The sequence below is a fragment of the Coturnix japonica genome, chromosome 1, assembly GCF_001577835.2.
Source record: "Coturnix japonica isolate 7356 chromosome 1, Coturnix japonica 2.1, whole genome shotgun sequence".
Classification (NCBI taxonomy): Eukaryota; Metazoa; Chordata; class Aves; order Galliformes; family Phasianidae; genus Coturnix; species Coturnix japonica.
Genome location: NC_029516.1, coordinates 78,555,600 through 78,627,368, shown reverse-complemented (window position 1 = coordinate 78,627,368; position 71,769 = coordinate 78,555,600). Strand labels below are relative to the sequence as shown.

General features: G+C 39.3%; 3 protein-coding genes and 1 long non-coding RNA gene across 4 annotated transcripts in view; 3 read left to right on the top strand and 1 right to left on the bottom strand.

Annotated features, from left to right (window-relative positions):
* Positions 1-14,164, top strand: part of GUCA1C (guanylate cyclase activator 1C) — a 23,219-nt gene extending 9,055 nt beyond the window's left edge. The window contains exons 2-4 of the mRNA XM_015877749.2: positions 6,716-6,865; positions 9,485-9,572; positions 12,054-14,164. Of these exons, the coding sequence (XP_015733235.1) occupies positions 6,716-6,865; positions 9,485-9,572; positions 12,054-12,184 (369 nt within the window). The 3' untranslated portion in view covers positions 12,185-14,164. The remainder of the gene's footprint in view (positions 1-6,715; positions 6,866-9,484; positions 9,573-12,053) is intronic.
* A 13,122-nt stretch (positions 14,165-27,286) lies between these two features.
* Positions 27,287-39,487, top strand: HJURP (Holliday junction recognition protein). Its single transcript, XM_015877763.1, has 11 exons — positions 27,287-27,475; positions 28,883-28,949; positions 30,159-30,211; positions 30,690-30,717; positions 31,330-31,397; positions 32,437-32,535; positions 33,196-33,244; positions 33,627-35,215; positions 35,867-35,930; positions 37,228-37,315; positions 38,832-39,487. The coding sequence occupies exons 1-11, from the start codon at positions 27,398-27,400 to the stop codon at positions 38,956-38,958; spliced, it is 2,310 nt and encodes a 769-aa protein (XP_015733249.1). The 5' UTR covers positions 27,287-27,397; the 3' UTR covers positions 38,959-39,487.
* A 2,264-nt stretch (positions 39,488-41,751) lies between these two features.
* On the bottom strand, positions 41,752-52,377 carry LOC107321148 (T-cell receptor-associated transmembrane adapter 1). The gene is made up of 6 exons (XM_015877777.2): positions 52,248-52,377; positions 48,195-48,308; positions 46,495-46,531; positions 45,335-45,396; positions 43,818-43,876; positions 41,752-42,729 (listed from the first exon to the last, which is right to left on the bottom strand). The coding sequence occupies exons 2-6, from the start codon at positions 48,298-48,300 to the stop codon at positions 42,466-42,468; spliced, it is 528 nt and encodes a 175-aa protein (XP_015733263.1). The 5' UTR covers positions 48,301-48,308; positions 52,248-52,377; the 3' UTR covers positions 41,752-42,465.
* On the top strand, positions 45,392-59,254 carry LOC107321158. The gene is made up of 2 exons (XR_001558477.2): positions 45,392-47,160; positions 49,693-59,254. It is a non-coding gene; the product is annotated as an uncharacterized LOC107321158 (long non-coding RNA).
* The last annotated feature ends 12,515 nt before the right edge of the window (positions 59,255-71,769 follow it).

Genomic DNA, 71,769 nt, shown 5'->3' with positions numbered 1-71,769 from the left:
ATGAATCCACTTTTAGTTTTTGAGAATGGAGAAATCAGTACTATGAAATGGAGGAGCACACAGGTTTAGCTATAAATTTCACAGAAGTTATTCTGAGCTGTTGTAATCTGCTCTTTGACCTGTGCCAATAATGTGCTTCTCGCTGCATTATCAGGCTTAAGTAATAGTCTAAGAGATGGGGTGGGGAGGGTAGGTGGCTTAACATTCTAAGCTCAGGGCTTGAAATACCTGCACAGTCTATATTTGCACACTTACTAATCCAGATAGAGTCTGTTGAGCTATTCTCCTGCTGTTGGGCTGAGTTCTGTACAGTTTAGGGGCAAAACTGAAAACTACACCATTTATTTTGTATGTTACCATTATTATATGAGTCCTCAGTACTCTTACTTAAGTAAGACAAGGAGTTCACAATGAGTAGGGTTTTACAGGAATAGAAACCATTCTTTTCAATATGCATGACTATGGCTTGCCACAGGAAATGGCTGACTAACCCAGCAGCTATCTCAGTAGAAATGCATCAACACTATGAGAAATCCATGTTCAAGAGCTACACAGCCAAAATGCCCAGGTCTGGCTGTTCTAGCCCACCCTTGAGTGACTGCACTGTTTTGCATTGGCTGTGTATTCACAGTCAATTATTTTTAATCTGCATTAAAATAATTTGAAGCTGTGAGAGTTTTTTTAAGGACATGTAAAGATTAGCAACGCTATTCTTGGAATTAAAGCATAATGGCTTTTTCAGGCTTCCAGGGCTTGAGTACTAATTCTTGTTGCATAAGGCTGCCATTCTTTTTTTTCCTTTTCCCTTGCAGTCTGTCCTGACGGAATAGAAGTCAGCAGCTTCAATTGTACATAAGCCAACATTCTGAAGAAAAAACCTCACATAAAAAGCTAATATTAAATGACTCTGTTCTCAGGAGACCCCATAACTAATGAAGAACCCCATTTTTATACATTATTTTGCCCTTGTCTAGCTGTAGGTAAATCTTAATGTTTTTTGACAGAAAGGAAGATGTCACCTGTCATTTGCTAGTTTCTAGCTAGGATTTCAAAACAGTTATTCTCAAACATGTAGACCTTACCACCATTCCTTTCAGTATGTGGGCTATATCAGTATAATTAGCCTGACCTAGCCTAAAGTGAACTACTAACTTCTGCTTAAAACCAATTTAGTTGTAAGTTCTACACCTGAATATTTGTCTCCAAACTTCTTGAGCTCCAGCTCACATCTCCTGTAACCTCTCTAGTACTGAGGAATTAAGCATACACTCTCAAGCCTTTACTGGTTGGTTTTTATCTTCTTTCTCCAATTCTGATTTGGTTGATCAGGAGTTGGGCAGTGCCAGAAACTTCTGCTTGCAAGAATCAAGGCACTCAGACTGTCATTTTTGGCTGCATGGAAGCTTGCTCTGAAATTAGTCTGATGCCTACATGTCATGGGTGTTCTAAAATGAAAGGGATAAATTCTGCTGTGTGTAATCACTGAAACATGGTGGGATTATTCACATAACTGGTGCACCATTATTTAGAGCTATAAGCTTTTAAAAGGGACAGGCAAGGTTGGAGAGGTGGGGGAGTTGCACTTTATGCTTAAGAGTGGATAGACTGTGAGGAGCTCCCTCTGAGAAACAGTCAGAAGCAGGTAGGCAGAATGCGGTTTAAAATTGGGGATGAAGTCAATAAAGGACATCTGGTGTTTGGGCTCTACTACAGGCCACCTGATCAAGAGAACCTGTTGATGAGGCCTTTCTGCATCAGCTACAAGAAACTTTGTGCTCACAGACTCTCATCCTGATGAGGGATTTCATCCACCCATATATCCGCTGGCAAGACAAGATGGCAAGCTGTAAGCAATCCAGGAGACTCCTGGAGTTCATTGATGACAACTTTCTAGTTCAAGTATTGGACGGCCTGACCAGAACTGTTGCTGGACTTGCTTACTAACGCAGAGAAGACTGTTAAAGATATTAAGATTGGAGGCGGCTTGGGCAGCAGTGACCACAACCTTGTTGAGTTTGTGATCTTGAGGAATGTGGGCCTGGCAAAGAGCAAACTTCCAGTTGTTTAAGGAATTATTGGATGCAATCTCCTGGGAAGTTGTTCTTATAGACAAAGAGGTGGAACAAAGCTTACTACGTTTTAAGGATGCCTTTCTGAGGGTACAAGAGTTCTCTATCCATCAGAACAAGAAAGGGGGGAAGGAAACTGACATGGATAGGCAAGGATCTGCTGATCAAACTGAGGGAAAAGAAAGGCAAGTACAGGCAATAGAAGTGAGGGCACATCACCTGGGAAGAATACAGGAATGCTGTCCAAACTTGCAGAGATGATAGGATTAGGAAAGCCAAAGGAGATCTAGATCTAAACTTGGTGAAGGATGTTAAAAAGAAGAAGAAGGGGTTCTATAGGTGCATAGCTTTTGGAGAGGATCCAGAGGAGGGTCATGAAGATGATCCAAAGGCTGGAACACCTCTCCTATGGAGACAGTCTAAAGGAACTGGACCTGTTCAGCCTGGAAAAGAGAAGGCTGTGAGGAGATCTCATTGAGGCCTTCAAAAATTTAAATGGAGATTATAAAGAAGAGGGAAATAAACTTTTTACATGAGTAGATAGCAGTAGGACAAGGAGTAATGGTATTAAACTAAAGGAAGGGAGATTTAGATTAGATGTCATGGGGAAGTTTTTTATTGAGAGTGATGAGGTGCTGGAACAGGCTGTCCAGAGAGGCTGTGGATGCTACATCCCTGGAGGTGTTTAAGGCCAGGTTGACTGGGGCCCTGGGCAATCTGATCTAGTACTTGATCTAGCATCTGGCAGCCCTGCATGTGCTGGGGGCATTGGAACTTGATGGTCCTTGAGATCCTTTCCAACCCAAATCATTCTTCTACAATCCATTCTGTGATTCTATGATAATTAGTGAGATCTCCACCATACTGAAGGATTTGTTTCATAAATGCTTGCTTGACATGGACTGATGGCTGTACTTATCTTAGCAAATCCAAAAGCTTAATGTCCAAGGCGTGTTCTTCAGATGTGAGGATCATCTTGGAAGCAAGTGCTTGTACAGAGGGTACGGAGTGTTGTCCAGGTCTTTGAAAGTGTTTTAGAAGGGAGAGAGAACTCATCCCTGTAGGGGCTGAGGGTGAATGTGCCAAAGTCCTGCTGGGGAGTTGCTAGCCCAAATTGCTCTCCTGGACAGGGAAGGGCAAGCCCAGGATGGCCATTTTTCAGGCAGAGCCTGCCTGCACTGCTCCATGGAGTCTGGGGGCAGTGGGCTGGGTAGGAAGGGCCCTGAGGATTTGTGTCATGTAATCAAAAAATACTCCTTCCAATTTAGAAGTCTACTTTTGGGCTTGTTTTGTGAATTAAATCTTGTTACAAGGGACTTCAAAAATACCTGTCAATGAAATCTAAGTAACTTAAACACAGCATCCAAAGGAACTGCTACACACAAGTCATGTGGTCTCATGGTCTTATCTGACCTTAACATTCTAGTTCACCTGATCAAGCTGTTAAAGACTAAAAATTTAGTTAGTTATTCTTGTTAAGTGTACTAAGCCAAGGAGTATGTCTGGAGGTCTTATTCAGGGGCACATAAAAGAAGTTTAGGGGGTATTTTTTGTGGCTCTCCAGCCAATTTCTCAGAACTGCTTTTGGGAGGTTTTTTCCTGTTTTGGAAAGGAGATTTTCCACCTTTACCACTGTATCCTGAGTGCATATTTTGTGAGCTTAACCCAGCAGTCTTCATGTGTGCAGGAGGGGAAGTGAGTATGAATTCACCATTACTCAAGACACCTGTGGTATTGAGGGTAACACACTACCACCAAAGTAGGAAGAGACAGTCAACTCATACCCACCTCCATCAGTCCTCCGGTGTTCTAAAATGTCAAAACAACAGGCTTCACCAGCGCTACCTTTTTTAAATAAAAATATTATGAATTAGCCCTTTGGAATAGCATAGTAAAACACAAGAAGTAAAGAATTTCTATCTTCTTCCACTAGTAAATAGCTCTGCTTATTCTGTTATTTTAAACTTTTTATTACTGTTTATTTTATTATTTTTATGATAGCCCTTCTCTTGAGATTGAGTGACTTCCTAATAAGCAACAGATACATTAGCATGTGTGCTGCACAGCGTGAGGCTGTACAGAGCCCAGAGACACGTGAGGACATACCTCATGTGTATTGTGAATCGTTACAGAGAAGCAGATGGGTAAATCAGCACTGCAGTATTCTTTTAATAACATCATAATACATTTATTGCACTATTTATTGTACTCATAGAGCTACAGGATGATCTTCATCAGTTACTGTTATGATTTTTCCATTATTTAATGCACTGTTCTGAGGCTCTTGTATACTACTATAAAAAGCATAATATTTCTTTTTATCTGAGAAAACTCTGGATGTCTAACAGAATCTCTACAGCTTTCACATCATGCAAGTATTTTCTTTTCTACCTACAATGTATGTTTTTTGTGGATAACAGAGAAACGGCACATTTCTTATCAGTGCCTCTATAGAGTGCTTCTGGTTCCATACTGTGCTGATAAACGTTGGACTTCTTAGTATCTCTATTCCTGGTGTGTTTGAGGTTACCATGCTGTACACAGTCTTTGTATGTCCACAACTCCATGTGACTGGGGCTTCTCTAAAAAGCACGTTGTTTCAGATGTATTTCAGAAATATTTTGGCTTTTTTATTTGTTGGGTTTGGTTTTCTCTTGTTTGGATGGATTTTTAACCTTTGTCTTTCATCCCTTCCTGCCTGGGACAGGACAAATGACCCACTAGGCAAGACGTTATGCCCACCATATTAACCTTATTGTTACATTTCCCAAGCTTCTGGTATTCTGTTGCTGGTCAGACCGATGGAATTGAAATATATAGAAAGAAAAGAAACAAAATACTGTTTTCCAAAACCCAAAATGAAATGTAAGGGAAAAAAAAAAAAAAAAAAAAGAAAGAAAAAAAAAAAAAAAGAAAATGAACCCGGGCATGAATATCTAGCAAGCCTTAAATTAATCTGTAGTTTAACTAAATATTATGAAATTCTATAAAGGAACAGCAATGCAAAATACACCTAATCACATTCTCAGTAGATTATGAAATCCAAGGTTGGAAATATAATCAGTAAAGTAAAAGGAGCCCTCGGTAAAATATCTGATGGAGTATTTCTTGAAATAGTATTCCCAAAATTGAAATCCAAATTGGTGTTCCAGAAAGAAGCGCAAAGTTTGTGTTACATAATGTCTTTTTTTGTTTGTTTTTGTTTCTGTGTGTGTATTTGTTTGTTTGTTTGTTTTTTTAATCTCCTTTTAACATTGGGCCTTGCTTGAAAACTATATGTAGTTACTATTGAATTTCATTTCAGCCCAAACTGTAGTTGAGAAATACCTTTGCCTTTAGTGAATTTGCTGTAATTAAAATTAAAGTAAGTCTAGTAATGATGGCAGAACCTGCGCAGAGAGGCTCAGCCTGCAAAAGTTATTCATGTTCAGTACCTGTCTACATATATATTGAATCTGGTGTATTTGAAACTTGGGTACTACAGTGCCAAACCACCTTGAAGAGAAATCAAAACAAGCACTACATGTATGGCAATGGGTCACAACATACCTTTACAAGTCTTCTTTTCTGTTACTTTAGTACAGTCTGGAGGACAGACTAATGCCTGCTGATTGCAAAACCTCAGAAGGCAAGACGTGTGTTGATGTAAGGCAATAAATATAAGTAACATGTTAAACCTACTGGATATTCATCCAATCTTCTCAGCCACAAGCCATCTAAAGCTGATGACAGTCTTTCCAAGGTTTTCCAAGTGGCTGGATTCTGACCAATGTAAAGATCACAAGATTAAATTTACCAGCTGCTAATTCTTTTTATATGCACATGGGAAACAGTTGGAGCTAGTAGTCTCCAAATTCAACAACTGTTTCTTCCACCCTCACCAGATTTTTACAGAAACAGAGGAATCGTCACGGTAACTTAGACCACTTGACCGTGGAGTACTGTCCTTGACAGGTTTCCTTCAGTAACATCGCAGAAGGAAGCAAGACATATGGAATTAAATCCATCTGAAATGCTTCTTCCCTATGATTAACCCCAATCCTCACTATTCCAAAGCTAGTTTATGACTTGAAAGCTTTATATCCCATGTGAAATTTATTGGTCAGAGGGAACTAATGCTTATATGAATAAACTATAGTATCTATCACTCATGCTGAGTTATTATTTACCATATGCAACATTTATTGCATGATCTCTCAGATTAGTAACATCTGGAGCTGCTCTGTTGCACTGGAAAACATCCACATTTCTGCAGTACCCACGTGAATATAAGCAGCTCCACAGCAGACATCTCAACAGTATGAAGTTGGATATCCAAGACTCCCCTTTTTCTTATGTGGAAGTCTACCACAAACCTGTTTTTTCTTCTCAAACAATGTCAGAAATAATTGCTGTGAACAAAATTGCTTCCCCCAGAGCTTTCCAGGGAGAACAAAACTGCCTGTGCTAGGATTCCTTCTTACAGTGCTTCCAGTTGAGCTCATCCTTTCTAAATGCCAGGGGAAATTTCTATGCTAAGGTGCTTTATATATCAGCTTGTATTATAGTGAATTTGATAACCAGTTTCTGTGAAATTGCCAGAATAAGCAAAAAAGCAACGTTGTTAAACAGGTTTGTTTGTTTGTTTGTTTGTCTCTCTCTCCTAGGATGGATTTATAGACTTCTTGGAGTTCATAGCAGCAATAAATTTGGTTATACGAGGAAAAATTGACCAAAAATTGAAATGGTATTTTAAGCTATATGATGCTGATGGAAACGGATGCATTGACAAAAAAGAACTATTGAGCATATTCGCGGTAAGCAAATTATGACCTACAGCAATTGCATCTGGCATAGGATGTTGTCTCTGAAACAGTGTTTCCACGTGTTGTATTTTACTGGTTGTAAAGCCAAAATTGTTCTGGCTAATGACACTCTGGTTACTAGCTTCTTGCTTACTGAAGTAAACAGTAGTGTTTTACTTTAAACCAGAATTCTACAGCTATGTGCGTCTTTAGTGGAAGTGAAAAACTGTAGAAACAGTAGAAACATTGTTCTGATGAACTGCATCATAAGGCAGGGTAGAACTGAAGAAGCATAATGAACAAAACAGATGGTTACAAGGGTTTGTGCCAGTTTATTGTGGAAAAAATGGCTTCTACAACTGAACTAGAAGCTGGAAACAATATAGGTGTCATCAAAACATTCCAATGTTTTAATGCTTTTTGAAAGGCTTTTAGATTTGTTTACTGCAAATGTTATTACTCTTTTTTTTTAAATTAAATTGGAAAAAAATAATTTCATCGTTAAATCACGAACAGACATTTCAATATAAATATTGTAGATTTTTTTTTTTTTTTCAGAAGAATGGGTCAATTTCAAACCTATGAAAACAAAGCAGGGTAATTTTTTTTTCTGTAAAATGTTTTCCATATTTTTCAACTCACTCTAGTGAATGAATCTTTTACACTTCAGTAGCTGCTTTCATCCAAAAAGTATTATAGGGTTTCTTGCAAATATGAAGATCAAGGTTCTGCTGCAGGGGACATAAAATCTAAATAGTTACTTAAAGTGATAATAAACAAGGAACTTGCTTTTCACAAATTCTGTCTTAGTGCTGCTGCCTGACAAGGCACTTTCAAGAGCTACTGACCCAAATTAAAGGAGCCAGATTAGCCATGTGGTCAAACAAATGAAATTGATGCATCCCTTTACAAAGAACAGTGTTCTGAAGATAGAAGAGTCTGCACAGCCCAGATTTCTCCTCTTTTAAGACTAATGTCATCTTTCTATTGTAGATATTCTCAATTATTTTTCACTTGAAGGTACTGATGCAACTGCCTTTGTCTTGCACTTTATCTGGAAAGTGAATTAAAATCATTTTAATGTAAAGATGTCATTTTTTGCTTAACTTGTTTTAAAACCTTCCAAACTTCCAGGTGTTTGCTTCTCTTTTGGATTAAAAGAACTTAAACCTGCACGAGTCATTTTACTTAGGCTAGATTAAAATAGGTGGGCACTAAACAAAAATAAAAATACAGGCTTACAGCCATTAAGGGCTCCGCTTATGCCAAGCATTAATAAGCAAAGGCTTATCCAAAAAGATATATCAGATCTGAGACTCTAATTTAGACTGAAGAAGTCCAGTTAAAATTTCATTGGTCCCTTCAGCTATACGAAATTTGGACCAGAAGATCATTATAAGCCATCAAAATTCTGCCCAAATCACCTTACACCCTGTCAGTGCCCTCTTAATAGCCTAGTTGGTGTATTTTATTATTTAGAGGGCTTCTGTGGTAGTCAGTACATCAGGAACGACTGTTTTACTCTTAGTGTGACCAAATTAACCATGACAGATGTACAGCCTTATAAAGGCTGCACTGGGGTCAGACTTATAAAATAGCAAAGAGTATATGAAGTATGAATGAGTAATACAAACAAGGTTATCTACCTATTTTTTGTAAAATTCTTGCCATTTTGGGGGAACTCTGTGTAAAGTGAGGTAGAGAGATAGTGGTGGTCAGGAATTCCATATCAGTGCTGAACTCATTTAACATACATTTTAATTAAACCCGATGATTTCTAAAATAAAATCAGGAATACCAAAAGAAAGGACTGATGGCCGTTCATCTCAAGATGATTCAAGTAAAAAAAAAAAATTGTCTATAGTATGTCCATTTAGAACATACATGTGTGTTTACATATATTTTTATCTATTCCCCCTGTCACTTAATAAATAATTATGATACTGATTTTGAATTCAGCTCTTTAAGTATGTGCTTGTTGCATCTGGACTGTCGTTTATTAACATGTAGGCTTATATTTTATTGATCAGAATGACCAACGTTATGCAATAATGATTACAACAGTAAACGGGACAGAATTTTGCAGAAGTATTCATTTATACCTTTATTCTCGGATACCTTTGCCATAGAAAAAGTAGAGGGGAGACTTCTGTTTTAGACAACTGAATTCTGCCAACTTCTAATTTGTGATGAATGATTAGTAAGTTAAACATGTTTTATTAAAAGATAAACTTAGGCTTTCTCATCATGTGCTTTCAGCTGTGAAAAATAATACTATATTTAAGTCACACAGATCATAGGGCACTCCCTGAACACAAAGATTTCTCTAGGGTGAAAAAAAGAAAGTGCTGGTGTGGATTGAACAAGTGCATTGAACAACAGAGGTGCCACATGGTTTCAGAAGACCTTCAGAGATATGTAAATGCAGTCTCTAATCTTCAGGCTGTGTGATGTTAATTAAATTTCCGATCCTCATTACTGAAGATTTACTTGAAATAGCAATTTATTTAGTGTTTTTGAAGAGCTGTTGAACTAAAGAGCTGCATTCCAATTAGTGCGGTTGCCAGTGTATTGTTTTCATAACTTGGAGGGAAAAAGGTCTGAAAGAACTTTCTGCATTTCTGCCTCCAGGCTATCCAGGCTATTAATGGACAGACCAACATGACTGCCGAAGAATTCACTAACATGATATTTCAGAAGATAGATGTGAACAATGATGGTAAGAATCTAGGTTTTCTTGGTATTGGCAGTATTTACCTCCCCCTACCCCATGGGGGAGTGCGGGATCATAAAGGGAGTTGAGCAGACAACTGAAGTACTGAAAACCTGAATATGTATTCTCTCAAATTTACAGTGAAGCGTAGATCAACTGCCTCTATTAGCTTAGCACAGGAATTGTATGTAGTAGCAGCTAAAACATGAACTGCAGCATCTTGCACTGTTTATCCAGAATGCCAATCCTCTGGCTGATCAGCAAAATCAACGTGATCAAAAATCTGCCTAAACATGTGTCTTAACTTGCCCAAACTGAATAAAAAAACCAGAATGCAAGGTTGCACGTGCCATGTTTGAAAAGATTGGACAGCATACTTGATGTCTCTTCAGAATCTGAATGTTAACATATGCTAAGACACATGCTATTGTTTCTTCTCAAGAGAGCTAGACTAAGCCAATTGGACTTGCAGTTAGAAACTAAAGCTTTAACTCACTGCTTTGGAGTTGTTTTTAACATAAGATGTGTCACGTGAATATGCTCCCTCCCATTTCCAACCATGAAAATCCTCCTTCCACTGGCGCCTACTGAAATCATTAACAAATTAGGAACATAAGGAAAGCATTGCTGAGCAAGATCAGATGGAGACAGGGTTTTAGGCTTTTATGTTGTTTTTCATTATTTGGGTGTCTTACTTTGTGTATTAAGGTTACTTTTAAGAAAACTGTTTGCAATATATGATCAGAACATAAATAATGCTCTTGTGATGCATATGAATGATTGGTAGAGCATTTTTGCCTACCTACTGGAACCATTGTTTGGGTAAAGGCAAATAATAGACTTCAAACAACATAGTCATATTCTAGAATCTAACCTCAATACTATGATTATTTTTACTTTGGCCCCTGTGTTGATATTTGTTCACTGCAAGTAATAGCTGTATCTGAGTTAGACAATTAGCTGAAAAAGTAATTGGTATGTCTTACATTTTAGCTATGGGACATGAGAACATGAATTATTCAGAATCCTCTCCATAAAGCCTCTATTTCAAGCTGCTTTCCATAGCTAGTTATTTTTAAATGGCTGCAAAGCAGCAGGATTAAACCAACCTGAGGAGTAAGACAAGAATTGCCAAGTTTATCTTAAACTATGCTATGATCTTGTAGCTACCTATTAAATATACATCTATATAAAATAAAAATAAAAATAAAATGTAAATAAACAAGTTGTGATCTCCTTCATCACGTTAAAATACATGAAATAATCTTGTGGCTGTTGGGAGCAATTCCTAAAACAAATCTCCTGATGGCTTTCAAATTTATTTTCACTATTAGAAGGAAATCTGAGGTTTGTGACAGTCCCAGTGCGCCTGGACATGCCAACGTAACTTCTCACTGGTAACTGCAGTGTTCTTTGTACAACTGCATTCTGGTATTGTTACTTTGAAATACCACATACTCCTTTCGCTGCAGCCTATGTGCTAAGACTTGCATCAGAAGGGGTCCTTTCACTGTAATAGTGTGCATATGAACCTGCTTAAAGTGCAGACAGTACCACATAACTGAACAGGCACTGAGTCATACAGCTATTCTTCTCCTGGCCTCTTGTAATTTATTACTCGAGTAAGAAATCATTCATTATTATGATTTTAATAAAAACTTTAAGCCATTCCAAGAGGAAAAAAACACTATTCCTTTTAAACCAAGCTCTGTCTCCCCTCTCAGAGAGAAACAGCATCACTGGAATAACTTCTGAATGGAGAACTGTGTACACTGCAGTGTACCTTGCCAGCAGACACATGCCTTGAACTGACCTTTGCCTTCACTGCTAGGCAAGGGAGCAGGGAAAGAGAAAAACTGCTAAAGAGTTCCTGTTCCTCAAAAAAAAATTAAAAATAAATAAAGAAATAAAATTAAATAAAAAAGAAATAAAATAAAATAAAAAGTGGTTTTTTTAGTTGTCTTGAAACTTCCAAAGTACTACCTGATTCTGGCATGAACCCCACAAAAAATCACTTCCTAAAAGAAATCTAAAAAAAATAAGACCATTTTAGTTGCTTATCTCTAAGCAAACCACTTAATAGATTTTTTACTACATCTTATCCTGGCTCTAGATAATCCTAATAGTTAACACAGGGGCCATGCCTTGTAATCCTTGGCAAATCATGCCCTAGCCTATGGTAAAGCCACCTATAAGATAAACTCCAGTTACCTTGGTAAGAATAGGTCTGTGTAGCTAAATTCAGTCTGAGTTGGCTTAGACTTCTGTGGTAGGAGTCTTTGTTTTAGCAGAGAAAAGTGAGTCTGAATTCTAGAATTTGGTGCAAAATGGGAATATATTAGAAAATATTCTTCCTGTATTTGCATACCAGCAGTGAAGAAAAGAGAATATTCTTGAGGGATACAACTTGGCTTGAATGGCCTTGTGTCGCGTTGAGAATGATTGCTTCATTCCTTGGTTCCTAAGGAGTATCTGATTTCCTTTTAGGGGAACTGACTTTAGAAGAGTTTATCAGTGGTGTGGAAAGAGACGAAGATCTAATGGAATTGATTACGAAAAGTTTTGACCTTTCCAATGTAATCAAAGTCATACAGAATGGCAGGCGGCACAGCATCTGAAGGATTCAGTGATGGATGTTGCATCTGTGTCGTCTACTTGAGGAAGATAATATTTCCTACATTCAGAGAGCTTGATGTTGTCAAAACCAGCCCAGACAGTACTGACCCACCAGCTCGAAGAAAAATTCTCCTTTGGAATTTTCACTCTTGATTCCACATCTCTCCATTTCTTTATTCTGTCTCTCACTAATGACCTTAGCAGCTACAGAACACAAACTTTTGTCCATGTGTAATAGAAAAGATATTTGATGCAGTACAAATAATTTTTTTTTTATTGTTTTTAATAAACATCTCAAGGTAATCAATAAAACAGTGACACTATTGCAAAATACAACCTTTCTAGAAGACATGGAGTTAATACATTTATTATTCCAAATGTTGGTTCATTAACCTACTACTTTAGTGTGGCGATAGGTAGGACTGGCTTCTATCCGGGTCCATTAAAAACAAAGACTATTTTGCATTAATTTAACATTTGCTTTAATCAGCGCTCAAAATAAGAGCAGATTCTTGGAGAAACACCTCAGCCAGCTCAGTATTCCAGAGATGTGCATCCTCTTGAACAAGCCATATAGCACTCTTGATTTTATTACATCTGTAAATTAAAATAATGTGATGCTTTAATGCTTTTGGCAGGTTTCAGCTACTGTTCTTTCAGATTAACCTTTAGAGAAGCACTGGAATGAAATTTTGTTTACTTTGTAGAGTAAAATTAGAATTTCAAAGAATGGTTAAAACAAACGATTTTGTAGGCACTGGAACAAACATCATCTGGTTTCCCAGAGATTTGTGTCCTTTCACTTATATGTCCTTCTTTGCATAATAATTTATTTTCACTGGGCTCTTTGCCATGGCTGCACGAGACAAAAGGTAAGAAGTATCATGACAAGTTCATACTGGTGGGACTGCTGGCTTCTGCCAAACAGACTGTTCAACAGCTGCATTCTTCCTGCCTTTCCTTGACAGGGAGTACAAATTATGGTATGTCTGTCCTGCCCAGATACTTGGGCGAAAGCTTTTAGCAATTTAGTCTCTTTGAGACTTCTACCTTCTTTCAAACTGGTTTGCAATCATCTCTGAATGTGGTAGTTGTTAGGAGCGTAGAGAAGAGATCTGTAGATGGCATGATCACAGATGCCTCATTTTCTTAGTAAACCAAGTTAAAAACAACTTACTATTCTTTTTAATAGACGAGTAATTCTGTGTTCTGAAATGTAATTGTATGGGTTGTCTAAAATTCTAGTTCTGTCTGGGGTTCTGTTGGGATAGATTCTTAAGTTTGCAACGAGGTGTATTAAATCACTACAATTATGTAATAAGTACTCCTTGGCCACAACACTGATACTAAATGCTCTCAGAAGCATCAACTTAAGACAAAATAATTAGTGCATGGATTAATGTAGGTTGAAATAAACCGTTATTAAGGCTTCCATATGAAAAAGCTTTTCATCTAAATTCATTATGAATCCATGTCCCTCTGCACAAGAAATGTGCTCCATCATCTGCAATTATATCAGGTTCTAGTTTGATCAATAAAATATAGTAAAAGTATGCAACAAGCATCACTTGACATTATAAACAGTTCTGACATTATAATTCTGACATTTGAATCTTGTATCAGAAAGAAAAAAAAATGATCTATGAGATTTCTGGTGGGTTTGAACTTTAAGTTCTTGTATTTATTCATTGTTGACGTGTTAATATCTCACTGTCATTATCAGTTTTCTCACACCTAGGCTTTAAAAAAATCACTTTTCTTAATATCCTTCTTTTACATTTAGATTCTACAAGGTTGGTGTTCTTCCAAACAGGCTTTAAAGTGTTTTAAATACAGTTGTCCAGTCTAAGCAATTTGGGTGTATGGTTAACAGCTGTGGTTTGACTACCGACTTTGAAACTGACTACTGTCTGTGTATGATGGAGCTTTTTTTTTTTTTTTTTAAATAAATAAATGGATTTTTAAAAGAATATTTGAATTTACCCATTTTTTCCCCGTGTAAATGTAATTACATGAACTGAATTACCAATTTAAGAAGAGTGTTGTTCTGTATTAAAAATATCCTTTTTAAGGAAATTCTTATTCTTTTGCTTTTTGTTGTTAATCTAAATTTTAAAGGGGTATGTAACATTCTCACCTTAATACTTCAATATCAAATAATTTAGCAGAAACCTGTATAATTAAGAAAAGGTATATTTTGTTTAGTATAGCATATCATATTTCCAAAAATATTCACGTACAGCAACTCCACGTGTATTTGAGGGCCCTTGTAAGATTCCATCTAAATTTTTATTAGTTCATTAACATGAAGTTCAACTAGCTACTTTAGTATTATTGGATACACAGGTGCGGAAGATAAATCACAGAATCATTAAGGTTGGAAGGAACCTCTAGGGATCACCTAGTCCAACACTCCATGTTAAAGCAGTTCCCTTTAGCAAGTCACACAGGAAAGCATCCAGGCTGGTTTTGAATATGTCCAGAGAAGCAGGTTCCACAGCCTCTCTGGACAGCCTGTGGCAGTGCTCTGTCACCCTCACAGTAAATAATTTTTTCCTCATGTACATATGGAACTTTTCAACTTCTTTTCCAGTTTGTGCCCATTGCCCTTGTTCTGTCACTGGGCACTGATGAAAAGAGCTCAGTCCCATCCACTTGACTCTCACCCTTTAGATATTTATAAGCACTGATAAGATACCTCTCAGTCTTCTCTTCTCCAGGTTGAACAGTCCCAGATCTCTCAGCATTTACTCATCAGAGAGGTGTTCCAGGCCCATCATCATCTTTGCTGCCTTCAGACGGACTCTCTCCAGTAGTTCCCTGATTTTTTTGAACTGAGGAGCCCAGACACAGACATAGGTTCAAAAGGGCAGAGTAGAGGGGGAGGATCATCTCCCTCAGCCTGCTGGCCATGCTCTTTTTAATGCATCCCAGGATACCACTGGCCTTCTTGGCCACAAGGACACACTACTGGCTCACGGTCAATATGTTATCCACCAAGACACCTAGGCCATTCTCTGCAGAGCTCCTCTCCAGCAGATCAGCCCCTAACCCATACTCATGCATGCAATTATACTTCCCCAGATGTATGGCTGTACACTTGCTTTTGTTGAGCTTTGTCAAGTTCTTCTCTGCCTAATTCTGCATCCTGTCCAGGTCTCACTGAATGGCTTCACAGCCTTCTGGTATGTCAGTCATTCCTCCCGGCTTTGTATCGTCAGCAAACTTGCAGAGAGTGGTCTCTATCCAAGTCACTGATGAGGAAAGCTGAAGGAGAGAATGTGGAGGACATGAAAGAGATGTCAGCTGTCATAACCTCTGTCCCATAAAGAACATGCTCTAGAGCAGGAATGTCCAATCATAGAATCACAAGGTTAAAGAGGACCTACAAGATCATCTAGTCCAACCATCCTCCCATTACCATTGCTGCCACAAGCCACTAAACCTTATCTCATAGCTCCTCATCCAGACACCAGTCTGTGGCTCACAGACAACATGCAGCTAGGGACAACTAATAATGCAGCATCCCTAGATCATAACCTTTTGCCATCATATGATTTTTAGTAATATTTTTCCTAATTCAGTGCTACATAGTTCTAGTGCAAACTACAGAGGAAACAGAATGCTGTGGAGGGTAAGACACAGAGCAATACTAACTCCACCCCTCATACCTGCCATATTCAATCTCATTGTAACCCACAAGTGAGACACATTTCATGCACTTGTGCAACCTGGTGAATAAAATACAGTGATTGTCAATGATAACATTTCATTTTTTGAATCAAAAGGAGCACTAGTGCCGGAACTTGAAGATGAAAAATGGCTCACAGATTTACCATTTTTACTGGATTTGACCATTCATTAAATGAGTTAAACATGCACCTTCAAGGTGAAAATCAACTTGTCTGTGCTGTGTTTCTACTTATCTGTGCACTGGCTTCACAAAACAGGGTCAAATATTCCACTAGTTTTATGTTTTCGTTGCCTTCTCCTTTTTTAATAAGAAATATATATTTTAAAAAGAAGTTTTGTTCCATACATGTATAAATTACTTAATATATTTTATATGCAAGCCAAGACAACAACGCTTCATTCACGTGGCCCAGGCAAGGCAAAAGATTGGACACCTATGCTATAGAGAAAAAGCCAAATGTCAAAGTGTGAGAAAGGAAAAGGAGAAGAGACAAAGGCTGTGAAACTATGCTCAGTGCAACCTTAAACAGACGGTACATAGCATCTCATCTGAGATCCTTTCTGAGATTTGGCATACCTTGCTGCTCTAATAGAATTTTTCCATCAGTGCACCATTGAAAGAAGAGTCTAAAATAGGTCATATATGCTGTCCCATACATACTAATATCCTGCTCAAAAGGGCAAACCAAAATTGCCTTTTGAGATTGCCTAGTGTTCAGAAAGAATCAGAATGGTAATGTCACAAATATGGAACTGAAGCAGTGATGACTTGCAGTTGTTTCTACCCAAGCTCTAATTAAGTACTAATTACACTTTATTTGTCAGATACCAGGGGAATTAACCACTCAAGATGTCTTCTACTCCTTCACAGAGGAGGTCCAGAAGTCCAGCAAAACAAATTTACTTTTTTCACTCCTCTCCAAATCATTTTAGTTACCGAGTTACTAGCGTGCCAAGAGGTGTGTTTGTTCAACACAGAACAGAATTCTGCATGCTGTGAAAAACTGTTTATTTAGGAAACATTAATTCCTTTTCTCCTGTTACTGAACACCCTCTGAATGGCAACAATGTGTAAACATTAGTTTTTCACAGCTGAGTCTGAGCAACAGATCTAAGGACAAAATGGTATTCCATGCTCCTCTCCAATGTGATCTAGTTTTCTTGCTTTTTGAATATACGTAGTAATTACAGATCACATAAACTTTACCTTTCTTGGAAAACTATAAGCACACTTGAATGATAAATGATAAATAAATATGAACTTATGGATCCTTTGCAGTCCCACTGCAATCCCATTGATTGATGTATGGGAACTGCTGAGTCACAGCCTGAACCACTGATTGAGCACCTGTGGAAAGGACCAGCCATCCCTGGGAGCACAGGTGAATGCAATTCAGCTGTGTGACTAGAAACAGGCCTGACTACACCCCTCCTAGACAGCATTTAAGGGCTGACTGCCACTGGGGAAGGATTTCTTTCTAAAGGTTCTCCTTTGTGGAGTTTTTCATTGCAAGCCTAAATCTTTGGATACAGGTGAGCATTCCTTCTCTGTTTGTTCCTTTGTTATCTCACTATGATACTCTTTCCAACTGTACTTTGTTGACTGTACAATTGCAAGTATGAGCAGAATGTCTTCATGCTAACATCTAGAGAATATATTAAACTTTTGGTTTATTCAGAATCTTATTAGTCTTTTATGCAACACAGTACTCTCATGAGCTACTGCAGGAGATGAGTGTAGGGAAAGAATGAAATAAATACTCTGATAATTTAATTTAAAAAATAAAAAATATATTTTTGCTATGATCATCTTCCTGTTTAAAACAAAACAATGAAATATTCATGGAAAATGCTGGCGTTGTTCTGAGTGTATCAAAAGAAACTAAACTGCCATTCAACTTCAGGCATGAATCTTTGGCCTTAGAGCTTGTCCACTTGTTTCTTCCATTTCTGTCCCCTGATTTAAATCAGTAAATGTTATGTCTGAGGGATTTTTGTGTGTGTGTTTGTTCATTGGTAGTGTACCTCTGGCACAAAGCTGTAATGGTTTCAGACTAAATGGGAAGAGCTGGTGAACTTCCTCTTTATTTAAATCACAAATTTCTGACAATCTGCTTCTATCCTGCAGGATTTCAAAAGCCCTCGAATTTAAAGCAAGTTCACTTTGAAGAGCTGCTAGTGTTCAGTGGAAAAGTAAAACATTTGTAATTGATTTTTTTTTTCCTATGGTTCTTGCTTTACTGCTGTACTATTATTAAGGTGCTTATACCAAAAGAGAGTCTTGACCTAGTTTTTAATTAGGCCAGTGTTCCCTCTGTCCTGTTTACCAGCTCAGCCTGTAATGGCAATGCCAGACAGTAATCAGCTTCTGGTGACAGTCATAATAATTCAGTGATCTTATAATTAATGAAATAACTTCTGACAGTCCACATCAAACTGCTCCCAAGACATAAATTATAGTTTCCTCATAGATCTGCTACTCATGCTGCTTATTTTGATTTCTGTTTTGCATTGATATTCAAGGCACCTTAAGATAAAGAACTTTCCTGTTTACAACCAAAAGTTAATAAAGCATCTTTTCATATGTATCTAAAACAGACACATCTGAAAGTGAGAGCCACAATACAAGAAAACCTTGTGACAGTATTCCTGTGGCAGGGCTTTGCTTATCTGATTGAAAGCAGTCCTTCATATCTTGGAATAATCTCCAGCAAAAATTGCCACAGATGGTGTTAGTTAGTATTTGTGGAGTTTGAGATTAGTATTTGGCTGCAGATCTATCTCCACATGTTTCTGTGATACTGAAAAGAGCACAGAGTTAGAGAAGATTGGGTGAACATAAACATTCCTTAAAGGAAACTGTTACAGTCAAAAAGATTAGTGCAGTGGAAAGGCAAAACAGGAGGTGGCCCCAGTCACCTGTACTGTACCCTTTGGCCTAAGGCTGTGTAAGTATATCAGGCACCAATGAGGGTGTCCTGATCTGCCTTAGGGACATCGTGGGGGTTATTTTAATTGCCAATTTGGGGTCTTACCGTATTATCTGTGCCTGTAGTTTGGATCTAAGTGGGATGGCCCACGTTGTCTGTAGCATTTTCAGGGCACTGAGTCTGCTATCTCTAGGCCTTTCATTCTTATCCCACAGGGTTTCATAGAGTCACTTTGTCCACCCCTGCAGAGACTGAGAGTCTGTCTTCAGGGCAGCCTTAGGAGTACCACTATAATGTTCAATAAGACTTGTCCCTGTTGGATTATATGGCAGGTAGAATCGCAATTCGATGTTGTTTTCTTCTGCCTAGTGTTGTATCATCTCACCAGTAAAATTAGTACCTTGGTTGCTCTCAATGACTTGAGGTGTCCCATAGGCAGACATCAACTTGATAAATGCTTTAATGCTATGTGCCTGGTTCTCTCAGCTGTGTGTGAAGGAGAGGCTGAGCTGTAAGGATCTTGCATGTTGTTGTGCGAGTCAACACGGATTAATTATTCTCTAAGGAACTGAGAGAGACCTGAAATCCAGCTGCCCTGGTCCTTATGGGTGACTTCAACATTGCAGATGTTAACTGACAGTAACACACAGCTAATAAAAATGGATCCGGGAGATTCCTAAAAGACCTTCCTCATACAGGTAATATGTTTTTTTATCTTTTGTTTGCATCAATGGCTTGGATGCAGGGCTAAGATATGTACTAAGTTTATGAATAAAATTAAACTGGGAGGGGAGCAGCCACATGGAAAGTGATCTGGGGCTTCCTGCTGATGGCAAGTGTGCCCTGGCAGCCATAAGGGCCAATGAACACTGGGGTGCATCAGACCCAGCACTGCCAGACAGATGATAGAAGGTACCTGGCTTGCTACTGCATCAAAACCCGTGGCAATACAGCAGTATGCTCAAGGGCTCCAAGATCTGTAGAGGGACTTTCAATGCCCTTTGTATCACTGCCTTCCTGGTGAGAAACTGCTGAGCTACTGCTGCCTCTGCTACGCTCATATCTCCCATTGCAGGATAGACCTAGCAAGAGCGTACTTCTGTAATGTTTGCCACAGCCATAAGAAGCAGAGGGTTGAGAAAGGAGGAGGGGAAATGATCACTGATGCATAGCTCTATTTTTCTTTTATTCTTCACAGCAATGAGTCGAGCTTAGAAAGATGTGAATCTTTGTAACTGCACCTCATCCTGTTTCCTCTTGCTAAGTACTTACTTTCTCTACGCTTTTAAACCACATAATGCCTCTATATCCAGGCACTGCAATGGCACTTGCCATCCTAAAAACAACCTTACGCTCTCTGCATACTGTAATTCTCTCAGGTAGCTGCAAATGTTTATGAGCAATTTTCTAAGAAGGTCGCAGATACTTCCTTTTAGTGAAATGAATCTTTTCTAGCTGAGGAATAGCAGTAATTTCATCTGGTAAGTGATCAGGCATATGTTGTTGAATCATGCAGACCAAATATTTATTTTGGCCAGTCCAAAAATACCTAGCTGGCACACATTGGGTTGCCCAGCTCTTAGCTGAATGACTGCAAATGAGAAAGAAATGCAAAAAAATCACAGCTTGTTTATGCATAATTTGTGTGCTCACAGTAGAAAGGGCTATGTATCTCAGCTAAATCATTTGCAGTGAATAATTCTACTGTTTGGTACAGATGCAGAGCAATGAAACTTACAGAACATTATGGAAATATATCTTCCATCCTCAAGAGATGTGAGAATTTTAATTCCTGGCACTGAAGACAGGCTTGAATGAGAATGTGATTAAACTTTTATAACTGCTTGGTGTTTTCTTGGCTCAATCAATATTCTTTTCAATAAGCCCTTGGCCTGTTTTTGAAGCCCTGCCAATATTTGGTTTTCAGCAAATGTGGCTTTATTTTTCATTCCTGCTGATGTGATCAACACAGTGACATTGATGACAATGAGTATTGTGTTCAAACATTTTCAAACAATTCAATCTGCTCATGCAGGATAGAGGGTAGGTAGATCACAGAATCACAGAATTACCCGGGTTGGAAGGGACCTCAAGGATCATGTAGTTCCAACCCCCCTGCCTGGCAGGGCCACCAAACATACACATTTACTAGATCAGGTTGCCCAGGGCCCCGTCCAACCTGGTCTTGAACACCTCCAAGGACGGGGCATCCACAACCTCACTGGGCAGCCTGTTCCAGGACCTAACCACCCTTCTAGTAAAGAACTTTCCCCTAACATCCAACCTAAATCTTCCCTCCTTCAACTTAAAACCATTTCCCCTAGTCCTGCTATTATCAGCCCTTTCGAAGAGTTTACTCCCCTCCTGGGAGTAAGTTCCCTTCAGGTACTGAAAGGCTGCAATGAGGTCACCCCGCAACCTTCTCTTCTCCAGGCTGAACAAACCCAACTCCCTCAGCCTGTCCTCATAGGGGAGGTGCTCCAGCCCCCTGATCATCTTTGTGGCCCTCCTCTGGACCCTTTCCAAAATCTCCATATCTTTTTTGTACTGAGGGCTTCACACCTGGACACAGTACTCCAGATGGGGCCTCACAAGAGCAGAGTAGAGAGGGACGATCACCTCCCTATCCCTGCTGACCACCCCTCTCCTGATGGAGCCCAGGATCCCATTTGCTTTCCGGGCTGCCAGAGCGCACTGCTGGCTCATGTTAAGTTTCTCATCTATCAGGACCCCTAGGTCTTTTTCAGCCGAGCTGCTCTCAAGGACAACTCCTCCCAGCCTGTACAGGTGCCTGGGGTTCTTCCGGCCCAAGTGCAAAACCTTGCACTTTGCCGTGCTGAACCTCATTAGGTTCACCCGAGCCCAGCTTTCCAGCCTGTCAAGATCTGCTAGTTGTATTTTACTGACTCCTGTCTCAGATAAGTACGTTCTGATATCACCTTCAATATGCATCTGAGTGTGATCATTCATCTCTGCAAGCTAGTTCCGATTGGGTCATGCAAAATTATCATTTCCTTTCTTCAAAGGAAGATCTAAAGGGATGTGATAGATAGTCATACATTCTTCAGGATGGCTGGCATAGTAGAGACAAACCCAAAGACTTCCATCCTGATGAATGTGGAAGAACTCATGGGAATTACCTACAACTATTTTGATGTTAATACTGTCAAGCAGTAGGATACTAGACTAGAACAGGATGTGCCTGCGGACTGATCCGCCAGCATCACATGCATAACCATGGGCAAATCATTTAGACCTTTGACTCAGGCTTTCTGTCTATTAAGCAAGGATATTAATTCTTACTGTATGTTGTGAAATAACTTGAAATCCATGCAGTAGAGGCATAATGTGACTGTTGAGTGGTGGCATGAATTCAGCACATTGGTGACACTCAGTTCTTTGCCAATCCGAGCAGGAGCTACTTCTACAAATTGCTGGATGGTAAAGAGTTTGGAGAAAAGTCATTCCAGACAGTTTTAGCTGATACTGAGAAACAGAGTAAAGTAGTGAAAGGGGCAGGAACCACTCATTCCTTTTAAAAGACATTCTCATTTTTGGATTTTATTGTATAATCTTATTAGCTCTGATTCCTGAGCTTTGTGCCCTGATTCTTCAATGATAAAAAGTGACTTTTGTTCTCATTCTCCAGTTCCATGTTGGATGAAAAGAAGACTGACCATTTCAAGGTATCGCTGTCCTCGTAATTGCTTGTTGCTCTATTCTTAGACATAGTGGTTGAACTTCAGACCTGCCTTCATAAATGAGTTTACAGACACAAGTATTTCAGCCATCAGAAGGCTTTAGAAGTAACTGGATAGTGCGGGTTGTGTCCTGCCAACAGCCAAACACCTTCAGGGCCACTTATTCAGGGGAACAGGGGAGAAAATAGGAAAGGAAAATGTAAGCAACATGGAGTCAAGATAAAGAAAGTTGAGCAGGTGAAGGAAAGGACTGGGGGGGGGGAGGGGGACAGACGACTCTTCCTCCCACAAGCAGACATACCCCAGTAGTCTCAAAACAATGGCCACTCTGGAAGAGAAAAGCCCTCACCTTCTTCCTGTACCCCACCTTTTACTACTGAATATCATGTTATATGGCATAGAATATCCCTTTAGACAATCTGGGTTACCTGTCCCTCTGTGTTCCCTCCCAGCTTGTTGCTCACCCCCAGCATACTCATATTTGTGAGAGGGCCAAAGTGAGGAAAAAAGAGAAAGCCTTAACACAGTGCAAGTGCTGTTAAACCATAGCCAAACTGATAATGTCTTGCCAACACTCTTTTAGTCATAAATCCAGAATCCAGCACTGTAGAGGCTGCTATGAGGAAGGTGAGGAAGGTCATCCCAGAGAGACCCAGCACATCAGGAATGAGATTAAAATAGCCAGAAGCCGCTAGAGCCAGAAGCACCAAAGTAATTAGGCTGAAGCCAAATAAATTAATCCCCCACAAAAGTAAACATACTCTTAAAAAACAGAAGGCAGCATACAGCCTTCAGAGAATAATCAAAACAGTGAGGGCAGGCACAGATCCTCAATTCCCATCCAGCAGGCCTGTATGCAGTTTGGAAAAGCCTCCACCCAGTACTGTGGGAACCCAGCAAAGTGGTTTTTGTTTTGATGGGCAAGATTTTTGATGATAGTCAATTGCTATGGTTTATTCTGGATAGAGCTGTGAGTAAGGAGGAGAGAAATACCATGCTCATCTTAATTCTGAGAGAGCAGGGCTTTTCTTAGGGCACTGCACCTGCCCTGTGCAGACAGAGGTACCCTGTGCTTTGCTGGGATGCTCACACTGCCTCTCATACTGGCAGACAGCTCTTTTCCATGCCTACGGCTATTCCTGGCTCCACCACTGTGGTTTTCCACAGCCTCTGAATGCCTGATTATATTCACTGACTTCACACAAGCTGAGCTCTGCGAGGGTTTCTGGAAAAGAGCAGTTATTTTATGTCTTCATACTTCCCTGTACAAAGAGAGCAGCATGTATGTTATCCTAAAGAACTACATTGAAGAGAGACGAGTTTGCCCTTTAAATAGTCAATGTGCTGTTTTGGCTGTATGTGAAGATCAACACTTACAGAGAATAGATGTGTAAATCGCTTTTACTATAGTTCTTCAGAGGTTGCTTTCAGAATATGATTTACTACTCCAGATGCCTAAATAGCGAAAGATATTGACTGACTGGAGAGAGTTCAGAGCAGAACAGTAAAAATGATCACTTAGCACAGATGTTTTGATTTATTAAAGAAAGAAAGAGAGAGACATTAAAAGGATAAAATACAGCTTGAAGCTGAGCTAACTGATGAGCCAGTGAGAACACAGCTCTCTTTTGAAATATCTATCAGTGATGTAAACACCGTGAATAAAACAATTACATATGGCAGCACACCACAGGGTAAGCAATGGCACATTTGAACCAGTCCTACAAATTATTCTTCCATAATCCAAACTGATTAAAGGGGAGCTGAGGTTAAATCATCTGTCAACCATTTCTGTGAAGACCTACTGAATAGAATTCCAGAAAAGGTTAAGTTTGGGCACAAAACAGGACAAGCTTCTAGCACTATGCGGAGACCAAAGATATTTTTTCATGGAAGGCTTTGCTTTCTCAACATATTAAGCAGCAATATTCTCTTTTGCAACAGGAAAAATAAAAAGGACAGCGATGTTTATTTAATCATAAGATTAAATAAGTAGTGGCAGTCTTGGCACTGTAGGAAATTTCCTGCTGATATCAGCATGGCTTTTACCTGTAGCAGAGAAAGAGTGAGAATCTATTTATAACAGCAAAGCCTCAGAAGTCGGGGTGCATACTGTGACTGCAGGACAGGACATTTTCATGTCTCTGCCAGTACTGTTCAAGATCCATGCCTCCTCGTGGCACATAGCACAATTAAAACTTTACAGTCCAGTCTCCCCCATTCAAATGTAGACTGCAAACCACTTCCCAATATTTATGATTTTATAATGATTTGTTGAGTGTTCTTACTGGAATAGAACTTAAGACAAGGACGTTATGTGAATGAAAGAGAAATAGGTAGTCCCTATTCGTTTACAATCTCAGTAATTAAGCAAGGCTTGGCAAGCAGCAGACACATAAGAAAACACAGAGGAGCACTAAGAAAAGATTTTCTGTTTTCTGGATTGCTGCTCTATTTCTTATAGGACAAAGTTTTAGCATTATCGCTTTCCCTTTAGTCCTTTCTTTTGCTTGTTTACAGTTTAATGCACTACCTTGCTTTGCAGACTGTATAAACATCTCAGGCAAAAACATTACCTAGCATTTGTCAGCTTTGATTCTTAAGGTCATTTTTGGCTACATCTTATCAGATAAACCAGTGACAACTTTTTTTGCATTCATCTGCTGAATGCTGGCTCACATTTTCTGACCGGAATGGTAAAAAAAGGTTCTTTGCCATCGAGCATTCCTGTCGTTCTTGTGGTGTCACATGGATTCAAAGAGCCAGTACCTCTGGATAGACTGGCTGAATGACTGATCTTCTACAGGCAACTGAAATAAAAACAACATGCCCTTATTTTCTTAGATTCGGGATTACCTCAATAAATTGGGACTATTTTTTATATTTTCAGTATAAAATTACACATTAATAAATTACAGGATGCGTGAACTTCAAAATGAGTGTCTCCTCAGAAAATTTCAGAAGAAACTAATCAATCTCATCCTGTGTTTGTACTGTATTTCAACCTTTCATTATTAAAGCATAGCAATGGCAACACAAAACCCCACAGCGAGTGCTATGGCAACTCTGGACTCTAAAGTGAAGAACCAATGACTTTAAGATATGCTTTATTTTTCCACATGGATAATAATGAACTGAATCAAACTGGGAGGAACTGTCCATCTGTCTGAGAGTAGGAAGGCCCTGCAGTGGAATCTGGACAAGCTGGATCGCTGGACTGCGGTAAATGGGATGAAGTTCAAGAAGAACAAGTGCCAAGTCCTGCACTTTGGTCAGAACAACAAGATTAAGCACAGGGGCAGTGTGCCTGAGTTTGCAGAGGAAAGGGACCTGAGGCTGTTGAATGTACATGAGCCACCAGAGTGGCCGAGGGAGACTTGAGATCTTATTTACTACATACCATATAAAGCTTGCCCTGAGTATACATCTATATAGAGAGACTTACCTGTCTACTTATAAACTTCCTAATAAAATTCTGACTTATCCAAATATATGACTATGCTGGAAGTATAATAGAAGTTTCTTTTCTCGTATCCAGGACAGTAAAAGTAATAATATTATTCCTCTTTTACCCAGGGGGAAGGAAAGATTAGAAGGACTTGGGACAAATCATTGAGTGTCCTATGGTTTTGGCAATTTAATTCGAGATGCATAGATCTGGGTTTATTTCAAGTAGGTAATTAAAGAAAAAATAATAATCTTACAAAGTTTATATAAGCTCTTACATAGTCAAAGCATAGATTCAGTCCAAAGGAGCAGCAACAGAGTGGTTAGGCCCTGGAACAGGCTGCCCAGGGAGGTTGGGGATGCCCCGTCCTTGGAGGTGTTCAAGACCAGGTTGGACAGGGCCCTGGGCAACCTGATCTAGTAAATGTGTATGTTTGGTGGCCCTGCCAGGCAGGGGGGTTGGAACTACATGATCCTTGAGGTCCCTTCCAACCCGGGTCATTCTGTGATTCTGTGAACAGATCCATCCCGAGGTTGACATCTGGTAAATAAAGAATATAGTTAGGTGATCTCTAGAATGACTCCAGGTGATAGTGATAAGCGTTGAGGTGCAATATACCTTGCTAGCTTCAAATCACCATGCTTATCCTTTCTCTTCATTCTGCCCCCAAGCAGTTTTTCACTACTCTTGTGACTGGATTGCTCACTACATAGATGGTTTAACCTCTGAGCACAGAGGTTCATGCAGTGGGGACAGAAAAATGGAGTCTTGCTGATTCCAGAAAAGGAGTAAATCCTTGCTGCAGAACTACTGAGCTGCGGAAACTTCTTCACCACAAAACAGTAATAAAGCAGGAAATTGATGTTTCTTTAGTTCTGGCGTTTCAAAAATAAATTTACTGCAACGGAGCTCATAAATAGTAAGTAAATAAATATAAATCAACTGTAGATTACAAGCCATTATAAAAAACGCAACTATGTCTTGGCAAAATGGTAAACATTTTTTTTTTTTTTTTTTAAAGGACAGTTCCAGGGCACTTGATGTGCTGAGAGCACAGAGCAGAGGAGCTGAGGGGAGGCCTGATGGCGGCTGCAGCTCCTCACAGGGAGCGGAGGGGCAGCGCTGAGCTCTGCTCTGTGTGACAGCGATAGGGCCTGAGAGAACAGCACGGAGCTGTGTGAGGGGCGGGGAGGTGCTACACACAGCTCCATATTCTCGCAACCGCCGGTTTTGAGGCGGACTGACTTTCCCGAGTAACCAATGAGAGAGAAAAGTCTGCGGCCTCTGGATTGACGTGAGCGGCTCCCAATGGCAGGTTGGGAGCGGGGCGGGCCGCGCGCAGTTTGAATCGCTGTGGGAGGAGCGGAGGCCGTTGGCGGTGGCAGCGGGGCGTGAGGGGCTGCGCTGCTCTGTGTCGTGTGGGGACGCTTGCGGCCCCGCGTCATGGCGTTGGATCTGGACGGGAGGTTGCGGCGGAGCAAAGACCGCTTCCAGACGTCCATCCTCAGCATCTTGGAACGGGTGAGGACCGCGCTGGGCGGTGTGTAGGTCCCGGCCGGCCTGCCAGGCCGCGTTGAGGCGGGGGTTGCGGGTTCCTCGCGCTGCTCTGTCACGAGCTCTGACGGCTTCCTTCTGGAGGCTCCACCTCACGGCCGTTATGCGATAAAGAACGGGGAACTGCAAGCTTGGGTGCAGGGCATGCGTGTGTTTATGGCCAGCTGATCTGGGTCACGCTCTGGGAATAGTGCTGGGTGATTGCCTTAAAGTCGAGGCAGCTTCTGTCCCACTGTCTTCACCCAGTTGTCATGCACTGTGAGCTGCATGTTTGTGTTTGGTGGCTAATTCCTGACGTACAGGAGAATCCTTGTAGCGTTTACCACTTTAAGATCTCTTTGAATCCCCGCTTTCTCCGTTTCTAGCTTATATATTGAAATTAAATGGCTCATATACATGCTTAAAATACATGTGTTTTTTTCTTGGAATAGTAATTCCAAATGCTGGCTTCTTATTCTTCCAATAAAATGACACGCTGACAACTTCAGTCAAAGCAAAATGTTGTAAACTATGTTCAAAACTCCATCTAAAGTTGTTTTTAATCATTTATCTGTATTTAATCAGACCAGGAGAAGAAATCCTTGAGAGCAGTCCCGCAGTGAAAGACTTGGGGGTCCCAATGGGTGAAAAGCTGGTTATGAGCCAGCTGTGTGCTCTTGTAGCCCAGAAGACCAACTGTATCCCAGGCTGCATCAGGAGAGCAATGGCCAGCAGGGAGAAGGAGAGGATCATTACCCCCTACTTTGCCCCTGCGAGGCCCTATCTGAAGTACTGCATCCAGGCCTGCAGCCCCCAGCACAAAAAAAGATCTGGAGGCGTTGTAGACAGTCTAGAGCTGATCAGAGGGCTGGAGCAGTTCTCCTATGAAGAAATGCTGAGGGAACTGGAGTTCTTTAGCTTAGAGAAGTCTCTGGGGAAATCTCATTGAGGCCTTCCAGTATTTAGGAGTTTATAAACAGAATCACAGAATTGTAGGGGTTGGAAGGGACCTCTAGAGATCATTGAGTCCAACCCCCTGCCAAAGCAGGCTCAGGAGGGAAGTCAACTCTTTTACATGGGTAGGTAATAGCAGGTCAAAAGGAAGTGGTTTTAAATGAAAGGAAGGGAGATTTAGGTTAGATGTCATGGAGAAGTGTTCCACTCAGAGTGGTGAGGTGCTGGAACAAATTGCCCAGAGGGGCTGAGTATCCCTTTAGGTGTTTGAGGGCAGGTTGGATGGGGCCCTGATCAGCCTGATCTGCTGGTTGATCTAGTGGACAGCAACCTTAACTGCAGCAGTGGGACTGGAGCTGGATGATCTCTGATGTCCCTTGCAACCCAAGTCGCTTTATGATTCTGTATTTTATTCTAATATTTAATTCTGTTTTTATTTAGTATAATTATCCTTTTGAAGATGACTTCCTTGTTTCCATCGAAACCCTCACTTATGACACACCTGATGGTAAGAACTTCTTTCAGTTTCAATATTTTATTTACATGCTGTGCATTTAGACTGCTGGCAGTTACATAATGGAAGAGTTTACAACAAATTCTGGCTTTTGTCTACTCAGGATCTGCATTTGGTCTGTGAACTTTGCTAAGAGCTTATTAGTACTAGGAGGAGCGGTTTACATGCACTTTTTCAATCCCTTGCATGCTCTGTTTTAGACAACAGGAAAGCAGCAGTTAATATTTGAATGACTTGTAACGCTAGAATCTAAGTGCTGAAGACTAAAAGTAGTAGAGGCAGTAGCAGGAAGCTGATAGGCATGATTGGGTTCTGTAGTTTCAGCTCTGCTTAGTATTCATAAGGCTGCTCAAAGTTACATATTTCTAGAGTGTCAAATGTCAGGATAGAACAGAAAAGTACTGCCTTTAATTTTTCACTGAATGTTCAAGTACTTAGCATAAATTTATACCATGTCATGCCAGGTTGTATGTTTCATTATAATTGTTAATCTGTTACAGAGTGACTAACACTTATGGAGAGGGGATAGACCTGTAATTTAGTAGCTTGGTTACTGAGAGGTGAAATACTCTGCGGGACTTTATCCATACTGAATTGTGGATTATAATGTGTCATTGACATGTCAGTTCTTGTAGAGAACAGCACAGGCATGAAGTGCTACCACAGCTTCAAGCTCTCTGTAATGAGTGCTCACCAAAGGCTGGGGGCAGGGTCAAGACTGCGTATACATACAGCACTAATATACAGTCTTTCATTTGGAAAGGCTTGGTTACAGTTTTAATTCAGTAGCTTCCATGCCCATGGTTTGTGATTATGGATTTCATTACGTAAAGCCTTTCATATGGCTTTAAGCATCCTCAAATATCATATAGTCTGCGTGAACAAAATAAAACTTGCTAAAACAAACTAATGTGCTTTTACTTTGCACATTCCATAGTAGATGTTTTGTTAATGCTCTTTGGTTTTAGCTTAGTGTTGTTAGACTAGTGGGATAGGTTGTTTATTTTTTGTGGTTTTTTAACCAACTTCTCAATTTTAACTTGAAATCACATTGTTCTCTTGTTTTGTTTTCCTATAAAATTCTGTTTCAACCACTGTATTGAAGATTGTTCAGATTTTATCATCTTGTTACTACCATTCAATGCAGATGAATAGTATTCTAAGAAATGCTGTGTTTGTATTAATGTTTCCTGTGATTTCTAGGACCAAAACAGTGGGGAGAACTATCACTCCAGGAGCTCAGAAAACTATTTAAGGTACCTAATAATATAGTCCTACTACGTAGTCAATATTTCTCTTTCCTATATATCTACAGGAATAGATTCTAATTAATACGTGCACGAGGCATCAATCAATAACTACTTTAAATTAGGCTTTCAGGACGGATTGGTTAAGATTATCACATAAGATGGATGGAAGTAGATGATCATATACTATTAGTAAAGATGGAAAACTGCTTTCTATTTATAGTGTTGTGGGGATGTTTTCTATATATTATGCTACGTTGTGATGTTATACATACAGTCACTTCTTACTCTGTTTCCTGAACTCCTTCATAAGAACATAAACGAACTTTTACTGTGCATTCATGGCTTTGCTGGAGAGGCCTTGCAGAAGCTGAAGTAAACTGACTGGTTATTTAGGAAGTGCATAAAGAAAATAAAGGCTTCAGTTGAAGCAACTTTATTATTCTAAGATTATTCTTACATTTCTTTTTCCTGTTTCTAATTGCAGCGTCATGTAAGGAGTAAAAGGACTGAAGGTAAACTGCTTAAAATGCCAACACTGTTAGTTAAGTTCTACAAAGTCAAGACAAATAATGAATACCTTGCAACCTATATTTTTTCTACTTCTTATGAAATAAGTAGAGTATCCAAAAAAAAATTGTGTTGTACATTTGTACTTGTTTTTAAATATTCTCAGGTCTCACTTAGCAATTCTAAGGCTGTCTTGATAGTAAGAAATGAGAAAAGCATGCCACAAGAAAGTGACAGTATTTGTTTCCTTACTGTCTTTGCTGGGATAATTAGAAATGTAGCAAGAAGGAAGTGGGAATGGTGTATAAATACGCTTGCAGAGCAATGCTTTGAATATATTTTACCTCCTGAAATTGTTAGCGTATATCTTGAAGAACTGGCTGCAGACAAGTTATCTTCACTCTTCTCTATTTCTTCACAAGTTGTTTATAAGACTATAAATCATGTTTTTCAACTGGACTTGAAATAGAAATGTAATATATGTGTAAAGCTTTATTGTAGGAAACAATTTTCTGCAATGAAACCTCTTTAGTGAGTGTTACACAGTATTTGTTTAAAACGTTTCCATGGAATTTGATTTTTGATTTTGAGCAAAACTGTTTCATTTACTGTTTAAGATCAAACTGTAGGTGAAGAAAGTGATGCTGAGATAGTGAGAAGAAGATTTGAAGATATTCACGTCCAGGTAAAAATTTCTGGTGTCTAATGTAATAGGATAATTTTGTTTTTAATAGCAATATTTGAATGACTTGTATAGCTTGTATTTGCCTGAAGAGTTAATGCGCTATCAGCAGATGACTCTGCGTTGTGCATCTTAGTGCATGTTTATAGTCAGTAGAGCAAATTAGAAGTCTGTATTCTCCATGACATTATTTATTGAAATAATTATGATGTTTGAGTATTCGTACACCAGAGAAAACCATGTGATGTTCAGAACAGGCAACTCTGATAAAAGCTGTTGTAAGTATGCAAAAAGAGTAATCAGACAAAACACAAAGTAAAAACACCTTTTAAATATGGTTGTTCTTTTCAGACACTCTAATATAAAGAGGGAACATAATTTTTAAAAGTAAGACTGAAATAATGACTGGTGTAACAAAAGCAGAATAGAATCTTCTGCTGTTTTTTGCCAAACTGTACTGTACTACGGGTACCAGAACTACCCAAACTACTTATGAAGAAAAGTACAAGGTGCATCTTGTGTCTGAAGCCATTCAGATCCTGTGTTCTGCTTGCTCAGATACAGTTGCCAGAAAATTATTTACTTGACTAATTTATTTAGCAAAAGTTCTAGGCATTAACATGTACTTTTGCTAATTATAAAGCACCTGCCATTTATCAACAAATTGGTCCGTAACTTACCACTGGAATTGTTTTGCTGGTTTTTATGAGATTTTTAGGGATTTTGGTTGGTTTGTTTTTTGTTTTTGTTCCGTTTTGTTGTTGGGTGGGACTTGGGGTTGCTTTTTTTTTCAGTCAGTAGGTCCTTGGATCAATAAAATAACCACTTCTCTCTGTTTTGACATACAGTTCTTTCTTGAGACTTTTTTTTTTTCTTTTAACATAAAAGGTACATTAAAAAATAAGTTTCATGCTCATTGGAAGTCCTCATCTGAATAACACTAGATGGAAATAAAACTAAGCAATGAAATTGTGCTTTTCTGTGTCAATAATATCTTTGTGTTTTAACCTTTTATTTCTTTTTTATTTTTTTCTCCCTTAAGAGTCTGGATGAAGATGATGCAGAAGTGGGAAAGAAAGTACAGGTTCAAGTAGATGTGATAGTACAAGATGATGAAAGAAGAATTCCCAAATGGATTACGGTAACATATTTCTCCTATTCTGTTCAAAGTTATTTGCTAATTAGAAAAGCACAATTATTCTGTGGCTATGTGTAACATAGTGTATCTTAATATAACTTCCCTGCAGCTTGCTGCCTGTGTAAGTCACAGTATCTTAAATCTTTGATGGCAGCGACTGTAAGAAATGTAGCAGACAATATCCAAAGACTTCTGAATTTTATACTTGGTTCTTTTTACCCTAATGTGTGAATTGGTTTTCACTTCAGTAGATTTTCTGAAAAGCCTCAGTTGGAGGCTTTTAGGGGGAAAAAAAACCTAAGATTTTGAATTTATTTACAGTACATGCTACATCCATTTCTTACCAGGTATGCCAGAGATACATAGATTACCCATATAAATTTATATGACTTCAGAATTTATATGTGGATGAGTGTGTGTTAACATATGGAGATACACACACATAAATTTTCGAATCTGGGAAAAAGATTGAAATATGCTATGTATAGGTGAAGTCTGAAATTAGGCTTTTTCCTCCTTTTATAATTTGACTGTATAGGACCTAGTATAATAAGGGGAAGGGAGGAGGAGTCATAAATAAAATGTTGGTCTTCCATTTAACATGCAAAAAATCCAGGATGAATTTAGGATTCATTTGTCTTTTTTACCTTGCTCATTTTTCAGTTAACACCTTCATCAAGTCATTGCACTTCACCAGCGCGAGGACTGTTAGGTACAACTATATCTTCTGGGTGTGGGTCAAATATGTTGGTTATTAAGTATTACAAACTTCAACAGAAATATGTTCAATTTAATCAAAGCATGACTATTTTGTTACTGCTTATATTTGATTCAAGGGTTGGCTTTGGATGTGCTGGTAGTCAAAGCAGTATTTCACTACTAACATCTCATTTCTGTCTTCTATGATTCAATGCAATCAGGAAAAATCTTTTAATTTCTTCTAACCAATGGTATGTTAACAATCCATTTAGCCTGGCAAAAAATCTTAATGATATAAGAGAATATCTGTACCATATGCAATATTTTCAGTATGTTATATTTTTCAGTCATGTTACTGAAATGTTTTAATTGTTGCTTTTTTCTGTTTTGAATAGGCAACAAAAGCAGTCCTTGCAGAAATAAAGCAGAATTGGCAAATGAATGTTCTTCTTCCAGCCCTCACCAGTTACAACTTTCTGATGTTCCTATGTTACCAGATGTAATAACACTACCCAGGCATCAATCTTTTCAAGAAATGAATGAAACTTGCTATAATAGTACATTGGAAGAATATCAGTCTGCAGATGAAGGTTGTTCCTGGAGTAACGTAACACTTGCAGACTTGTATCCTAAAATGGTAGAGGTGCTGACAAAGCTTATGACAAGGGAAAATCGGATAAAAGCATTTAAATACATGTTCAGACTCCATAGGCACAAAAGAGGGCATGGTAAAAGACCGAAGCTCAGTATCACCGTGGAAAAAATAAAGAAGTTCAGACCACTCAAATTGAAGAAATCATTACCCAGCATATGCAGCAGTAGTGAAGACATCCAGAATCAAACTTTTGGAAATAATGTAAACAAGAATAGCAGGCCTTGTGATAATCAGTGTTTTATTAATAACTCATCTGGTCTGGTACCATTTTCACGCAGTGACACAAGTGAAATGGAAATGGACTGCTCTGATTCAAGTTCTGATTATCATTTGGTATCTGGAAAGGACCAAAGGCTTTCTGAACTGATTGCTGTTCCTAATGCTTTGGCTAGAATAGGAGAGACTTTTCTAGCAGAAGATCAATTACAGACAACTGTCTCATGGAACAGTTCAAAATATAACAAAAGTGGAAACTTGACTTACAAACATTCTTTGAAACCACCTTTTAGAACATCTGCCAGTTCTGGGTCAGCGGTGCATCATCTGGACAAAGAAAGTAAAACTCAAAAAAATGACTTTCCTTCTAACGATACATCAGGTTTTTGCTCATCTACTTGTAGTATTGTTAGCGATAGTAACACTTTGACACCAGTCAAAGACTGTTATCTTGCATCAGGTGCATTGCTCATAAATCCTGAAATAAAAATTTTTGAGAAGCAAAATTGTCTCCAACGCAGACACTCATTTTCTTCATTGTCTGTGAAGCAGAGTCCTTCAAAGACACCCCAGAAATATGAAGATGCGTTTGAGAAACTCTACTACAAACTGTGTTCCAGAGGAAGCCAAAAGCCCTTGACACTGACAAAACTGCCTTCAAGCTCACACAAACTTGAAGAGAAAGGAGGAATCGTGAAGAATACTTTCAGTGATTCTTTGAGGTCCAATATACAGTATGACATTGCATTTGAGAAGATTTATCAGCAGTTGTCTACTGAGGTGGTGCCAAAAATTCCTGGTTTCCAAAGAGCTTCAAATTTAAGGAAATATGAAGGAATACAGATGTCAGAAACTGTAAATGCTCTTGTTAACTCACCCATTCGATCTTTATATGCAATTCCCAGAGTTAAGAGACTAGGAAATTTTCAAAATGATCTTCTTTCTTCACCAGTAAAGCGACTGAAAAATATACCTGAACATTTTTTTTCAACCGAATGTCAGCAGATTTCTCACAAGAAATACGGTGATCTTCAGACAGTTGGCATGGATTTTGTTAGCCTACACAATCGCAGTAGCACCAGATTTTTTAACGGTCGCAACTGTCATCATCAGGTATTTAAATACCTCGTGAAAATGATTGTTTTGCTGATACTTGGAGAAATGCTTCAAAAATAGACCAGACCTGAATGGTAATAGGTAATAGTCTGGTGCGGGTTGGAAGGGACCGTAGAGATCATCGAGTCCAACCCCCAGTATTCGAGCCTCCTGTGTAGCAGAGCAGCACTTCTACCACTTGCGCCACAGGGGGGATTCGAACCTGGGGGCCTCCGGTGTTGCAACGCGGCATTCCTACCACTGCGCCACCAGGTTTTCAGGCTAGCAACAGCATGCTGCCTTCTAGCACTATTTGGCTAGTTTGGTTATTTTGTGAACTTAGGGAGATTTGTTTGCTAAACAAATATTAGTAAGTTGTGTCATGCCTCCTTTTTTTCTGGTTTTAGTACACCATGTCACTGGTTAAGATCATTTCAGACAGTGACCTTGCTAACTAACGTATTATCCTTCTGAAATGGTTGTATTTTAGTTAATGTGTACACAGATAAAATGAAATTAAGCTTTACTGGGCTCTGCTGGAATTACCAAACTTGTTTTAAATCAAGACCTTATTGCCAAGCTCCTTGTTGTTTCTTCTAAGGCACATAGTAAAAAAAAATAACTTGAGTTTTTTTCCACTGATGTAGTAGGTTGATGCTTTATTTTCAGGACTCCGGGTTTCACGCTTCTTCAGATAAAACTTTTCTTGTTATTCCCGATGATTCCTTGAAAGGTTAGTTTCAGAGTCTATATGAATTACTGCTTAAGCAATCACTTCTTTAAAGACTGTATCTATGGATTTCCTCTACAAACACATTTCTAGCTGACAGCCCTTCTTCTTCAGTAATAATTGGATATGTTTAAGTTTTACTTCAGTAAGTGAGGAATCTGAGTAGAAAAGGATGTCCTTGATTTGCATGTTGGCAGCAGCTTAAGAAGTTTTTCTGTAGGGGTTTTCCTACTGAAGTATTGCTTTCAATACTTTTGTACTACAGCAGTTTTTTTCTGTATTGGTGGTTGTTTTTACTTTGTGTGTAAATGTTCAGCAGAAAATCGATGGTTTACTAATAACCATTTGAATAACCAAATGCTTTTGTTTGGATTATTCAGCTATGCAAAAATCTGCACTTGCACTGTTGCATGGCTGTTGTTACTTGTGTAGGTGAATTTAATTACTGATCTGAAGAAGGCAAATTTTGGTGATTCAGAACAAGAGAATTTTATTCAAACTCCAAAGTGAAAAGCTGCATTACTTTAAGAATCTAGATACTAATTTTATAGTTTTCTTCTAATAGTCTGATTTTAGTTAAAGCATGTTTGTAACACAAGCTGAACGTTTTTTCCTAGCTTAGTAAAAATCACCAATATTGATTTTCCATACTTTGTTTTTATTGATCTTTGGTCATCAAATAACTAATCAAAGTGTAGGGGGAAATGCTGTGGAAAATCTCATGAAATATTGTCAACTACTAAACAAGGAGAAAATGGTAAAAGAAATGGATTGTTCGCATTGGATTTTGGGGTTGGTTTTTTGTGTATTTCTTTTGTTTGTTTGTTTGTTTTGCCTTGTTGCATTTTCATTACTGATGCATAATTCTTACAAAGAGTTTGATTGTTCCCATCTGTCTAATTTTACTTTCCTCGAATTCTAACTCACACTTTACCCTTTGTTTTTTGCCATTTTTTCTCCCCCTGCTATCATCTGTTTTTTCTGCTTTTATTTCTAATAGTCTTGGTAAGCAAGTTTTTCAAATTGCTTATTCTTGTATGTATTTGAGACTTACAAGTATGAGGTATAGCATGATTTTGAAACTGAATTTTGTCACAACCTTTTTCATTAGAATACTTCCATAAGGAAACTTGCTGATTGAAGTTTATATACATATATATATATATAAAATATTTATATGTTTATATATTTATATATAACTACCGGATTAGTATTTTAACTGTGTACTGCAGTGTTTGTGTTACCCTGCATAGTTCTTATCCTTATAATATTAAAAAAAAATATTATTTTTCATCACCAGAATCGGAGTATGCACATGTCTGCTGTAGTTCTCCCAGGGCAATACCAAATTACAGCAGCCCTCAGAATGCACTGAAACACCCCCAAAAGTAAGTTCCTTTGGAGAAAAGAAATGTCTGAAATTCTTGCTGTTTTACTTTTATGTTATTGGTATGGAGGTTTTTGCTTAAATTAGTACTTCTAAAATGAAAATGGGCATGAATACTTGAGAGAGCCCAAATGAATCAAACCTGTAGATTTGAACACAGGAAGGCAAGTGTCTGTTGACAAAACTAGCCGGAAGGTGACACAGATTGTTAATGAAAACAAGATTGCCTAATTGAACAGCTACGTTAGTACTTCATTTTGTGTTCATTATAGGGGTACTTATTATTTCAGCTGTGATGTAAGTACAGAATTGTTTTGACTCAGGGCTGTGAGCTTGTGCTAACAAGTCTTTTCAGATCCTTAACTTCTGGAGAGTGCAGTGTATTATCATTCAAATAGACTGTCCTTATTAGTGATAACAGTTTTCTCTTGAACAAGAAAACTTCTTCCAGCATCTTGGTTACTCACCTATGACATCTACTTTCCATAGGAAATATGACTTTTGAAGGTTTCTCAGGTTTCTGATCTCATGGGTTTTTAATTACAAGCCAATTTGATAGGCAGCAGAATTAAAAAGCATTAGAAGTTCTCCAATAGTTTTGCTTCGTTTTATAAAATAATTCTAAATCTTTTGCCACGAGGTTCCATTTGGCACCACAAAATTTGCTGCCTTCATGGACTCGAAGGTAATAAATACTTTCACCATGCTTGAGATGATCCAACAGCTGATAGAAAATTTTTCTGACAGTATGGAAATTAAAGTTTCAAAGGAAGCCTGAATATACTTTTAAACAATTTGTATGGAGAACATTATTGGAAAGACGGTTTGTTATTTAGTGATTAGTAATTGTTCAGAAGAAGAAGGGTTTTCTTTTGTTACCAAATGCAAATAGAGAAGTTTCGGAAAGCATAGGAAATGAGAATGTCAGAGTGCTGTGAAGCCATCTGCATTAGAATCTATTTTTTCATTCATTAATTACACAACTGCACATTTGCTGATTTGTAGCTAAACAGTCTGAAAAGTGGCAAGATTCCTTAGGCCTGTGGTGGGAGATTCTCAGCCTTCTGTGGTTGTAACAAACATCCCAGTAGTGAAGCTCTTTAATGGCTTTGTAGCCCTCAGAATTTTTATACCTAAACAGATGGCAAAACATTGCAATGAATGGTTGTGGAAAGGAAAGGAATATTCACTTCCCATTCAGAATTTGGCTACCTTTATCTAGAAACTGGTTATGAAAAAGATATTTCTGAAAAGAAAATATGCTAACACTGTCCTGTAACTATATTCAACTTATAACTTATTCATCAGCGTAAACCAAATTCATTTAAAACAGATGTTTAAAAGTTTCCCCTTCAGCTGAACACTCATAGGAAGGCTGCAAGGAGTCCCACTGCTGTTCGCAGTCATGGTCTTCATATATCTCGCTTTAGTGATTTGTTTGTTTCATTTTGTTAAGTAGTCATCAATTACGGTATCTTTGTGTAACTTTCTTTGTTCTAAACAATTATTTTATATAGGGTATCCAGAAAGCTAAGCTACACCGATGGGAAGGACAGAAATCCTAGCAATCCGTTAGACGACGCCTCGATCAAAACTCACCAAGGAACCTTCATGGCATACAGAGAAAATGGCTTTGTTTTCTAGTTTTTGTTTGTGGCTTGCTTGTTTTCTCAAAACTCACAGAAGTATTAATACAACTTAAGTATTTTAAGGAAGAAATCCTTATTAGATAGGAATCTTACTGTAATACTCAATTAATGCTGATTTATTCTTCCCTGTAACATAAATCTTCAGGAACTAATTCCAGCCTTCTTCTTACAGTGCCCTTCATAATTCTTGGGCTTTATCAGGTGTTGCAAGGAACCAGATTTCCTTTCTATAAATTTGTTTGAATTACATGGTTAGCAGTATTTATAATATTATAATGTTATCTTTTAATCTGCTGATAAACTTTTATGATTCAGTTTTGATTTTAGTCTTGATTCTTAATCTACTAGTACTAAGACCTTAACAAACTCAGCATCTGCTGAATTCTGTCCCCTTCCTTTTATGCAGACATGTTAATATGAAATGCCCGAAATAAACTTAAGCTAGGTAGTTATATTCCTCTATGTCCTTTCAAAATTCTACCTGACGTTCTATATATTCTCAATAAATACATGTTCTGAAGAAATACCTGCTTGTAGTGGAAGTGCTGAAACAGTGACAGAGCACCTGGAAGGAAGGCAGGGCAAAGCCAGGGGAGCTCAGGTGCATGCAAGTGCACCTGAGTAGCCAAAAGGGGTGGAACCTGGATCCACCCCTTCTCAGACCTCTTTTGGGGGTTGGCAGTGGAGACAAGGCTATCTTACCTGGTGATCTCTGTGTCCCTGAGGCCTTCTGAAGGTAAGCAGCTTCTTTTCTTTATTTCTGTGCCCACGGCTGTTGCATTTGAGCAAGCCCTCCCTTGCTGCAACCTGGGACCTTACTGCTCTGTTGTCATTGCTGTGCTTACTATTGCATTGTACTGCTTTAAAAACTTTATTTCAGGAATAAATTCTCAGGAAAGGTTCATAGATCTACAACAAATACATGAGAAAGATTTGGCAGGGTCCCAAGGTTTTTTCTTGGAGTGTGCTTTCTTAGCAAAGAGACTGTTTTAGTGGAGTCAGATCAATTACGCTGTTTTAACTGCATTGCCCCACGTCAATTTTCCAAACTTCAGAAAAGGAGAAATTTATTTGACTGAACCTCATTTTGTGGCACCTGCACTTTGTTTATTTCTGCTTTTACACTCTTGCAGCACTTATAATCAAGGCTTTGGTGATTTTAAGTGCTGTTGAATGGAATAAGGAAACAGTTTCAGTAAGTTCTATACTAGGGCAAGATGACAATCTTCAGTGGGTACTTTCTGCAGGCACAGTCTATCTTACCTCATTCCTGAGTTACATTTTCTTCAACAATTTAAGACTGTCTTTTAGAAATGCTTTAGTAGGTCACTTTTCTTCTGTCTTCAGATACAGATGAACAGTAGGGAATATTCTTTAAGAACCACATTTTTCTTCGATTTGTTGAGGTGATCATTTCCCTTTATTTCTTGTGAAAGTACTTAGAGAGTATGATATTTCATGTTTTCTGTTGTAGATGTAAACTGTAAATTAGTCTTTGGATGTATGTCTTCTAAACAGCAACAGAATACAAGCTTATCCAGGTAGGAAAGCACATTTATTTAAAGAATGGAAATAGTTAATTCATGTATGGAAATTACTTGGAATCATAATGTTGTTCTTGAAAAACTTTAGTTTTTGGAAGATGAGCTTATCCCAGTTCCATTTTTGTGTGTGTGTGTGTCAGCAGTAGCAAGGAATAGGAGAAATTTACATATTATTTTTGGAGTTTGACCCACCAACATTTTTTTTATCTGCATTCTAAAAAGTGTGATATCACCAAGAGTCTGTCATGGTTGCTGGAGTATATCTGGCATAGACTTATGAAAATTCAGTGATGCTACTTAATACTCTGTTTTTTATCTCTTTTCTTCCCTACAAAGTCTTCTGCTTCTGCCATCATCTAATATACTTCTGCAATGAATGTACTTTTTTTTTTACCTGCTGTATTGAATTGTTACTTAGGTGCTAAGCTTTCTTTCAGAAAGTTTCACACTGCTTCCCTCTGCATCAGAATATGTATAGTGCTATGAGAACAGATTTTGTTACTGAGACTACACTTAGCATCTCCTTTTATTCTTTTTTGTTATGAGGGTAGCTCTGAAATTAATACTTCCTATTTTATTATGTTAGAGGCAGATGGTGGTGGTATGGCAGTGGAGGTATCCTTACAGTATTCTCTTACATTTTGTTGTCGTGGATAGCGGCTGTGGGGCCATCTGACAAAATGTGCATCTGGCATGGAAGTGCATAGGAAGTAAAGGCGCGTAATTGAATTCCTCCAGTGTGCTCCTACTGACATTCTTCAGCTTTACTGAACATTTCTAGAAGCAGACAGGGGATGTGAACACAGTGGATGTTGTGTTTCAGCAGTGGTGACAGCAGCAGTCGATCACTGCAGCATGCCCCGGTGGCGCAGTGGTAGGAATGCTGAGTTGCAACACCGGAGACCTGGGTTCGAATCCCCCTGTGGCGCAAGTGGTAGAAGTGCCGCTCTGCTACACAGGAGACTCGAATCCCAGGGATTGGACTCAATGATCTCTAAGGTCCCTTCCAACCTACACCAGACTATGAGACCTCCACTGGTACAGATTTTTACAAGGGCAACATGCAGGCTCTTGTTCATTGTTGGTGAAAATACATGACTGATGGTGGTGACTATACCAAAAAAGCAGTGTTTTGTAGCTAAGAATTTGCTCTACCAAATAGCGTTATTATGCTCTTTCTGTCTATTGTCTCTCCTCTGGCAGAGGCTGATTGTTACAAATTATTTGCCAGTGCTGATCCTTATCCTTGAATACAAATGAATACAGTGTTATGTTAGTAGAGGAGTGAAGATTTGAGATTATGCCAATATTGTCCACAAAAGGAAAGTGAGGAGATATATATAACATGCTGCATGAAGCCCAAGTCAGCTAGCCTCACTCTACACCCTGTGCCATCATGGTAGTTGCTCTTCCCAACCAAGCAGTCCACACTGGTCCTGAGTGCACCCCATTATTCAGCAACAATGAAAACATTGGTCCAAGACAATTTCTTCTCACTCAGTGCAGCCTGGGCAAGCTGAAGGGTTGGGCACCCATGCTGTGCACTGTAGGAATCACAGAATTACAGAATGGCCTGGATTGGAAGAAACCTCAGGGATCGTCAATCTCCAACAGGCAACTTAATGGGTCTTCTGGGGCTGTATGAAGGTTGATGGTTGTTTTTAAACAAAGAATTAATTTTACTTTACCACACAGAAACTACTATCTCTGTGTTCAGAGCTCCCTTTCAAAATGCATTCAGAAGGAAAGGTTCTTTAAAAGGGCAGAATGAACCTGCAGCTATTTTTTGCTTAATCCATATATTTTCTTAGAAGATGACTTGGAATATTGTACTTAGCTGCATCACACCATTGTTTGTTATTTAAGTTTGCCAAGTATTGTCTCTGATCATTCACTGTTCTTCCAGAATGAATAAAGCTGATCTCAGTTTGATTTCATATTTGGTTGATGAAGCCACTTCAAATGTTCTCTCCATTTGTCCTATGAATTAAACCCATTAACCTTATGGGATCGTCATGAATGGCTTCTATGTTTGCTGTATTTTCAGCAGCCAGTTGCTCACTGTTAAGGTAAATGCAAACTTTGGAAGCTGTAATGTTGGACTTAGATAGTCTTCCTTCTTCATCCTCTAATGGAGGGTCTTTCTTCCTCCTTGGTTTTCTGCGTTTTCCCTTGCTGCTGTGATCAAGTGAGGCGTAACACATCTGATCAACTGATTCCACCTGGAAGGAAGTTTACTTTATGATTAGCATTTAGTAGTTGTGTTTGCTTTAAAATTATATCTAAGGCTTTGAACATATCTACATGGTAATCATAGTAGGGGCTGAGGTTTACCCAAACTATCTCTAAATTACATTGTTAAAAGTACACATGATTAAGTTACAGCAGCACAGAAAACAGGCTAATGTAACTTAATGATAATTGACTCATAATTGTGGCAGAGAGGAAACTCTCTTCCTGGTATCATTTCAAGGATTCTCTGTGGGGAAATAAGAGCAGTTTATGTAATAATTCCAAGTTCTTTGAGATGCAGGCATTGTTTGATCTGTTTTTCTTCACTGAGGTTGATTTGTTAGAATCCCATTATTAGTAACACCACTTTTCACAGGCTTTGTGCAGAAAAAATGTAGTAATGGGTGACTCTTTTCTGCATATGTTATCTGATTTCTGGTGTAAAATGTATGCTTTGTGTTTGCACTTCTTCTCTCAGTCTTTTTCACGCCAAATTGTTGTGCACTTTTGGCTCTGGAATTTTCATAGATGATGCTGTTTCTGTGATGTTTATGAAAACAAATCTTTAAATAAGAAGGGAGAGAGTGGGAATAATTTCTCATGAAATAGCTGGAAAGCAACTCCAAAACTGATGTTAGGGATGCTTCAATTATAGACAGATTTCAAATGAAACTCGCATGCTTTTAGCTCTCTAAGTAATAACAAAATACAAATCAATAGGAAATTGGTTGTCTTTAACAAGTTAAGAAATACAGATTTTTATACTGGGCAGGAGAGAATCGGTCAAATTTGTGATCATCATGTGATCGGTCTCTAATTGAGCCTGACTTGCATGCTTGTGACTGAGCATTGTTATGCCACGTGGATGGAATTGAGCAGTCGGTAATCTTTCTCCTCCCTTACTAATGACTCAGATTGAACAGAAACTCAAACACACTTGCATTTCCTGGTAAACCGAGACACTGAATTGCAGTAATTTTTGTGATGTGCAGCAGGAAGATTTTTGTTACTCATTGTCATGTGATGTGACAGACCACATCGCTCTGATTCATAAATCCAGAATTAAAAGTAAAGATACCTGTAGTTCATTAACTGGCCTCTGAGGCTGGGACTTCATCTGTTCGTAACAACATTCCTCTGTAATTTACCAAAACAGAAAAGCATTTCCATTACTAAGACATGATGCTACTCAGAATTAAAAGATCCAATTAACAGATCCTCTCTTACAGAAGTACCCCTTCATCCCCACCAGTTTACTATTAGATGTTTCACTTGTTTTGTAGTGACACACATATTACTTCCTTCTTCCTCTGCTTATAGACAGACAGCTAGCTAAGAAATTCTGACACAGAAACTCTGAAGCAAAAAATGTTCTGCCCATGCAGATGGATGGGAAGTTACACAGTGTTACTAGCAGGAACAGGGAGGTAATTGTGCCCCTGTACTCAGCATTGGTGCGGCTGCACCTCGAGTACTGTGTTCAGTTTTGGGCCCCTCACTGCTAGAAAGACATTGTGGCCCTGGAATGTGTTCAGAGGAGGGCTACAAAGCTGGTGAGGGGTCTGGAGCACAGGCCTTACGAGGAGTGGCTGAGGGAGCTGGGATTGTTCAGCCTGGAGAAGAGGAGGCTCAGGGAAGACCTTATAGCTCTCTATAACTTCCTGAAGGGGGGTTGTAGTGAGCTGGGGGTTGGCCTCTTCTCTCGTGTAATCAGTGACAGAACTAGAGGGAATGGTTTTAAGCTGCATCAGGGGAGATTCAGGCTGGACATTAGGAAGTATTACTTCTCGGAAAGGGTAGTCAGGCATTGGAATGCACTGCCCAGGGAGGTGGTGGAGTCACCGACCATGGGAGTGTTCAAGAAACGTTTGGATGTGGTGTTGAGAAATATGATTTAGCTGGGAAGTATTGGTAATGGTTGGACTAGATGATCTTCTAGGTCTTTTCCAACCTTGATAATTCTGTGATTCTCTGATTCTGTTTATCATTCCGTAACTGGATGTTATTTGGAGTTGCTAGAACATCTTCAGTTAAGAGTAACTTGACATACCTCCATATTTGTTAGTACAAGCAACTTTTCAGCTACAGAACCATGCAGAGACTAGTAGGCTTTGAGTGACATACCATTGATGTGTCTATATCCAACTGTAATTATATGATTTTACTGTTTCTAATATGTTATAGATTGCTGCTGTGGGGGATTCTTCACTTTAGCCCAGTGAAGCATTCACAACCATGGGCTGTGCTTCAGCATTTCTGTTATCATCTTTTATTTGTGAATGGCCAGTGCAGAAAGCAGACAGGGTGCTACTTTCTGCTTGCTTGTCTGGGGGCACTGACTTTGGGCAGATGGAAGTCTGAGTCTTAGATTGCTTGGAAGTGTGTGTGCTAAGTCAAATTCTTTACCTGACCTCCTCTTACAAATAGTGCAGTACGGTAATTTGATGTAGGCCTTAAGTAGGTATGAGTAAGGCATTTTTTAAAAGGGAAAGACTCTCAAGGCTGATGAGAAACACAGTGTGCTGGCTAGTCTGCTTTTAATTCTGCATTTCTTATAAACACAGAATAGAAACATGTTCTTAAAATGAAACTTACCTAAAATGTTTTGACTGAGATTGCCATAGACTGGGTCATATCCTGTGTTACAGTCATCACAGCTAGAATAGGAATAGAAAGATAATTTTAAACTGCTTCATAAAATTTATTTAGGAACCCCTATTCTACTCTTACCATTTCACATGAGCATAGCAGAAAACTGTATGACCTAAAAAACAAGACAAGGGGATAGTAACACCACCTTCACCGAAGAGGAAAGGATACTTCCTATATTCTAAATTAAAACTGAACTGAAATTGAACAAAAATTCTTATGTTGATACCTAGACAAGATCAAAGCAATGTTCAGCTTTGAATATTTTTGAGTTTTGCTACCCAGTGTTGTTTGAAAATGTTCTCAAACATGTTTTTAAAAATGAGGATTGTTAGGGAGGTTCACTGTTTGATCCTACTGCATCCCTATCCTGTGCCTTGTCGAGGATAAAGTAATGAAATATACCACTTTATTGCAGTGGTATTTCTCAGCTGAACAGGCAGTAGCAAATAAAGCAGATGGACTTCCCATTTTCCAGGGAATATATTAATGAGGATTGATTTTTGGAGGGCTGACATCAGCTTTTGTGGTTTTGATTCAAGGGCCTGATATATTTGAGTTGAGATGAAATTCCCTTTGTCTCTGTTTTCCACAGTAACGTTAATATGGAGTAAATTCAACAAACTTGGTGACCAATGGGGAGCTGTCCAGCATCTGGAATCAACACAAACTGCTTTATTGCTTTGGAATGTAATGTGTAAAAGAAACGTAAAAACAAGAACAAGAAATGTTCCACAAGAACAAAATAACGTATCATAATTCCTCATTGTTTTCTGAGTGTTCTCTTTACTTTATAGATTAATTGCTTTCAAGCAGTAAATAGTGCCTTAATATATCGTGCTTCCTTGAGTATGTAAGGTTACTATACTGCCATGCAGTTTTTTATTCTTGATGAAATGTCTGGAGGACATCTCTTACATGAATATTTTTCTCCTGCCTTCTTACTTTTTTTTTTTTTTTTTTTAAACCACCATTCTGCTCTCCGGTATCTCCAGGCAGGCCACATAAGATATTGGAGGGATGGCGCAGAGGAAAATTCAAAGACATCTATCATCATTTAGTGCTTATTTTACTCTTCTCAGGAAAGGGCTATTTATACAGCTTACCTTTGAGTGTTTTCTTCATTGTCTTTATACATTTTAGCTGAAAAAAAAAAAAATAGTGAAAAGAGAATGAAATGTACTTCTTAAGAACCATTCAGATAATTTTAATTTTCTTAACTGACATGCTTTTGACTTCACTATAGAGAGTGAAATCGAAAGCTGTGGCATCATAGCACTTTCAGTTGTCCCCTGCTTCACTCAATTACTTTTGAATAGTAATTTTAAAAGATGCTTGTGTTATGTTTCTGTGCTGTGCTACAGACTCTGTGTTAGTTTACAAGAAGGTCTTCAATCTCTATTTTGTTAAGCCACATCAAATACAGTCCCTTCTCCCAATAGTGTACTGTAGCGCATGGGATTAATTTCTTGCTTCCTCCTCTTTCTGCTTCCAACTCGCTTTTTTTCTCTGCCTAGGGAGGCGCATCATGTGTTTATAATAGAAGATGAAAGGTTCATTTGTTTTACTGGCTCAGTTGCTTCTGTCTCTGAAAGCGAGAGATCTACAGATGAAGAAACTGAGGCAGAGAGATTTATTGCTAGACCTTGATTAATAACTCAGGAATTCATGGCTTTCGATCTTGTTCTCCAGAACTCCAGAATTTGCCATGGTAAAACTCTGATACCATGAATATTGCAGCATCAGCCAATCTGACTGCAACCTTGCTCAAGGTTAGTTTTGTAAATGTCCATGATTTTTCATCACACAAATATCTGCCTAGTAACAATAAAAGACAAAAGACAACAAAAAGGCAACACTCTCCTCCCTCTCCAGCATCTCTTTTAATAGCCTGTCATACCAATTCTCTTATTTATCGTGAATTCTGCTTATAGGCATGAGCTTCCTGCTTACCTAGATTATCTATGCACGTGAATATGTTTAAAGTGGCTCAGTCTACCAGGGTTTGCTTGCCCATCCATATGCATGCAGCACAAAGTGCAGATTTCCCATGGTATAGGCACTTTTTCCTGAGTGGGAGTGGTGATGATTGTACAGCTGATTGGTAGTATTGCCTTAGTTGGTTATGTAAAAAATCTTAGTTAATTTTAACATAAAACAGAGCATGACTGTAGTCATCATCTAATGTAAATAAAACAAATTAGTTCCATAAGTTAAGCAAATTATTATTGTTATTGACAAATTGAATTAAAAGCTAGAATCCCATGATGAAAAGGAATTCAAGGTTTTGTTTTTCCAAATAAATTGAGCACAAAATTTTTGATATCTCAAATTCAAAGGAGCTTTTAGGAATTTGAAGAGGATACAATTTTCTTAAGTGTATTTTGTGTTACTACAGCTAGTCAAAATCACCTTTAGATTACAGTATATATGTTAAATAAGTTGCATAAAAGATGTTCTACAAAAGGGGAGTTATTGACCTGAAAAATACACTTAAAAATAGCACATTAACCAGAAATAAATTCATATTTATATACATTGCTGTTGGTTTATCTTCAAAGGATGTATATGGGTAGCTGTTTTTAGTAGCGTGTTAGGCAGCTACTGATCATCTTGTAATGCTATCTGACTCTCCTAAAAAATTTATACAGTTTCATCCTCACAACTAGAATCATTCTAGTCAAAAGATAACTGTAAGATTCAGAGAAGTAGTTTGTTGGTTTGACATCTATCAGAATCAATAGCATTCTTTGCAGATATTCCTAAGCTCTCAAATTCCATCCTTTTAAGAGACAACGTTGCTTACCTTCTTGCTTCTTTTTCATATAGTGTGAAATATTCAGTATCAGTGAAAAAATCAGAGCCAAACTTAGAAAGGCCAAAACTCCCCAGACAGAATAATGGCAGTCCATTCCTGTAACTGGAAGAAAATTGTGTTATAACATGTGTCATCTAAAAGTCACGCTGTATTTTTTGTGACTGGTTGATTTTTTTTTTCCTTCCTTTAATTCAAGCTTCCAAAATTTCAAACTAAATTTCCAAAAATGAATTCAGACAGAACTTCACGGGAAATTTCTCTGTGCAACAGATTTCAAAGATGAGTTGTGCATTTTTTTGCATCTCCTATTAAAACCACTTATTTTTACTCAAATCCTTGATCTCCTTCCTGAGAAAGCAAGTGATGTAATAGGAAAGGATGAGCAGAAGCTGGGAGTTGGACAACCCATGGACAACTGCAGAGAAAACTCTGAACAGTTCCTGAAATAACTATACCAGGAGATCTGTTTCATTGAGCAAAGCTTCTCTTTGGCCTAAAACTGCTTCTTGCTGAAGTCCTTGTTAGAAACACAAGAAGGAACCTGTACTCAGTATATCTTGTTGTTTAACTAATTCATCAATTAACATAGCTCATGTGAATTTTCCATCCCAAACCTTTCTGATGAATATAGACTGATTGTCACAGTCTGAAGGCCAAAATGATCAGGATTGCAGCAAATGGCCTGTGAAACCTTTCCCTGACAGCGAACACACTAAGCCAATTGAAATGGTGAAATGAGCATGATTCTAAATTCTTCACGTTTCTTAGAGGCACGTTTCACGCTCTGGATTTGGAGTGTTTGGAATGAATTCTGGATTTAATAAGCGATGAACTCCACTAACAGTGCACAAAAAAGTGTGGCAGAAACAGAGCAGTCAACAGCAGAGGTTAGATGATACCATCAGAGCTAGATTCAAGCACACCTGTAATGTTCCCATTTGTTTTTTATATAGCTGGATTCCATCAGGAGCTTAAGATTTTCTTAAAGAAAAGCTGATTTGAAGGAATAGAGAACTGTGCATTCCCATGTTGTAGTTGAGGGCAATGCTGAAAATAGAGGGGGTTGCTCTTTGGCTAATCAGTTCCAGCTCACCTTAGGAAGTTCTCCTGTTTTTTGTACCAGTGTAGTGCCTAAATATTAAGTCATGTTTCCTCCTTCTTCCCTTCTATCTTTTGTGACATGATTGGCTCATTTTTCTTACATTCATTTCTTACTGCTTTTCCTAAAAGCTATTGTTCATTGACCAAAAGGTGTATTGTGGCCTGAGAGCTTTCCTTCTCATGTACCTGCGATGGAAACTACTACCCTGTAATTCATTAGAATAAAAAGAGGAAATAGATTCCTAACATAGAGCTTGAAACCCGATTTCATAACGTTTTGATGATTGGTTGAAGGTTGGACCAGACTACTTTAGTGATCTTTTCCAGTGTTTACAGATTCTGTGATCCTCGATATTGAAGGCTATACTTTATTTTTCTGTTTCAGGAATTCTGTTTTTCCCTGGTGTTTCCGGAGTAGAAGGAGAATTCTTAATTGACGTGAACAAGGGAATCAAATTTTGAGGACAAGCAGGATGTTTTTCGCAGTTTAGCTTCTAAGTTATGTTAGAATTACTGACTGGAAAAAGAATAAATAAATAAAGATTGGCAAGATATTATTGCTATAGGACTTCCAAACTATTAAAGCAAAACCAAAGGCCTAAAATCTGAATTTGTAGTAATATGTATCTTTTTTTTTTCTTCTTTTTAATTTACAAACTGTAGCTCTTTCTAATACGTAGTTTAGAAAGATACACAGGCTTGGGGAGAGAGAAAAACAGCAGTATAGTTTATTCCTAGCTGAACACCACTTAGATTATTTTAAAATTAATTTCCCAAAATTCTGATTCCATCTGGTTGTATTTCAGAACAGTGGATACAAACATGTGAATTCAGTGTCTTCTCTTTGAATCTTTATCTATCTTGCAATATGAGCTACTTCAGAAACAAAATCTGTTTTCCCTTACCCATGAAAGCATATTAAAGGCCTTGATCTCTCACATAAGAATGCACCTTTGTGTGATCATCGTCAGTTTCAAGTTAATTCTACTTTCCAAATAACAAAAACAGGGGATTTTTCTTTTATATCTTAGCTTTATGGCTATACAACTCCCAGCTCTTGTCTAACTGTTCTTTTACTACCTTTATATTTGTTATTACTATACTGGCTGTTTACATTTGCATTATTTAAATATTTTGACAACAGCAGCAATAGAAGGAAAACTTGTGTGAAGAACATTTTGTGTCCTCAGATAACTGTGCTGTTGTATCTGTATGTTACAATAGTGGATGCAATCTGTGGCAGCAACTTGTACTAAAGACAAAAGGACAACACAAGTGTGCAAGGAGAAAAAGAAAGATGTCTAATTGTAGCTTAGAGTATTCTGAAATAGTTTTATTCCATGATCTAATTTTAAATTCATATCTTGTCAAATACAACAAATCCAGATGTATTATTTTGAAATTATACATTTATTCTAAAGAACCCATAGAACAGTGTTCAGGAATTTTTCATTCAAATGGTATTGTATGAAAAAGCGTTTTTGTATCTTTGGGGAAAAAATCCTGAGAATTCCTTATGGAATTATTATTGACTCTCTAATATGATATTAGACTATATTTTATATTTTAATATTAACTATAAAGCTTTGCGGGGGGCGGGGGGGGTCTCATGGCAGCCTTCTGGTACTTAACAAGAGAGCTTGTAAACAAGCTGAGGATTGACTTTTTGCCTGGCTGGACACTGATAGGACAAATGGGAATCATTTTAAACTAAGAGGAGATTTAGATTAGATAGTAGGAGGAAATTTTTTACTTGTAGCTTAGTGAGGTACTGAAAGGCTGCCCAGAGAAACTATGAATGCCCATCCCTGGAGGTGCTCAAGGCCAGGTTGGATGGCGCCCTGCGTAGCCTGAGTTGGTGAGGGGCAGGCCCTGCCTACAGCTGGGGGTTGGAACTGGAGGAGCTTTAAGGTCCTTTCCAACCCAAGCCATTCTGTGAGTCTACAACAAAAGCCAAAAACAAAACACTCTAATATTTCTAGGATTAATTTCTGTAGTCCTGCAATTACTGTAACTTGAAGGAATGCGCATGATCATTCTTTCCTAATTACATACGTACATTTTGATGAGAGGAACCAGATTCTACAATTTGGAGCTAGAAATAAGTATTTATTCTCCTAACATTATATGTATACTTAGCAGAAGATACTAAGCTCTGTTCTGTCATTTTCTAATGTATTTTAATTTAGGGAATGCCTCAGAAAGGGTAACAGGAACACACCATTTTTTTTATTACACTTTCATACTGAAGAGAAACAAGAGTTAGGGTATATAGATAACTGTCTAGCAAGAGTTGCTTAACAATATGCCATCTATAGTATCAGATCATAAACCTGCTTGTGTGAATGACTACTTGATAGCTACAAAGTTTTAAAAGACAAGCAAGAGCACAAAATGGTTTGTTTCTCCTTGTTTCTTACCGAAAATTTTTCAACAACGAGACAAAATTAATTTTTCTCCTCTCCAATTAAATGATGAGATAAATAATATTCTGTACTAATGACTTCTTCTAAAAAGAAATCTGATGAATATTAAATTAACATTAATAATGCTTCCATCTGCGTGCGCTTTTAAGACAGGATTAATTCACCGGAAAGGATTCCTTAAGCTGCAATTAATTAGTGCACAACTAATTGCTTTATAAGATATCAACTTTGAACTTCGGAAGGGAAGAAACACACCATAAAATAAGAAACCCTCAGTTTAGTAAATGTTTTAGGCACAGAAATGATGCTAGTGCTTAGCCTTCACCAACAAGCCATTGTGCTTTTGCCCACTTTGCTGAAGGTTAATGAATGTTTAAGTTGATGATGACTCATCATCACCATTATGTTTATTATTAATAATTTGACTTTGGAATACTGAACAGGTAGTCAACCTAAATATGTTTCTACCATTCCATTGTTTCCGAATGTATAATACTAAAAGTATAAGGCTTACCTGGTTATGTTGCTGGTAGGAATGCCCTGCACCTCCTTATCCAACGGGAAATAAATTTATGTTATGTTGGTGGACCTTGGATGCTCTTTTATATCAGACTTGGCAGCACAAGTCTATCTCTGGAGCTGCCGTCAATCTGAAAGGGCTCTAGTCTTCTCTTCACCTGCTTTCTTACAAACAGGAAATGTAGCTTTGGCTTTTACGACTTTGCTAGCAAACTGACAGTCTCCTTGATCATACAGTTCTGAGAAGGAATGAAGTATTTTATGTATACTTGCATGAAATATCCACCCGTTTTGCCACAGAAGTGTATGTACAGGATTATTTGTTCAATTCATATCATACAAACCTACTTTTGTAGGACCTGTACTGTTAGGCATCTTGTCTTGCGCTTATGCTGAATTCCGCAGAAGTATTTGGGTGCCTATTAAACTAAATGACAGAAATATTTTCCATAGGAATGCTATTTGACTCTTTCTGTCTTGAGGTTTCTAAGCCAAGTCTGGAAAGTCTTTTGCTGAGAGTGCCTACAGTTTTGCAAACAATAAAAAGATGCAGTGGTGCAATGTACGAATTATACTGTTGGCAGCTTTTCTCCCACTGTTCTTTCAAGTCTGTGAATCTGGGCCCATGATCAAAAGCAAGTTGTGGATAGAGAGTAAATCAGCATGTGGCTTACTATGAATGTTTGTTTTTAAATGTAACGAAACGTGCCTGTGTTTTGCTCGAGAAGCCATTTTATTCTCAGAATTGCAGTTGCTTCTTCCAGAGGAAGCCAGCTTGAACAGAACTGTTGAAGAGACTTTCTTTTAAATTCTGAGAGTTTGTGTGGTTTCAGTTTTTGCTATTTTTTTTCTTTTTAAGATTAGTTCATTTTATTTCCAATTACGTATCATGTAGAAGTGGGAAAGTTTGCTTAAGAAAAAAAAGAGAATCATTTGTCTGTGTTTATCTTTTTGGAATACGTGCATTAAAACTGTTCCTAGTATAATCTAAGGAACAAAGCAAGACCTTTCTCTTCGAGCAAGGCTCTTATAGGAGATAATGTCTTTGGCAGTATATGCTTATTTGGGATGCTATTACTTTTAGGTATTATTTTTATATTAACTGCCTTAGATTAATGCTTAAGGAAAATGGATATAGCTTTGGTGTTTGCTAGTTACTAAATTTAGACACCCTACTCAAATATGAGTAGCATCAAAATTAAAGATAGATATTATCTCAGTATTAAACGAAAAAGCATATGTACATCACATTGCATTGAAAAATGGGGTTTAGAATGAGAGCTCCTCTCAAAAAGTGATGTATGCTGTGATCTGTGGTCTAAACTGAAGTCTTCAGCACAGAAAATATCCAGTTCTGTGAAATGTGAATCGCAACTGATATGTTTGAAAGTGAGAGGTCTGTCATAAGCTTAGAAGAAGGACTCAACCAGTTATAACAGCTAGATTTAACAGTTCTGTGTTGTAGGCTCAGCTGAACAGAAGAGTCCTGAAGCCACATGATGAGAGTGTGCAACTCAAAAACATGCCTTTAGTGAAGGAAATGAAGGATCTTGAATTGAGTGAGAAGATGGAAAACAGGTAGTGGGGAATTCGTATGGTGTAAATTGAGACAGCTACTTAGTTTCTCAGCTGAGAGTGTGAGGAGTAAATCTGAGTTCTGCAGAGGATTCAGAATGAATTGCTTATCAGCCTGAACAAGAAGCTTACAAGGAATAAACTCCTTTGGAGATAATTATGGACATAATGGATAGGTAAATAGTGAGAATTCAGCAGAGGATTTCTGGGCCTGTTGGTCTGGGGTAGTATGTTAGAAAAAATCTGTTCTCCAAGAGCAAGTCATTGCTTCTGCAGCCAAAGATGCTGCCGAGCAACAAAGTCTGTTGGATTAGGTACGAGTTTGATAAGCTCTTCTGGGCAGCCTGCAACACACTGCAAGTTCTTTTAGATAGCACTAAACGTTTCACTGCAGACTCTGAAATCTGTAGTGAATACATCTTCTTAATTCTCTTTCCTGTCTTTTATAGCTATGCTAAGTTAAGAACCAGCAATCTCCTTAAAATGCTGTTATTCAGGACAGTTAAGGCAAGGACAAATTGTGCCTGATTTTAGAAAGGCATAACAAAGCAGTGCTGCTCTATCTGCATATACAGCGTACAAAGCTGTTTCCTCTGGTTTTGAAGTCCCAGAGCTAAGCTGCTGGGTGCATATTCCGGAGAGGTATATTTTACTGCTTAAGTATTTATGTGATCATTGGCAAACACAAGCTGCTGGTGTCTCCAAGATATGAATAGTGTCAAGTGGCTTCCGATTCAGCTGGGAGTGGTTCTTGCTACATAAGTTCTCCAAAAGGGTAAATAGTACTATTAAATTTCTGTGTGCATAGGCATATATGAAGGAGTAAGTCTGTGCTCAGTTGGAGTCATGTTAACAGTACAGTTTGGCAGAAGATTTGGATGGTCACATGAACCTGACTGAGAGATCACTTGACAAAATAAAACTATTAAACTTGTAAGATATGCATCTGTGACATGTATGGAATTGGAAGGTTTCCACACATTTTTGAGGAGGAAGATAAGTGACAGCAGCTAAACATGTGGTAAATATCTATGATGGCTTCTCTGAAAACAATGGTTCCTATGTTATTATCTTGGCCCACAAAATCTGAGGCAGGTGTTGGTGGTGTGGCAGTAGAGGTCAAGCTTTGCCACAAATAATCCTTTTAAATGTTGTTTCTGTGTGACAGATGGCAGCAGAGGGGCAGTCTGACACAATGGCATCTGACATGGAAGTGCATATGAAGCAAAAGTGTGTCATTGAATGTGGAAAAAAACGCACCTATGGACATTCATCAATGAATGAATGTTTCTGGAGACCAACCAATGGATGTGAGAATAGTGAGTGGTGTGTTTCAGCAGAGACAACAGTGATGTGAAAGATACGTTCTAGACAGCCATACACAGCTGTCACACCATAGAATGAAGTACACTGTCTGTCAGCTTGTCTGCAGAGATTGGCCAATGGCGACTGTGTTGAAAAATATGTTTTTGTAGCTGAGAATTTGCTCAATCAGATAGTGTTATTGTGCTCTTTGTATCTGTTCCATGGAAATAAATAGAAAGTATTACTGACCTGCATAGTAGTGACCTACATATATCCACTTTCTGTGATGTGCTATCTGGCTACTGCTACAGAACATGTAGCTGAGACAGTGACTGTTGGATGCAACAAGTGACTGATGAAGGAAAAGTTGCTAAGAGCCAGAGGAGGTCAGCTGTCTTGCAGAAACAAGGCTATTGCTGGAACTTAAGTGTTTAAATTGTTTTGCTGGTTCTGGATGTCCTCTAGCAGGACAGAACTTCCACTGTGGCTGCAATCCAGGACCATTTCCAGCACTGCCAAACCTGGAATTTTCTGTGTGTGACTGAAAATCTCTAGGGAAAAGTGTTTCCAGTCTTATTGACCTGAAAGTATTTTAAGAGTTTGCACTTCCCTTTTCCTATTTTCAAGAAATCAAAAAGCCCTCCTTGTTTTCAAGAGAGAAAGTCTTTGCTATCCCCAATTCTGGGGATTGCCCTATTTGTTTCATAGAAAATGAGTATTAAAACATAATATAACATTTTTCAAATGTAGTTGGAGAAGCAGTTGGCACAAGGTTCCAATACATTTGACTTCATATATTCACATCTCTTATTTACTTAAGATCTCATTTAGTTCAGTACTTTTTATGGCATATTCATATTGTCAGAAAGCGGTACTTTTTGAAGGCCTCAGAGTGCACATTTTTTCTACCTTTCTGAAAGTGAAATAAATTGCACAACTGACAATAGAATCAGGCTTCACAGGCTTACTTTCTCTATCACTACTCAAATTACAGGCTTTCTTTTAAAAATGTGTTGTGGTTTAACCCAGCAGGTAGCTCAGCACCGCACAGTCATTAGCTCACCCCCTCCCATGGCATGAACTCATGGGTTGAGATAAAAACTGTTTAATAAGGCAGAAAAGGAAGAGGAAAAAAAAAAGATAATAGTAATGATAATAATACACATATATGTGTGTGTATATATATATATGTGTGTGTGTGTGTATATATGTATATATACTACGTATGTATATATACACAACATATATACATTACAAAATAGGTGATGCAAAAATGATTGTGGAAAACCCCTTTGCTATGAGTGAAATATACTGGTTGGAACAGGCTGCTCAGAGAGGTTGTGGATGCCCCATCCCTGGAGGTGTTAAGGCCAGGTTGGATGGGGCCTGGGCAACCTGGTCTAGTATTAAATGTGGAGGTTGGAGGCCCTGCCAGTGGTGGGGGGGGTTTGAGATTCATGATCCCTGAGGTCCCTTCCAGTCTGGGCCATTCTGTGATTCTGTGAGGGGAGCTCATGCTAAAGTGTCAACTACGTTGTCTCTAATCTCATGAACACATCAAGGAAGTAGAACCGTTCTTTAAACCTTAGCATGTAGCTCTTTGCTTAGATTGCAGGTGCAGACCTGGTGTGCCACCAGTTGTAACCAGAAATGAGCAGCGATGCTGGCTTAAAACTGCTGCCAGAAGAGAGAGACCTTTCAAGCCAACCTCAAATGATGCAAAGAGTGATTCTGACTAATACAGTGGATCTTTGCACTTACGATAAATTTAATTGGCGTCTTTTTTGCATTGTAGACAACATTGTGAATTTTGCTGTTTTATCTTAAACCACTGCTAAGCACAATGCTATCTTGTTAATTGCTCTGAAATTATGGCTCCTATTACAAGCAGTATCATGGGTTTCCTGTGGGGAAACCACAGGTTATTTTTGCCCGAATGCTACAAAACCTTATTATCAAAGACACTAAAGAGGGATAGCAAGAGAAAACTTCTTATCTTGGTAATTCTGCATTGTCAAAATTTCCACTGAAAGCTAACACTGCACACTTGTGCAGCTTTGGGTGGGGTTTTTTGTGTTGCGTGATGTGAAATTGCTGAGCAGTCTCTGCACAGGGCAAATTGACCAGACTGTTCACGTCTCTTCATCCCAAACCTGCAGAAGTGCGGCTTTTTCACTGAACTCGGTGCATTTTATTTTCAGCTCAGAAAGCTGCTGTATTCTGAGAGAGATGTAATGTCTGATGGTATTTCTTTCAAAAGCCACAAGAAAAAATGAATTTCCTAGTAAAGTAGATATAATCCACTTACTTGGATACTTGTAATTCCCGTTTGACACACAACCTGTGTTATCAAGGAAGGGTTTGTGTTGACTCTTACCTGGGCTTTGGATTAATCCCTCTTCTGGACACAGAAAAAAATCCGAGCTCTTCAGGAGCTGCTGGAGACCCAGGTCAAGCTGTTCTTTTGGGGGTATTGTTAGCAGTCAGACACCCCTGATTGTATTCTGCTCTCACCTCACTTTTGTCATAGAATCACTAAGGTTGGAAAAGACCTCTAAGATCATCCAGTCCAACTATCCACCTAACACCGATACTTCCCCTTAAACCACATCCCTCAGTTCAACGTCTAAAGCAACTGAATGTCCTTGTTTCTGTCTCTACCATTCCCCCTGCTTTATACCCTTGAGGGACTCAGCTCCTCCGCTGTGACACACTTGTACCACAGCACTAGGAGTCAGTAGACGCGTTCGTAGACATGAGCCTGCCAAGTCAGAGACAGTAAGGAGGAAACAAACAAACAAAAGAATAATTCATGTGCCAACTTCAGTCTACTCTATGTGGTTTCACGTACTTGCTGATAAGCCCAGGCATCTCTGCAGTGCAGCTGAACACCAGTGAGATCTCATAGATCTGACCTGTGTGCACGTGCACTGAGATAAAGTCTTACTTGGAGTGGTGACTATGTAGACAGCCCTTGAAAAGCAGTCAGCCATGCATTACAGTAGTGAATTTGACCTGAATCACTCAACTACTAAACCTTTCGGATTAATAGTGTTGTGGTTCCATCCCTCTATTCAAATAAATATCTGGTAAGCAGATAAAAGCACTTGTCCTGCCCCATACACAGCTGTTAAAAAAAACAGTGGTTTTTTTTACTACTTCCTGCTCAGCAGCGAGTTTGGGTACAGGAAGGAAAGCACATTCTAGTTTCCTTGTAGTAAAAGCTGTCAGCAATTAGCATTTGTCAAGAAAAGCACAGGTGCACAGAAAATGGCTGCCTTGTCCCACAGTGTGTTTCAAGGCTATGGAGTGATTCTCCTCTACTGACACACACATTTTGATGTTTCTCAGAGGACAGAAAAAGTATTATATGTGTTTAAGGAGTTGTGAGGTGGTTTTGGTTGTTGTTTTTTTTTTTTGGAGTTTTTGTTTTAAGTCTCTGAATGCAGTATCCAGGGCATGGACTTGAATGTCTGTCCCTAAGAGTTGGCTGAAACATGAGGTTATGGGCTCATCACAGAGGCCTTATTTAGTCAGGAACAAAGGTTGTGCCTCTGGGGAGCAAGCTGTCCCAACAAGAGCCACACATTTCACTATGCTCCCTGACCAAGGAGATAATATCCTCCCAGGAATACAGCATTCCTGGGATACTACCAGCTCTAGGTGAGCTCTGCTCTGGCCACTTCAGATTTGTAACCCAGCAGAGTGATCCTTTGATTTCAGTTCTGGTTTTGTTTCTAATCTAGGGTACTATATCTTTCTTTTTATGTCTGGTGCTTAATGACTTTTGTGTCTGCTTAAGTGCTTTACTCTTTAGAAAATGTACTGCTTGGAAGTATCTCTGTGTGTTTTTCCTGGTTCTATAGTAGATGCTTGGAAAAAATTTATGGTCAATTACTGATGTCAAAAATGACTGCCATGTGGCTTAGTCTGTGCTTTATTTGTAGTATTGTCCAGAGATGCAGAAAATATTTGCATGAATGGCTCTTCTTCTGTAATCTGAAAGCTACAGTACCAAAGTGTTTAAAGGTGGAAACTGTACAGTTTGATTGCTATTTAGATACTTCTGTTCAAATGCTGATCTAACTGATAAATAAAAGCCGCACATCCTTCTACATAGTCGCTGATGTACGTGTTTGGGTTCAGCTCTCTATCTTCATGACCAGGCGGAATACAGGCATTGTGAATGGGTGAGGAGTGAATAGCGCCAAAGCAGCCAGCAGAGCCATCCCTCTGTGCTAGCACTGCAGGAACAGATGGCACTTCAGTCTTTAACACTACTTGAAGTTGTAGCATAAAGTTTTCTGCAAACAAGTAGTTTGTGGAACAAGCCTTTAGGTCACACTCTGCAGCTGCTGGAAAGGAAAGCTTTCCTTAAGGGAGTTCAGGAGCTGGACAGCATTCCCTGGGAGGTGAGGAGACCGGTAAAGAGAGAGAGCCAGTTTCCAGCCTCACCTGAACCTCCCTCACGCAGTGCTGGCATATTGTTATGTCACTTCAAGAGCTGGAGAAGTATGTAGTAGTATCACTGCAGCTTAAAACTGAAGTAAGACAAAGAAGGGAAGGGTGTTACTATTTGATCTCTCTCTGAGTCTTCTCTTCACTACAAGACTAAGTGCATGCTTAAAACTGTTCATTGTTGTTGTGAGCCACAGCATCCTGAATAAAGTATTGGTTTCATACATCACTCTACCCTTTAATCAATGCAAAGTCCTATTTTAGGAGTATGAAGTGAGGCTAAAATGGAGAGGAGGGAATATATTATCTTCTGTAATCCTTGGAAGCAATGGCCTGTTGTAGCTGGACAGTCACGCTGTGGGTGCTACAGCTACTTGGAATAGTTGTGGTGAATGCTGATCATTCTGGTTTGCAGCTTGCTCCTATATGAGCATCTCACATCTCCTAGATGTGCATGTCACAGCTTGACACTGCAGGACAGCCACCAAGGGTCACTGTGTAAGGCAGAGATGGCAGATCTGACTCCCCTTGCGAGCGGCTTTCCTGGTAACAAGACCAAGGAGGGCAAAGAAAAGGCAGAATTATTCTTCTTTTAAAAACTGTTAACTTTCAGTATATATAAGAGTTTTCCCAGATAGTTCTGAATAAACACATTGATGGAAATGTGAACATCTGAATATCCTTCCATACAGCTGCACGTTAAGGAAGCTGTTTTAAAGACACTGTTCATAGTTTCTTTTCTTTCAATTAAAAAAATAACCACACAGCTTTGAGGCCATTTGTCTCCTGCAGAAGCTTTCTACCATCTTGCCAGTTAAACATGTGTAATTGGATGCGTGATTCACACGCTGAACACTGTGACTCAGCGCTAACTTATTTGCTGCCATCGTACAGTGGGATCTTGTGTTTTAATGTGCCCATTCGTTCAGATTAAGCAATGCTGAATTCCAGAGGGAAGCTATACAGAAATGAGTCTGTGCTAAAATGCTTCTTAAAGCTTCAGAGAAAAGGCGTCGTACAGGACTGCATATCCTTGAAACATACCAAAATGCTTCATAAACTGAAGTCAATAGATGCTGTGTATCATAAGCAATGTGATCATGCATCCAGCACTGAACTGCAGTCAGTTCTGATTTAGAACACATCTCTAAGAATGTAGCAGCCCTGTGAGACTGCTTAAGGCCGAAATGGAAAGATGCCATCAGATGAGAAGCGCAGGCTGTATTCTCCTGATGGAGTGCAATAGCACACAATTTCCTCCATACACTGGAGTAATTTTTTCTCCTTCTGCAAACCAATGGCACCTCTGAAGTTGTGCATGCAGCCTAATTCTTGGCTGTGTTTCTCCCGAGCTTCACTGTATTTGCAAGTTGAGACCACAAATGACTTGCTGAGAGCCCTAATTCACATCTAATTTAAGTACAGGAGAAAGCTAGTGATTAAATGCAGTTACAGCTAAATGTGTCCAGCTTTCCAGGAAGGGACACTGTACCAGTATTTCTAACTGGTTCTTCCTGCCCTACCTATAAGGCTTGTGTTTTATAACATGTGTAGTGCAGCAGCTCAGCAACACTACTCCATGTTTGTGGGAGCCTGATAACACATGAAATACTGCTTTTGTTGCCCATGTTTTTGTAGTAGTATTGATGAGTTTAATGGTTCGATTTTAAGCTTGGAGCAGCAAGGGAGAGGAACAGAGAACTATCAGAATGAAGAAAACTAGTGCGTGCGATGCAGTGCTTCCAGTACTGTCGCTTTATGTCTGCTTTCCTGACCTGGTGTCCTGGGTCAGAGGTGAGCAAGGGACTTCTGACCTGGGTTGCCCAGGCAGCAGCCTGCTGTTGGCAGCACCTGCAGGAGGAATAGAGGCTTTTCAGAACACATGAGCCCCAAGCAGTATGGTACTGATGTCACCTTTTAGGAGGTGAAGGGGAGGACATGTAAATCATTAAACATCCTGAAGCACTGGTCAAGTACTGAGATGATGGGTTGATGGTTGGACTAGGTGATCTTTGTGGTCTTTTCAGCCTTAATGATTCTATGATCCTATGTAACCAAGGTGCTTCACCCTTGCTTAGAGCACACAGGTCTCCCAATGGTCAGAGAGGCCCTGTGATGCTCTATGTACATGCTGTGTTTGCAGAGCAGCCACATTTCCTCTCCCCAGCACTCCATGGCTACTGTTAATTGGCAGCTGCCTTACTGCAGCCCCAAGATGGAGATGTTTGCTATCCTGGAGGGGGATCAATAACTGCTGCCTGCCTTCGAGTGTCTGAGTTCTGCTAAACAGAAGGACTTTTCTGCTATCTTAACCCAAACTACAATTTAATTAGAGGATTTTAAAGCAGTCGATGCACCCATCTGTCCTGCATGAACACTTTCTTGTGATGATAAGCTCAGCAGACAGAATTTCAGATCTTTCCAGCAGACACCTGTGTTAATTCAGAGAACTCTTCAAGTACTGCTTCCCTTTTGCGGCAGCTCAGTTTTGTTTTGCTCTCATCTCTGTGCTTTCAGCACTGAGCAAGCACGGTGCAGTCAGCAGGAGGTGGGAGTCTTTTCTCAGCACCAGTGAATTTTTCTCATCCCCTTTTGTCTCCCTTTTTTCTTCCCACCCGTGTTCATAGGGGGTTTATCTTGAGAGAGCAGAGCATGGAGTAAAAACAAGCCCATAGAGATGTACAGGAAATGTCAGGTCAAGATATGTAGTTTGGTTTACCACAGCAGTGCAGCATTTTTTAGGCAGCCCCCAAAAAATCTCTTTTCTATACCTTAAAACACCTATCAGAAACAAGAATTCAGCCAGCAGAAAATGCTGGGGTTTGTGTTTCTCCATTAGGATGACAGGCAAAAAATCAGAGCAGACTGGATGCCAAAGCTGTATCTGCACACCATATTCGCTGCTATCTCGAGGTGAATATTCTCACTCAGAAAGAAATTGTGAAAGTACAGACAGAGGGGGTGAGTTCCAGAGTCTCTGTGCATGCTTTCCAGCAACACGTTTTGAAGATGAATTCCTTTGTTCTCAAGACGTTCTCCATGTTATCGGTGCTTGAGGTTAACAACGAGCCTGTTACATTGAGTGTTGAGTGGGAACTTGGGCCTTGTTGGAAAGGGCAACAGGGAAAAGAAGGAAGATTTAAGATGAAAAAGTGGTAAGAAATAGAGAGAGGAATACAGGAGATATAGGACATAAGGTAGAACTGAAATCAGTTTGATAAAGTACAGATAACAAAAGTTCCTGTGATGTATGCCACATATTCAGCCTTGTATTGTGAGGCTAATGAGTCCTTCGCAAAACCCCTGTGGGGCCTGCTGAGAGACCAGTACTGTGTCCTTGCAGAGGGACTGTGCCTGTAGGATCAGGGCACAGGAAGCAGGCAATGGCAGGGTAAGACTTATCCGTTTATCTGGTAAAATTTGTGAAAGGTTTGAAGCAGAAAGGAGAGCCCCATGTTCAGCTATTTGTTTCTCTCTCTCACCTGCTCCAGGGACTTATCACACCTCCTGGTGAGGCACACAAGAGCAAAAGGCTAACAACCAATGCAGAAACGCAGATGTATTTCTGAGTTTAAACGTGGTTTTTTAAAAGCTGTGGAGGAACCAATTCTTCTTCTTTCCTCCTGGCTCATTGTGAGTTACCTTCCCTTCCCTGGCAGGTTTAAAGGAACTCAGCCTCAGGACTCTGGAGAATAGCACCTGTACCAAGTTTCCTATGGAATTAAGAAGGCATTAAATGTAAAACGAATCTCCTTGTTGTCTTTGTTTTCTGGCAGAAAAGCTAACTTGAAAAGCACCGCCAGTGTTTCTTTTTTTGCCTCCTCAGTGCTGCCAGCCCCAGTGCTTGTGGTTTGTGGGTTTGCTGTTATTGTCGTGGGCCGGATGCGTTCAGTGCAAGGAGTTCGTTCCTTTTCATGAATCCAGGTCATTTCATCAAACACACTGACTGCAGAGCAACGTTTAGTGCCTGACACAGTAAGGAGACATGAAAAAATGAGTGTCTGTTGTAGAAATCTATAGGCTTAAAAGGCAGCTAGGAAAGGACAAAGAGTCCTGCACTGCACTGCATCATTTATAGCACTTCTGTGTATGTGTGCCAACTTACTTCATTTATATGTATCTGTATACTTGGACTTATTTTCCTTCTATTGTCCTGGAACTTGCTTCTGTATTGTCGTGCCCCTGATGCTATTTAAAAACTGCGTGATATTCCCTCACCTTCCTGAGTTAACAAACAAATGTCCAGCTCTCCCTTTCCAGAGGACAAGGGCATGTCTGCGGAGCCATGGTGGTTAGGACAGCTGGTTTTGCTGCTGGCTGTACTGTGAATTCCTCTGGGAAATCTTGTTCTGGGGATCAGAGAAAAGAATCATAGAATCATAGGGGCTGGAAGGGACCTTGGGGATCACCTAGTCAGAGTCTCTGCTAGAGAAGTTTCCTATAGCAGGATAAACTGGAAAGTGTCCAGATGGGTCCTGAATGTCTCCAGAGGAGACTCCACAGCTTCTCTGGACAGCCTGTGCCAGTGCTCCATTGCCATCAGGCTGGTATTCCTCTGGGGTTCCCAGGACACATTTTCACTCAGAAGTCCTATCTGACTGTGGCTGTTTGGGATGTAGGGGATTCTGGTAATGGAGAAAGTGATGATACAGGACGACGTAGGGTGGTTTTGCTGTGTCTGTGATTTGTCAAACTTACATGCTGACCCTAAACACAGTTTGCACCAGCATGTTCTTTGTCTGGGCTTTGTCAGATCCAGTGTCACTGCTGCTCAGCCCACTCGTTCCAAAGCAACAGTGGGCAGGAGAATGGTGAGATGCCTTCTGTGACACTTTCAAAGGAAAGGAAATGTTAGTGTTTTCTGAGTGATAGCCTTCCAGAGAGGTACAGGAATCCTGCATGTTCTCTGGCTTTCCTGTGAGAGATTGATCTAACATTCCTGGTTGAACCCACCGAGAGCTAATATGATTATTGCCTATCCATTTTGGGGGGAAGAAGGTCTGACAGTTTAAGGAAATGAAGAGGGACCTGCAGAACAAAAGCACTTAGGAGATTTCTCCCCAGGGCGTGCATACGCTGTTTCTAAGAAGCAGCTTGCAGTATCTCATATAAAGAGCACCACCTACTGATGCAGAAGAAAATGGTCTATCTGCATACAAAGTACTTTTTTCCTTTTCCTTCCCCTTAGTCAAACTGCTGCCAGTTTTCTGAAGGCAGGCTTTAATCTGGATTTTAGTTGTCAGATGCAATATGTTTTCACTACTGACTGCCCTTGCTAATGGTGTGACAGATATGGTGTGTTTTACCAGTATGTGGTCTGTTCTGCTCTTCAGCAATCCCAGCAAAGAAGGGGCATAGGTAGCGCCCTTGATGTGTATGGATGTACCTGCTGAATATATCAGCTGCATGCCTAATCCTTATTGTCACGGCAGTTTGTTTCTATATCAGCTTAGAAAGGCTTGTCAGGCTTCCACAAACTGCCAGGGGCCCTTTGCAATGCCAGCTCCACTCAGCCTTCTGGCTGAAAGCAAAGTGGGCTGCGACCTTACCCAACAGTTCTGTGTGCTCCGTGCTGACGTGGTTTGTTGTGTGGGGGAGCGGATCATGAGGGTTATGTCAGCTCTCATACAGACTACACTGTGGTCACCTTAGAATTTAGTACTGCATATAAATGAGTAAAGTGTTTCTGGAATATTCATCACCTCTCCGGCTGCAGATCAGCCCCACTGCTGTGGAGGGGTGACTGATTCTCTACCACATGGGCCTCTTGCTCAGTGCCAGAACGGGCATGAAGTTGAATCATTCCAAATCTACAATTACTGTATGTAAAGCATTCTTATGAGTGTTCTTTCTTGGGGGAAAAGTATGAGCACATCACCTTCAATCTTAGGAACAAACTTACAACCAAAAAAATCCCCAACCTATGTTTTAAAGATGTTAGATGCTTCCTTAATCTTTCTGATTTAGGAGCTTGCTTCAAGTGAGTACTGAGGAACAATAAAGCCTTCCCAGGTACCACCTGTGTCTCCTACATTGTGATCCCTCTGTCCTCTTATTGCCAGACAGTGTGCAAACAAGGAATGCTGCTTTGCTTCCTAAGGTACAGAAATACACAGCTGCCTCTTTTGCTGTACACCAGCACCACTTAGTGCTGAGATGTGCCAGAGGTCATTAATGGAAAAAATAAGTTTATACATCATGGTATTCAGCTTCTAAGTGAAGCCCAAGATTTGTAAAGAGTCGAGTCATATGTTAGTTTATATGATCTCTGACCTATTTTTTCTTCCATTTTTGCTTTCTCTTCTCATTTTTTCCCCCCTTAGCTTATACAGTTTGCAGCAAAAATTCCTAGTGTAGTGATACAGCTGTGAAGTTTTTTCTGCAGGTTTTGCACTGGAAATTATGATATGGCTCATTTCTTGGCCATCTCTTACCAGCCATCAGCCGGTAACTTCCAAAGTTATAGATTTGGCAAATATTGAAGTTACAAAACCCAGAATTCTGGATGGTCTCCACCTCTAAGTTTCTGTGAACTCTGATTGATGCACGTAGCCTGAATAAAGTCAGGAAATAAGCAGGGAAGAGAAACAAACCCTCTAGAAGTTAACTTCTAGGTAGTTAAATGCTACATGCTTGTGGTTTTTCCCCTCTGGTGATTTAGTCACTGGGATTTTCTTCTTGCAAACCCTGTTTTCCAGGGAGAGAATAATCTTTGGGATTCAGTTTAATGTGCATGATTAGAGAGAGTTTGTGCTTACTTCTTGTTACAACCCAATCAGATCAGCTGCTGAGGATATGAAACTCCCTCAGGTTAAATTAAGGTGAAATGACACCAAACAATCAGCTAAATGTTTATTTGTATCTCGCTATGATACTTAGCACAGGACTTGGTGTAGATATGGGTTTATGTATCTATAACTTAGAAATTAAAGGGGTTCTAATCATTCTGCATCATCTTTGGCAAGCACTTTTGGTTCCCTAATTCCAGCTTTGAACTAAGCACACAATTTCCATTCCTTCTTCGTCACTAAGCAGAGAACCAATGGTTGAGCAGTTTTAGCGATTTTCCACAGGACGTTAGGAAAAGCTTCTCTGAAAGAGTGAAATGTGCTGCTCATGGAGGTGGTGGGGTCACCATCCCCAGAGGTGTTCAAGAAATGTTTGAATGTCATACAAAGGGACAAGGTCTAGTGGGAAATGTTGGTGATAGGTGGGCATTTGGACTGGATGGCATTAGAGGTCTTTTCCAACCTTGGTGATTCTAAGATCCTGTGACTTAATAATGAAGTAAAAAGGAAGAATTTGGAAACAGGAAAAAAAAATCTTCTTTTTGTTTCTCTTTCCTTTTTAAATTGTGTGATGTTAACAAATCTAATTCTCTTAAAGTGGGAGCAGGTCTGCTCCCTGGTATTGTGATTGTCGGAACAGCCCCTGACAGGATGCCTTTGAGACCAAGGCACTGGAAGGAGACTCAGAACAATTAGTGTTTAGCATCAGACTTTGCTGCAGGATTGCCCAGCATCATGCAGCATTTTTTTCCTCTCAGTTTGGCATTTACACAGTGCTGTTATGCAAGGCAATATGCACCTTCTTCTGATTGAGTAAACTGCCTAGGAAGCTCACCATTACAGATGGAAACAACGTTGGCTCCAAGAGTTTTCCACTGAAAGTTCACTTGAAATAAAGTCTACATTTTTCATTAAAAATGGGTTTGTTTCTTATCAAACAATTCTTGAAACTTGTTTCAGCATCATTTTGCAATGTTTCTTCCCTTAGCAGTTGTACATAAACAGCCCTTGGCAGAATTTCATTTGAAATGGTTGACTTTTTTCCCCTTTGGGATTGGTACTTTTTGAAAACTTGAGCTTCTTCAAAGGACAGCGTGTACTGTAAGTACAGCTGGTCAGACTATTATGCCTTTAGAGTGCTTAGCACAATAGAAACCCTCATTTCAGCGGCACCCTCTGGCTGCAGTTGCGTAAGCAAAGGGATGGACAGAAAGGAAATCAAATGCTGTTCTGAGTTTATTTTCAAAACGAGTATTTATTACTTGGAGTGGGAGTGCAGGGGAAAATGAGAAAGTTAAGCCGAACAGGGACTGAACAGACAGGAGGCTATGAAATGAAAATAGCACATAAATATAAGGAAAGTAGGAAAGTATGTGTCAAGGAGCAGTAATTTAGGGCAACAAAAGACGTGTAGCCAAACAATGAATAGCACCAAAGTTAACTGGATGAAAAAGGACAACTCTAATAAAAAACAACAGAATCTAAAGAAAGGAGGAATTTTATCTCTGTTGAAATGAGATGTGAAGAGATACAGGGAAAGAGAAGTATGGTGAACAGAATAGGAAGTGGGAGGTGGAGGAAGTAAAAGGAAAATTGTTGGTGCTCTCAATAGGCTTAGGTGAGTTCTCTAAGAGCTGGACCATATCCTTTCCTCAACTCTAGCAAGTAGCTGGCATGTGTGGTAGAAATAGCTGGCTAGCCCGTGCTGAGACATTAAGGGACTTGCTGAAGACTTTAGTGAGCTGGGCTGATTTACCTCCTCCCTGGTCAAAATGCTTTCTGGCCCTGTCCGGTCATATTTCCCAACAAGCCTCAGAATGTACTGGTAGAAGACACTTTTATCAGGGCATCAAATAATGGAACTGGTAGCCAGCTTCCCAAGATGTGTTCTGGGGCTCACAGTGAATGAGAACAGTGTCTCAGAAGTCGGAAGGGGATTTGTGAGGCTGTATCTTGTGCAACCTATTGAACACAGCTTGGCAATATAGAGGATTTAGATAATGGTTAAGTAGATAAATGCCAAAGGTCCAAGGAAAGGCCATTGACCTTTCAAGATATCCAACCCTTGCTTGCAGTGCTACTGCACAGTGAATAATCTAGGATTTTGATGCTGGCCGCCTGACCAGCTGATAAGCCCATTTAAACCATCGTAATTCTAGCTGATACGATTCACCTTATGGTCTTCAAATCTTCATTCAGTCCTCTACTTCTATCCCCTATTTCAGCTCTATTAGACACAAATGAGGCTAAAGGAGACTATTTAAGTTTTCTGCACAAATTAAAGGCCAGCTAACTGTGCTGTGCAGAGTGCTTGTAATGCTAAGTGAGCTGTCCTTTTGATACTGAAAGCTGTAGCAGCTGGAGATGTAGCATCCTGGAAAATTAATTTCCTTCTGACAGAATGGTGCCTATGGGGTCAGGCCTCACAATATGACCTCTTAGCCACTCACTTGCACCTTAGTCTTTCTCCTTGTAATTACTAAGAGTAATTTAGGGCAGGGAGGAGAGGAAGCAGTCTGTTCTATTCTGAGGGTCAGGAACAAAACAACTATGAGGGCTCCGAGTAAAGCAAGCTCAGATTCATTACCCAGGAGCTGCATACATTTAGGAAATTGCCTACTGGGTACATAAACTAATGCATGGAGGGGATACTGGCAATATCCATGCAGAGAAGGGTTACCATGGTAATTCTAGGCTTAAAAAAGGACCCAATTCAAAAGGCTTTCACTTAGGGAGGCTGTGAGAAAAGTAAGAAAGTCCCACTCTCCAAAACCAGTCGTGTCATTTTAAATGACGTTTCGTGATCAAGAACTAAACTCACATGTGGTGAAGGCAGCAGGCTTCAGGACAGCTGGTGAGAGGACACCAATAGCCCTTCACCTCTATGGTTTGAATAGGACATATCTGAGCACATGGTTGTGTCCTTCAGTGGGTTGTTTGCACCTAGAAATGGCAGGATGTAATCCGACAAAATGCCATACATTTGGGGTTAGAAGGGACCTCTGCAGATTATCTAGTCCAACCAACACCCTGCTAAAGCAGGTTCCCTAGAGTAGGTTCCACAGGAAGGCATCCAAGCAGGTTTTGAATACCTCCAGAGAAGAAAACTCCACAGTCTCTCAGGGCAGCCTGTGCCCATGCTGTCATCTTAACAGCAAAGTTCTTTCTTGTGTTCATATGGAACTTCTGTGTTCCAGTTTGTGCCCAGTGTCCCTTGTCCTGTTGCTGGCACCACTAGAAAGAGTCTGTCCCCATCCACTTGACATCTGCCTTTCAGATATTTATAAGCACTAATAAGATCACATCTCAGCCCAGGTCTCTCAGCCTTTCCTCATATGGGAGATGCTCCAAGTCCCTAGTCATCTTCATGGCCCTCTGCTGGATTCTCTCCACAATTTCCCTGTCTTGGATTAGGGCAGTTATGTTTTCATTTGAACTCAGTTATGAATAGTGCTTTCCATTTGGCCAGTGCTTACAGCTGCGATCTTCCTGGCTCTAGAACTTGCTTCATTACTGTGCAACTGTAAGAGACAGCATGAAAAGCAAATTCTTGCTTTTCTCATGAAGAGATATTGATAGGAAATAGAGTTGCATTTGGATGATTTTGCAGGGGGATTTGGTTTTATTTCTAGCGTTTGCCTGAATCTTAAAATATCCATGGAAAAGGATGAAGGGAAGGGGGAAGATGGATATGTACATGTCATATGAATACTAAAAACTGGTGTTAAAATGACAGTAGTGGATGAATTTGGGGCTTTGTGCTGTCCATTACCCAAAGTCTGACAAAGTCTGGAAATTCTCTGTCTGAAGAAAGTGGCTGGTTAACCTCATTTTCCCCCCCTTTTGCTTTGTAAGAAGAATACGAGGCCCACTCTCTCCGTAACCCATCTACATCCTTTTTGTTCTTGCTTTGTCTGTCTTCTGATTTCAGTAAGTGGTACAATCCATTTCTTCACATTTCCTTTTATTCCTTCTCACGCAAAGCTATTCACAAAGGGAGTTAGAAAAGGAAGTGAGAAAAAAACTGATTCTGGATGATTATCTATCTTCAAAATGCTTTCTGAAAAATCAGATTGTAAATACTCTGAAGTATTAAACTTCCATGCAAACTCATGGCAATATGCAGCACTACCTTCAGCACAGAACATAGAAAGCAGCTCCACCTAGTACAGGTAAGTAAATGTGCCAGTTCCTGATGACCTTTATGAATAGTGGCTAATGGAAAACTAATGGGAGTTACAGGAGGCGGTTGTTATTTGTGACGCAAGTGAATAGCAACACAGCCCATTAACACATGGGAAAGGAGAAAGCAATGATTTATGGTGTTCAGTGACTGTTACATATTAGTGGGTTATCCTGAGAGGAGCTATGAGCTGCTCAGTATTTCTCCTGTTTTTTGTTTTTTTTTTTAGCTGGCTGTAAGAGAAGTGGTATCTTCAGAGATACTGCATATTGTTTGCATTTAAATGGAAAATAATAGAGTATCTAACAAAGTAGTGTTGAGAAATGGAAGCATACTGCAAACACCCAGCCACTAACAGACCTGGATGTTAGTCCAAAATACATATAAATCTATGTATGCTGCACTAAAAATTATTCCTGAATTATCATGTGTGGTCAGTGCAGCACGCAGGCAACAGGTGCACCATATTGTTTGTGGAGTTCAGCTTAGGATTTTGTTGTTTTCATTGGGAATAAAAGGAAAAGGAAAAGCTGTTGATGGATTATCAAGAGCACTGAAAAGGAAAGCAATTATTTTCTTGAGGCCAAGGAACAGAAAGCAGCTTGACATCAACATAATGTTTTAAAGAGGTCAACATTTGCCATTAAACAACTGCTCCCTTCATATCTGTAAGAGGTGAGCACCACCTTAATTGCAAGAAACTGAAGTTTGTTCTTGGCTCTGTGCCTGCCTTGCAAGTTGCTATGCGAAATTAAAATCTAATTTTATCAGGAAAAAAAACAAGTGAGATTTTTGCTGCTTGTATGCAATGCTAATTCAGTAGATTGTTTCAATATAAAATGCAGTACATCTATAACTTTCCAAGCAAGAGGCAAGAAGAGTAGGAGATCATGACTTTTATAATTCAGTGTTGTTCATCTTTCCTTCTTGGTACTCAGCCTTGCAAAATCAGTTTCCCCATATATCAGGGAATTTCTTCGTGGTAGTGAATGTGATCAAGCAGATGGAGATTTTACTTGAAGCCCAAATTAACTTAAAAAATTAAAGTTCTTAGGGTGTTACATTACACTTGCAGTGGTAAAGATGTATCTTAAAAGAACTGGAGTTAGATTTTATTGTAACTAAGTTATTGCATCTAAAATCTAGGCAAAGACGCTAAAGTTCCTGGGATGCCAGAAATAGGAGTTCTGTTTTAAAAACTAGATGCT

Coding starts and splice junctions, on each gene's coding strand:
- HJURP (XM_015877763.1), top strand. CDS start 27,398: ATGGCGTTGGATCTGGACGGGAGGTTGCGGCGGAGCAAAGACCGCTTC. Junction 31,398..32,436: donor TTGAAGATATTCACGTCCAG/GTAAAAATTTCT, acceptor TTCTCCCTTAAG/AGTCTGGATGAAGATGATGC. Junction 35,216..35,866: donor GTCGCAACTGTCATCATCAG/GTATTTAAATAC, acceptor CTTTATTTTCAG/GACTCCGGGTTTCACGCTTC.
- LOC107321148 (XM_015877777.2), bottom strand. CDS start 48,300: ATGGACTGCCATTATTCTGTCTGGGGAGTTTTGGCCTTTCTAAGTTTG. Junction 46,532..48,194: donor TATGAAAAAGAAGCAAGAAG/GTAAGCAACGTT, acceptor TTTTTTTTTCAG/CTAAAATGTATAAAGACAAT. Junction 42,730..43,817: donor GGCCAGTTAATGAACTACAG/GTATCTTTACTT, acceptor ACTTCCTTCCAG/GTGGAATCAGTTGATCAGAT.